This window comes from Triticum aestivum, chromosome 1A, assembly GCF_018294505.1.
Source record: "Triticum aestivum cultivar Chinese Spring chromosome 1A, IWGSC CS RefSeq v2.1, whole genome shotgun sequence".
Lineage (NCBI taxonomy): Eukaryota > Viridiplantae > Streptophyta > Magnoliopsida > Poales > Poaceae > Triticum > Triticum aestivum.
This window is the reverse complement of record NC_057794.1, coordinates 357,964,986-358,037,074: the sequence shown is the minus strand read 5'-3', so window position 1 is coordinate 358,037,074 and position 72,089 is coordinate 357,964,986. Positions and strand designations below refer to the sequence as shown.

At 45.7% G+C, this 72,089-nt stretch overlaps 3 protein-coding genes and 1 pseudogene across 3 annotated transcripts; 2 read left to right on the top strand and 2 right to left on the bottom strand.

Annotated features, from left to right (window-relative positions):
* Nucleotides 1-50,078: 50,078 nt before the first annotated feature.
* Nucleotides 50,079-52,655, top strand: LOC123050958 (uncharacterized). The gene is made up of 4 exons (XM_044473684.1): nt 50,079-50,328; nt 51,027-51,199; nt 51,296-51,574; nt 51,840-52,655. Exons 2-4 carry the CDS (start codon nt 51,050-51,052, stop codon nt 52,482-52,484), a joined length of 1,074 nt encoding a protein of 357 aa, XP_044329619.1. The 5' UTR covers nt 50,079-50,328; nt 51,027-51,049; the 3' UTR covers nt 52,485-52,655.
* A 94-nt stretch (nt 52,656-52,749) lies between these two features.
* LOC123050969 (ATP-dependent Clp protease proteolytic subunit 4, chloroplastic) lies at nt 52,750-55,710 on the bottom strand. The gene is made up of 2 exons (XM_044473695.1): nt 55,184-55,710; nt 52,750-53,485 (listed from the first exon to the last, which is right to left on the bottom strand). The coding sequence occupies exons 1-2, from the start codon at nt 55,588-55,590 to the stop codon at nt 53,002-53,004; spliced, it is 891 nt and encodes a 296-aa protein (XP_044329630.1). The 5' UTR covers nt 55,591-55,710; the 3' UTR covers nt 52,750-53,001.
* Nucleotides 55,711-55,875: 165 nt separating this feature from the next.
* On the bottom strand, nt 55,876-59,065 carry LOC123050977 (serine/threonine-protein phosphatase 6 regulatory ankyrin repeat subunit C). The gene is made up of 2 exons (XM_044473703.1): nt 58,774-59,065; nt 55,876-56,698 (listed from the first exon to the last, which is right to left on the bottom strand). The coding sequence occupies exons 1-2, from the start codon at nt 58,971-58,973 to the stop codon at nt 56,107-56,109; spliced, it is 792 nt and encodes a 263-aa protein (XP_044329638.1). The 5' UTR covers nt 58,974-59,065; the 3' UTR covers nt 55,876-56,106.
* A 1,909-nt stretch (nt 59,066-60,974) lies between these two features.
* LOC123050984 (SKP1-like protein 4) lies at nt 60,975-61,733 on the top strand (annotated as a pseudogene).
* Nucleotides 61,734-72,089: the final 10,356 nt, after the last annotated feature.

Sequence of the window (72,089 nt, the reverse complement as noted above, 5' to 3'; positions counted from 1 at the left end):
ACAAAGCTCAACTTGTCACAAAAGATTTTCGTCAAGTTCAAGGTGTTGACTATGATGATATTTTCTCACTCGTAGCGATGCTTAAGTCTGTCCGAATCATGTTAGCAATTGCCGCATTTTATGATTATGAAATCTGGCAAATGGATGTCAAAACTGCATTCCTTAATGGATGTCTTAAAGAAGAGTTGTATATGATGCAACCAGAAGGTTTTGTCGATCCTAAAGGTGCTAACAAAGTGTGCAAGCTCCAGCGATCCATTTATGGACTGGTGCAAGCATCTCGGAGTTGGAATATACGCTTTGATGAGGTGATCAAAGCATATGGTTTTATGCAGACTTTTGGAGAAGCCTGTATTTATAAGAAAGTGAGTGGGAGCTCTGTAGCATTTCTAATATTATATGTGGATGACATATTGTTGATTGGAAATGATATAGAATTTTTGGAGAGAATAAAGGATATTTGAATAATAATTTTTCAATGAAAAACCTCGTTGAAGCTGCTTACATATTGAGCATCAAGATCTATAGGGATAGATCGAGACGCTTAATATGAATTTCACAAAGCACATACCTTGATAAAGTTTTGAAGAAGTTCAAAATAGATCAGTCAAAGAAAGGGTTCTTGTTTGTGTTGCAAGGTGTGAGGTTGAGTAAGACTCAAAATAGAGAGAGAATGAAAGTCATTCCCTATGCCTCAGCCATAGGTACTATAAAATATGCCATGCCGTGTACCGGACCTATTATGTACCTTGCCATGAGTGTGGCAAGGGGGTACAATAGTGATCCAGGAGTAGATCACTAGACAGCGGTCAAAACTATCCTTAGTTACCTAAAGAGGACTAAGGAAATGTTTCTCGGTTATGGAGGTGATAAAGAGTTTGTCGTAAAGAGTTACGTCGATGCAAGCTTTGACACTGATCTAGATGACTCTAAGTCTCAATCTGGATACATATTAAAAGTGGGATCAATTAGCTAAAGTAGCTCCGTGCAGAGCATTGTAGACATAGAAATTTGCAAAATACATACGGATCTAAATGTGGCAAACCCGTTGACTAAACCTCTCTCACAAGCAAAACATGCTCACACCTTAGTACTCTTTGGGTGTTAATCACATGGCAATGTGAACTAGATTATTGACTCTAGTAAACCCTTTGGGTGTTGGTCACATGGCAATGTGAACTATTGGTGTTAAATCACATGGCGACGTGAACTAGATTATTGTCTCTAGTGCAAGTGGGAGACTAAAGGAAATATGCCCTAGCTAAAGGCAATAATAAACATGTTATTTTATATTTCCTTATATCATGATAAATGCTTATTATTCATGCTAGAATTGTATTAACCGGAAACTTGATACATGTGTGGATACATAGACAAAATACAGTGTCCCTAGTAAGCCTCTACTAGACTAGCTCATTTTCAATGATGGTTAAGTTTCCTAACCATAGACATGTGTTGTCATTTGATGAACGGGATCACATCATTAGGAGAATGATGTGATGGAAAAGACCCATCCATTAGCTTGGCATATTGATCGTTAAGTTTTATTGCTATTGCTTTCTTCATGACTTATACATATTCCTTTGACTATGATATTATGCAACTCCCGGATACTAGGAGAATACCTTGTATGCTATCAAACGTCACAACGTAACTGGGTGATTATAAAGATGCTCTATAGGTAGCTCCGAAGGTGTTTGTTGGGTTGGCATGGATCGAGATTAGGATTTATCACTCCGAGTACCGGAGAGGTATCTCTAGGCCCTCTCAGTAATGCACATTATGATAAGCCTTGCAAGCAATGTGACTAATGAGTTAGTTACGGGATGATGCATTACGGAACGAGTAAAGAGACTTGCCGGTAACGAGATTGAACTAGGTATGAAGATACTGATGATCGAATCTCGGGCAAGTAACATACCCATGACAAAGGGAATGACGTATGTTGTCATTACAGTTTGAACGATAAAGATCTTCATAGAATATGTAGGAACCAATATGAGCATCCAGGTTCCGCTATTGGTTATTGACCGGAGAGGTGTCTCGGTCATGTCTACATAGTTCTCGAATCCTTAGGGTCCGCACGCTTAACGATTGATGACGATTTGTATTATGAGTTATGCGTTTTGGTGACCAAAGATTGTTCGGAGTCCTAATACGTCTCCAACGTATCTATAATTTTTGATTACTCCATGCTATGTTATCTACTGTTTTGGGCAATATTGGGATTTATTATCCACTTTTATATTATTTTTGGGACTAACCTATTAACTGGAGGCCCAGCCCAGATTTGCTGTTTTTTTGCCTATTTCAGTGTTTCGAAGAAAAGGAATATCAAACAGAGTCGAAACGGAATGAAATCAACTGGAGAAGTTATTTTTGGAAGGAAAGCTACCGGATGGACTTGGACCCCACGTCAGGAGCCAAGGGAGGTGCTCACGAGGGTGGGGGCGCGCCCACCCCCCTAGGGCACGCCCCCTGCCTCGTGGGGCCCCCGAAGCTCCACCGACGTACTTCCTGCACCCATATATACCTACGTATCTTAAAACTTCCAGAACAGACAGTAGATCAGGAGTTCCGCCGCCAGAAGCCTCCGTAGCCACCGAAAACCAATCTAGACCCGTTCCGGCACCAAACCGGAGGGGGCAATCCCTTTCCGGTGGCCATCTTCATCATCCCGGTGCTCTCGATGACGAGGAGGGAGTACATCTCCCTCAGGGCTGAGGGTATGTACCAGTAGCTATGTGTTTGATCTCTCTCTCTCTCTCTCTCGTGTTCTTGAGGTGATACGATCTTGATGTATCGTGAGCTTTGCTATTATAGTTGGATCCTATGATGTTTCTCCCCCTTTACTCTCTTGTAATGGATTGAGTTTCCCCTTTGAAGTTATCTTATCGGATTGAGTCTTTAAAGATTTGAGAACACTTGATGTATGTCTTGCAGTGGATATCTGTGGTGACAATGGGATATCACGTGATTCACTTGATGTATGTTTTGGTGATCAACTTGCGGGTTACGCCCATGAACCTATGCATAGGGGTTGGCACACGTTTTCGTCGTGATTCTCTGGTAGAAACTTGGGGCCACTCTTTGAGGTTCTATGTGTTGGCTGAATAGATGAATCTGAGATTGTGTGATGCATATCATATAATCATACTCGTGGATACTTGAGGTGACATTGGAGTATCTAGGTGACATTAGGGTTTTGGTTGATTTGTGTCTTAAGGTGTTATTCTAGTACGAACTTTAGGGCTGTTTGTGACACCTATAGGAATAGCCCAACGGATTGATTGGAAAGAATAACTTTGAGGTGGTTTCGTACCCTACCATAATCTCTTCATTTGTTCTCCGCTATTAGTGACTTTGGAGTGACTCTTTGTTGCATGTTGAGGGATAGTTATGTGATCCAATTATGTTAGTATTGTTGAGGGAACTTGCGCTAGCGAAAGTATGAACCCTAGGCCTTGTTTCAACGCATTGCAATACTATTTACGCTCACTTTTATCACTTGCTACCTTGCTGTTTTTATAATTTCAGATTACAAATACCTTTATCTACTATCCATATACCACTTGTTTCACCATCTCTTCGCCGAACTAGTGCACCTATACAATTTACCGTTGTATTGGGTGTGTTGGGGACACAAGAGACTCTTTGTTATTCGGTTGCGGGGTTGCTTGAGAGAGACCATCTTCATCCTATGCCTCCTACGGATTGATAAACCTTAGGTCATCCACTTGAGGGAAATTTGCTATTGTCCTACAAACCTCTGCACTTGGAGGCCCAACAACGTCTACAAGAAGAAGGTTGTGTAGTAGACATCAAGATCTTTTCTGGCGTTGTTGCCGGGGAGGTTAGCGCTTGAAGGTATATATTTAGATCTTGCAATCGAGTCTTTTAGTTTCTTGTTTTATCACTAGTTTAGTTTATAACAGAAAACTATAAAAAATGGATTTGAGTTTGTCTCATACGCTTCACCTTTTTAATATCTTTTGTGAGTATGATGGAAAGGATAATTGTGCTCAAGTGCTAGAAGAAGAAATGTATAAAATGCTTGGCACTAAATATTTGAATGATGAGCATGATTGCAATGTTGTTAGTACGAATTCTTTGAATATCCATGATGCTAATGATATGCAAAGCCACAAGCTTGGGGAAGCTATGTTTGATGAAGATGATATTTTTTGTCCCCCAAGCTTTGATGAGCAAATTTACTATGATGAAAGCATGCCTCCTATCTATGATGATTATTGTGATGACATGTATGCTTTAAAGAATAATGATAACCATGAAACTTGTCATCTTGATCTTAATTTTCAATCACATGATAATTATTTTGTTGAGTTTGCTCCCACTACTATTAATGAGAAGAATTTTGCTTGTGTGGAGAGTAATAAAATTTCTATGCTTATAGATCATGAAAAGAATGCTTTAGGTGCTGGTTATATTGTTGAATTCATTCATGATGCTACTGAAAATTATTATGAGGGAGGAATATATACTTGTAGGAATTGCAATAATATCAATTTTCCCCTCGATGTGCTTAAAGTTTTGAAGTTATGCTTGTTTTGCCTTCCTATGCTAGTTGATTATTGTTCCCATAAGTTGTTTTCTCACAAGACCCATATGCATAGGAAGTGTATTAGACTTAAATGTGCTAGTCATATTCTTCATGATGCTCTCTTTATGTTTCAATTCTTATCCTTTATGTGAGCATCATTGAAATCATCATGCCTAGCTAGAGGCGTTAAACAATAGCGCTTGTTGGGAGGCAACCCAACTTTATTTTTGTTCCTTGCTTTTTGTTCCTGTTTAGTAATAAATAATTCATGTAGCCTCTGTTTAGATGTGGTTTTATGCTTTTAATTAGTGTTTGTGCCAAGTAGAACCTTTGGGAAGACTTGGGGAAAGTATTGTTGATCATGCTGTAAAAAACAGAAACTTTAGCGCTCACGAGAATTGTTGCCATTTTTATTTGGAGAGTTCTAGTTAGTTAATTCTTTTTGCAGATGATTTATACATAAATTCCTCAGGTCCAGCAATTTATTTGAGAATTTTATGAGTTCCAGAAGTATACGTTTGATCCAGATTACTACAGACTGTTCTGTTTTTGACAGATTCTGTTTTTCATGTGTTGTTTACTTATTTTGATGAATCTATGGCTAGTAAAATAGTTTATAAACTATATAGAAGTTGGAATACAGTAGGTTTAACACCAATATAAATAAATAATGAGTTCATTACAGTACCTTGAAGTGGTGATTTATTTTCTTATACTAACGGAGCTTACGAGTTTTCTGTTAAGTTTTGTGTTGTGAAGTTTCCAAGTTTTGGATAAGGATTCGATGGACTATGGAATAAGGAGTGGCAAGAGCCTAAGCTTCGGGATTCCCAAGGAACCCCAAGGTAATATTCAAGGATAGCCAAGAGCCTAAGCTTCGGCATCCCCTCTTTCGTCTTCGTTCATCGGTAACTTTACTTGGAGCTATATTTTTATTCACCACATGATATGTGTTTTGCTTGGAGCGTCAATTTATTTTGTTAGTATTTGCTTGATTTTATTTAGAACAATGTTTTGAATCTTTTATTTCAAAAAAAGTGGTATTGATAGCCTTTACTATGCCTATTTTACTAGTCCACATGTTGCTGTTTGAAAACAGAAAGTTTACCACTGTTGCAATAATTCCCTAGAAAAGTCAGAATGTGCTAAAATGTTGAAACCTTTTTCATATTAAGATCTGATAAATTTACTAAAGTGGGAATTTTCTTTTATAATTTTTGGAGCTAGGGAAGTATGGATGTTGCAGCATTCTTTACAGACTATCCTGTTTAGGCAGATTGCTGTTATGTTTGCATTGTTTGCATATGTTTGCTTCTTTAATGATTCTATTTGAGGATAGGACTATTAAATATGCAGAGGCATTTAGTATGCAATGTCGAATAATAATTTTAGTGATTTGCTACAGTAGAGTATGATAAGGCTTTTGCAATGGTTTATACTAACTTATCTCACGAGTCCTTGTTGAGTTTTGTGTGGATGAAGCTTTTGAGATTTAGGGAGACCGTGATATGAGAGGAATTAAGGAGACACAAAAGCTCAAGCTTGGGGATGCCCAAGGCATCCCAATATAATATTTCAAGAAGTCTCAAGCATCTAAGCTTGGGGATGCCCCGGTTGGCATCCCACCTTTCTTCTTCAACAACTATCGGTTAGTATCGGTTGATCCTAAGTTTTTGCTTCTTCACATGATGTTTGCTATTCTTAGATGCCATTTTATTTTGCATTGCTTGCTGTTTGAATAAAATACCAAGATCTGAAATTATTAAATGTTAGAGAGTCTTCACATAGTTGCATAATTATTCAACTACTCATTGATCTTCACTTATATCTTTCAGAGTAGTTTGTCGATGCTCTAGTGCTTCACTTATATCTTTTAGAGCATGGTGGTAGTTTTATTTTGAAGAAATAGATGAACACTCATGCTTCACTTAGATTATTTTGAGAGTCTTAAATAGCATGGTAATTTTCTTAAAATCCTAATATGCTAGGTATACAAGATTAGTGAAAACTTTCTTAAGAGTGTGTTGAATACTAAGAGAAGTTTGATGCTTGATGATTGTTTTGAGACATGGAGGTAATAACATCAAAGTCGTGCTAGTTGAGTAGTTGTGAAATTGAGAAATACTTGTGTTGAAGTTTGCAAGTCCCGTAGCATGCACATATGGTAAACGTTATGTAAGAAATCTGAAACATGAGGTGTTATTTGATTGTCTTCCTTATGAGTGGCAGTCGGGGACGAGCGATGGTCTTTTCCTACCAATCTATACCCCTAGGAGCATGCACGTAGTGCCGAGGTTTTTGATGACTTGTAGATTTTTGCAATAAGTATGTGAGTTCTTTATGAGTAATGTTGAGTCCATGGATTATACGCACTCTCACCCTTCCATCCTTGCTAGCCTCTTCGGTACCGTGCATTGCCCTTTCTCACATTGAGAGTTGGTGCAAACTTCGCCGGTGCATCCAAACCCCATGATATGATACACTCTTTCACACATAAACCTCCTTATATCTTCCTCAAAACAGCCACCATACCTACCTATTATGGCATTTCCATAGCCATTCCGAAATATATTGCCATGCAACTTTCCACCATTCCATTTATTATGACACGCATCATCATTGTCATATTGCTTTGCATGATCATGTAGTTGACATCGTATTTGTGGCAAAGCCACCGTCCATAATTTTTCATACATGTCACACTTGATTCATCGCAATCCCGGTACACCGCCAGAGGCATTCATATAGAGTCATCTTTGTTCTAGTATCGAGTTGTAATCATTGAGTTGTAAATAAATAGAAGTGTGATGATCATCATTTTCTAGAGCATTGTCCCAAGTGAGGAATAAAAAAAGAGAAAGGCCATAAAAAAAGAGAAAGGCCATAAAAAAGAAAAGAAAAGAAAAGGCCCAAAAAATGAGAGAAAAAGAGAGAAGGGACAATGTTACTATCCTTTTACCACACTTGTGCTTCAAAGTAGCACCATGATCTTCATAGTAGAGAGTCTCTCATGTTATCACTTTCATATACTAGTGGGAATTTTTCATTATAGAACTTGGCTTGTATATTCCAACAATGGGCCTCCTCAAGTGCCCTAGGCCTTCATGAGCAAGCAAGTTGGATGCACACCCACTAGTTTCTTTTGTTGAGCTTTCATACATTTATAGCTCTAATGCATCCGTTGCATGGCAATCCCTACTCCTTGCATTAATATCAATCGGTGGGCATCTCCATAGCCCATTGATTAGCCTCGTTAATGTGAGACTTTCTCCTTTTTTGTCTTCTCCACATAGCCCCCTCATTATTCTATTCCACCCATAGTGCTATATCCATGGCTCGTGCTCATGTATTGCGTGAAAGTTTATAGGTTTGAGATTACTAAAGTATGAAACAATTGCTTGGCTTGTCATCGGGGTTGTGCATGATGAGAGCATTCTTGTGTGACGAAAATGAAACATGACTAAACTATATGATTTTGTAGGGATGAACTTTCTTTGGCCATGTTATTTTGAGAAGACATAATTGCTTAGTTAGTATGCTTGAAGTATTATCATTTTTATGTCAATATGAACTTTTGTCTTGAATCTTTCGGATCTGAATATTCATACCACAATTAAGAATAATAACATTGAAATTATGCCAAGTAGCACTCCGCATCAAAAATTCTGTTTTTATCATTTACCTACTCGAGGACGAGCAGGAATTAAGCTTGGAGATGCTTGATATGTCTCCAACGTATCTATAATTTTTGATTACTCCATGTTATGTTATCTACTGTTTTGGGCAATATTGGGCTTTATTATCCACTTTTATATTATTTTTGGGACAAACCTATTAACCAGAGGCCCAGCCCAGATTTGCTGTTTTTTGCCTATTTCAGTGTTTCGAAGAAAAGGAATATCAAACGGAGTCGAAACGGAACGAAATCAACTGGAGAAGTTATTTTTGGAAGGAAAGCTACCGGATGGACTTGGACCCCACGTCAGGAACCAAGGGAGGTGCTCACGAGGGTGGGGGGCGCACCCACCCCCCTAGGGTGCGCCCCCTGCCTCGTGGGGCCCTGGAAGCTCCACCGACGTACTTCCTGCACCCATATATACCTACGTATCCTAAAACTTCCAGAACAGACAGTAGATCGGGAGTTCCGCTGCCAGAAGCCTCCGTAGCCACCGAAAACCAATCTAGACCCGTTCTGGCACCCTGCCGGAGGAGGCAATCCCTCTCCGGTGGCCATCTTCATCATCCCGGTGCTCTCCATGACGAGGAGGGAGTAGTTCTCCCTCGGGGCTGAGGGTATGTACCAGTAGCTATGTGTTTGATCTGTCTCTCTCTCTCTCTCTCTCGTGTTCTTGAGGTGATACGATCTTGATGTATCGCGAGCTTTGTTATTATAGTTGGATCCTATGATGTTTCTCCCCCTCTACTCTCTTGTAATGGATTGAGTTTCCCCTTTGATGTTATCTTATCGGATTGAGTCTTTAAAGATTTGAGAACACTTGACGCATGTCTTGCCGTGGATATCTGTGGTGACAATGGGATATCATGTGATTCACTTGATGTATGTTTTGGTGATCAACTTGCGGGTTCCGCCCATGAACCTATGCATAGGGGTTGGCACACGTTTTTGTCGTGATTCTCCGGTAGAAACTTTGGGGCACTCTTTGAGGTTCTATGTGTTGCTTGAATAGATGAATATGAGATTGTGTGATGCATATCGTATAATCATACCCGCGGATACTTGAGGTGACATTGGAGTATCTAGGTGACATTAGGGTTTTGGTTGATTTGTGTCTTAAGGTGTTATTCTAGTACGAACTCTAGGGATGTTTGTGACACCTATAGGAATAGCCCAACGGATTGATTGGAAAGAATAACTTTGAGGTGGTTTCATACCCTACCATAATCTCTTCATTTGTTCTCTGCTATTAGTGACTTTGGAGTGACTCTTTGTTGCATGTTGAGGGATAGTTATGTGATCCAATTATGTTAGTATTGTTGAGGGAACTTGCACTAGCGAAAGTATGAACCCTAGACCTTGTTTCAACGCATTGCAATACCATTTACGCTCACTTTTATCACTTGCTACCTTGCTGTTTTTATAATTTCAGATTACAAATACCTTTATCTACTATCCATATACCACTTGTTTCACCATCTCTTCGCCGAACTAGTGCACCTATACAATTTACCGTTGTATTGGGTGTGTTGGGGCCACAAGAGACTCTTTGTTATTTGGTTGCATGGTTGCTTGAGAGAAACCATCTTCATCCTACACCTCCTACGGATTGATAAACCTTAGGTCATCCACTTGAGGGAAATTTGCTACTGTCCTACAAACCTCTGCACTTGGAGGCCCAATACCGTCTACAAGAAGAAGATTGTGTAGTAGACATCAAGTCCCAGATGAGATCACGGACATGATGAAGAGTCTTGAAATGGTCGAGAGGTAAATATTGATATATTGTACGATAGTATTCAGACACTAGAAGTGTTTCGGAATGTATCGGGTATGTATCGGAGTACCGGGGGTTACCGGAACCCCCCGGGGGAAGATATGGGCCACATGGGCCATAGGAGGGAGGCAAGCCAGCCCACAAGGGTGGCGTGCCCCCCCCAAGGGAGGAGTCCAAATTAGAGTATGGGAGGGGGTGCGGCCCCCCTTTCCTTCTCCTTCTCCCTCTCCTTTCCCCTTTCCCCCTCCGATAAAAGGAAGGGTGCCGAATTGGACCAGGAGCCCAAGTGGGACCCCTCCCACTTGGGGCGCCCCTAGGCCAGCCTCCTCCCCTCTCCCTCCTTTATATACGGGGGAGGGGCGCCTCCAACACACAACAATTGTTCCTAGCCATGTGTGGCACCCCCTCCATCGTGTACTCCTCCGGTCATATTGGCGTAGTGCTTAGGCGAAGCCCTGCGCGGACCACTTCACCATTACCGTCACCACACCGTCGTGCTAACGAAACCCTCCCTCGACACTTTGCTAGATCAAGAGTTCGAGGGAAGTCATCGATCTAAACATGTGCAGAACTTGGAGGTGCCATACGTTCGGTACTTGATCGGTTGAATCGAGAAGACGTTCGACTACATCAACCGCGTTAAACTAATGCTTCCGCTTTCGGTCTACGAGGGTATGTGGACACACTCTCCCCCTCTCGTTGCTATGCATCTCCTAGATAGATCTTGCATGATCGTAGGAATTTTTTTGAAATTGCATGCTACATTCCCCAACACGTTCCCCTCTTGGCCCATAAGGCCCATATCTTTTGCCGGGGGTGCCCGGAACCCCTTCTGGTGACCCGGTAAGCACCCGGTACCCCCCGAAACACTTCCGGTGTCCGAATACCATTGTCATATATATCAATATTTAACTCTCGACCATTTCAAGACTCCTCGTCATGTCCGCGATCTCATCCGGGACTCCGAGCAACATTCAGTCACCAAATCACACAACTCATGTAATACTATATCATGATCGAACGTTAAGCACGCGGACCCTACGGGTTCGAGAACTATGTATACATGACCGAGACACCTCTCTGGTCAATAACCAATAGCGGAACCTGGATGCCCATATTGGCTCTACGAAGATCTTTATCGGTCGAACCGTCATGACAACATACATAATTCCCTTTGTCCATCAGTATGTTACTTGCCCGAGATTCGATCGTTGGTATCTTCATACCTAGTTCAATCTCATTACCAGCAAGTCTCTTTACTCGTTCCGTAATACATCACCTCGTGACTAACTCCTTAGTCGTTTGCTTGCAAGATTATGATGTGTATTACCGAGAGGGCCTAGAGATACCTCTTCGATACTCGGAGTGACAAATCCTAATCTCGATCTATGCCAACTCAACAAACACCTTCGGAGATACCTGTAGAGCATCTTTATAATCACCCAGTTACATTGTGACATTTGATAGCACACAAGGCAGTCCTTCGGAGATACCTTAACCATCTTTGATCAACGAGCTAGTCTAGTCGAGGCTTACTAGGGACACGGTATTTGTTTATGTATTCACACATGTATTTAAGTTTCCGATAAATACAATTATAGGATGAATAATAAACCTTTATCATGAATAAAGAAATATAAGATAACAACTTTATTATTTCCTTCAGTGACCCACTTGCACTAGAGTCAATAATCTAGTTCACATCGTCATGTGATTATCACCAATAGTTCACATCGCCATGTGATTAACACCCATAGTTCACATCGCCATGTGACCAACAACCAAAGGGTTTACTAGAGTCAATAATCTAGTTCACATCGCCATGTGATTAACAACCAAAGATTACTAAGGTGTGATCATGTTTTGCTTGTGAGAGAGGTTTAATCAAACGGGTCTGCCATATTCAGATCCGTATGTATTTTGCAAATTTCTATGTCTATAATGCTCTGCATAGAGCTACTCGAGGTAATTGCTCCCTGATACGTCTCCAACGTATCTATAATTTTTTATTGTTCCATGCTATATTATATCCTGTTTTGGACATTATTGGGCTTTATTATACACTTTTATATTATTTTTGGGACTAACCTATTAACCGGAGGCCCAGCCCAGAATTGCTGTTTTTTTTGCCTATTTTAGGGTTTCACAGAAAAAGAATATCAAACGGAGTCCAAACGGAAAGAAACCTTCGGGAACGTGATTTTCGGAACGAACATGATCCAGAGGACTTGGACCCTACATCAAGCAATCAACCAGGAAGGCACGAGGTAGGGGCGCACCTACCCCCCAGGCGCGCCCTCCATCCTCGTGGGGCCAATGTTGCTCCACCGACGTACTCCTTCCTCCTATATATACCTACGTACCCCCAAACTACCAGATACGGAGCCAAAACCCTAATTCCACCGCCGTAACTTTCTGTATCCACGAGATCCCATCTTGGGGCCTTTTCCGGAGATCCGCCGGAGGGGGTATCGATCACGGAGGGCTTCTACATCAACACCATAGCCTCTCCGATGAAGTGTGAGTAGTTTACTTCAGACCTACGGGTCCATAGTTATTAGCTAGATGGCTTCTTCTCTCTTTTTGGATCTCAATACAAAGTTCCCCCCTCTCTTGTGGAGATCTATTCGATGTAATCTTCTTTTGTAGTGTGTTTGTTGAGACCGATGAATTGTGGGTTTATGATCAAGTTTATCTATGAACAATATTTGAATCTTCTCTGAATTATTTTATGTATGATTGTTATCTTTGCAAGTCTCTTTGAATTATCAGTTTGGTTTGGCCTACTAGATTTATCTTTCTTGCAATGGGAGAAGTGCTTGGCTTTGGGTTCAATCTTGCGGTGTCCTTTCCTAGTGACAGTAGGGGCAGCAAGGCACGTATGTATTGTTGCCATTGAGGATAACAAGATGGGGTTTATATCCTATTGCATGAGTTTATCCCTCTACATCATGTCATCTTGCTTAAAGCGTTACTTTGTTCTCTTGAACTTAATACTCTAGATGCATGTTGGATAGCGAACGATGTGTGGAGTAATAGTAGTAGATGCAGGCAGGAGTCGGTCTACTTGTCTCGGACGTGATGCCTATATACATGATCATACCTAGATATTCTCATAACTATGCTCAATTCTGTCAATTGCTCAACAGTAATTTGTTCACCCACCATAATACTTATGCTCTCGAGAGAAGCCTCTAGTGAAACATATGGCCCCCGGGTCTATTTTTCATCATATTAATCTTCCAATACTTAGTTATTTCCTTTGACATTTATTTTACTTGCATCTTTATTTCTCTTTATCATAAAGATACCAAAAATATTATCTTATCATATCTATCAGATCTCACTCTCGTAGGTGACCGTGAAGGGATTGACAACCCCTTTATCGCGTTGGTTGCGAGGAGTTTATTTGTTTGTGTAGGTGCGAGGGACTCCTGCGTAGCATCCTACTGGATTGATACCTTGGTTCTCAAAAACTGAGGGAAATACTTACGCTGCTCTACTGCATCACCCTTTCCTCTCCAAGGGAAAACCAACACAGTGCTCAAGAGGTAGCAAGAAGGATTTCTGGTGCCGTTGCCGGGGAGTCTACGCAAAAGTCAACATACCAAGTACCCATCACAAACCCTTATCTCCCGCATTGCATTATTTGCCATTTGCCTCTCGTTTTCCTCTGCCCCACTTCACCCTTGCCGTTTTATTCGCCCTCTCTCTCTCTCTCTCTCTCTCTCTCTCCATCCTCCCTCTCTTTCTCTATTCGCCTCTTTTTTCCCGTTTCTTGCTTGCTTATGTGTTGGATTGCTTGCTTGTCACGATGGCTCAAGATAATACCAAATTGTGCGACTTTACCAATACCAACAACAATGATTTTATTAGCACTCCGATTGCTCCACTTATCGATGCTGAATCTTGTGAAATTAATGCTGCTTTGCTGAATCTTGTCATGAAAGATCCATTTTCCGACCTTCCTAGTGAAGATGCCGCTACCCATCTAAACAACTTCGTCGATTTGTGTGATATGCAAAAGAAGAAAGATGTGGACAATGATATTGTTAAATTGAAGCTATTTCCTTTTTCGCTTAGAGATCGTGCTAAAGCTTGGTTTCCGTCTTTGCCTAAAAATAGTATTGATTCGTGGAATAAGTGCAAAGATGTTTTTATCTCTAAGTATTTTCCTCCCACTAAGATCATCTCTCTTAGAAACGATATTATGAATTTTAAGCAAATTGATCATGAACATGTTGCACAAGCTTGGGAGAGGATAAAATTAATGATACGTAATTGCCCTACACATGGTTTGAATTTGTGGATGATTATACAAAAATTTTATGCCGTATTGAATTTTGCTTCTAGAAATCTTTTAGATTCGGCTGCGGGAGGCACTTTTATGGAAGTCACTTTAGGAGAATCTATTAAACTCCTAGATAATATTATGGTTAATTATTCTCAATGTCACACTGAAAGATCTACTAATAAGAAAGTGCATGTGATAGAAGAAATTAATGTTTTGAGTGGTAAGATGTATAAACTTATGAAATTATTTGCTAATAAAAGTGTTTCTTCTGATCCTAATGATATGGCTTTGTCTACTTTTATTTATAATAATAATGAATCTTTGGATGTGAATTTTGTTTGTAGGAATAATTTTGGTAACAACGCATATAGAGGAAACTTTAATCCTACGTCGTATACTAGTAATTCCTCTAATAATTATGGTAATTCCTACAACAATTCTTATGGAAATTTTAATAAGATACCCTCTGGTTTTGAATCTAATATTAAAGAATTTATTACCTCGCAAAAGAATTTCAATGCTTTGATTGAAGAAAAATTGCTTAAGATTGATGAGTTGGCTAGGAATGTTGATAGAATTTCTCTTGATGTTGATTCTTTGAAACTTAGATCTATTCCTCCTAATCAAGATATCAATGAGTCTCTCAAAGCCATGAGAATTTTCATTGATGAGTGCAAAGAAAGAACCGCTAGGATGCGTGCTAAGAAAGATTGCTTGATAAAAGCATGTTCTTCTAGTTTCCATGATAATAAAGATGAAGATCTAAAAGTTATTGATGTGTCCCCTATTAAATCTTTGTTTTGTAATATGAATCTTGATAATGATGGGACTGAATATGATCCACCTTAACCTAGAATGCGTTCCTAAAATTCGGAGTCTTTAGATCTTGATGCTAAAATTGTTAAAAGTGGGATTGAAGAAGTCCAAACTTTAAATATTAATGAACCCACTATTTTGGATTTCAAGGAATTTAATTATTATAATTGCTCTTTGATAGATTGTATTTCCTTGTTGCAATCCGTGCTAAATTCTCATCATGCTTATAGTCAAAATAAAGCCTTTACCAAACATATCGTTGATGCTTTGATGCAATCTTATGAAGAAAAACTTGAGTTGGAAGTTTCTATCCCTAGAAAACTTTATGATGAGTGGGAACCTACTATTAAAATTAAGATTAAAGATCATGAATTCTATGCTTTGTGTGATTTGGGTGCTAGTGTTTCCACGATTCCAAAGACTGTGTGATTTGCTAGGTTTCCGTGATTTTAAAGATTGCTCCTTAAACTTGCACCTTGCGGATTCCACTATTAAGAAACCTATGGGAAGAATTAATGATGTTCTTATTTTTGCAAATAGGAATTATGTTCCCGTGGATTTTATTGTTCTTGACATAGATTGCAATCCTTCGTGTCCTATTATTCTTGGTAGACCTTTCCTTAGAACGATTGGTGCAATTATTGATATGAAGGCAGGGAATATTAGATTCCAATTTCCGTTAAGGGAAGGCATGGAACACTTCCCTAGAAATAAAATTAAATTATCTTATGAATCTATTATAAGAGCCACTTATGGACTGCCTTCCAAAGATGGCAATACCTAGATCTATCTTTGCTTTTATGCCTAGCTAGGGGCGTTAGACGATAGCGCTTGTTGGGAGGCAATCCAATTTTATATTTATTCCTTGATTTTTTCTCCTGTTTAGTAATAAATAATTTATATATCCTCCGTTTTTGTTGTGTTTTTTGTGTTTAATTAGTGTTTGTGCCAAGTAGAACCGTTGGGAAGACTTGGGGAAAGTCTTTTTAATGTTGCTGTAAAAAACAGAAACTTTAGCGCTCACGAGAACTGCTGCCACTTTTATTTGGAAAGTTCTATTTAGTTAATTATTTTTGAAGATGATTAATAGATAAATTCCTCACGTCCAGAAATTTAATTTAGAATTTTTTGGGTTCCAGATCTTGTGTTAGCTCCATATTACTACAGACTGTTCTGTTTTTGACAGATTATGTTTTCCGTGTGTTGTTTGCTTATTTTGATGAATCTATGGCTAGTAAAATAGTTTATAAACCATAGAGAAGTTGAAATACATTAGGTTTAACACCAATATAAATAAATAATGAGTTAATTACAGTACCTTGAAGTGGTGTTTTGTGTTGTGAAGTTTTCAAGTTTTGGGTAAAGATTTGATGGATTATGGAACAAGGAGTGGCAAGATCCTAAGATTGGGGATTCCCATGGCACCCCCAAGATAATCTAAGGACACCTAAAAGCCAAAGCTTGGGGATGCCCCGGAAGGCATCCCCTCTTTCGTCTACTTCTATCGGTAACTTTACTTGGAGCTATATTTTTATTTACCACATGATATGTGTTTTGCTTGGAGCGTCTTGTATTAATCATCCTTGCTTCACACACCTTTTTGAGAGAGACACTCATGATTCTGAAGTTGTTAGAATACTCTATGTGCTTCACTTATATCTTTTGAGTTATATAGTTTTTGCTCTAGTGCTTCACTTATATCTTTTAGAGAACGTTGGTGGATTTGTTTTATAGAAACCATTGTCCTCTCATGCTTCACTTAGATTATTTTGAGAGTCCTACAAAACAGCATGGTAATTTGCTTTAATTATGTTAGGCATTCAAGATTAATAATAAAATTTTCTTATGAGTGTGTTGAATACTATGAGAAGTTTGATACTTGATAATTGTTTTGAGATATGGAGATTGTGATATTAGAGTCATGCTAGTTGAGTAGTTGTGAATTTGAGAAATACTTGTGTTGATGTTTGTGATTCCCATAGCATGCACGTATGGTGAACCGTTATGTTAAGAAGTCGGAGCATGATGTATTTATTGATTGTCCTCCTTATGAGTGGCGGTCGGGGATGAGCGATGGTCTTTTCCTACCAATCTATCCCCCTAGGAGCATGCACGTAGTACTTTGCTTCGATAACTAATAGATTTTTGCAATAAGTATGTGAGTTCTTTATGACTAATGTTGAGTCCATGGATTATACGCACTCTCACTCTTCCACCATTGCTAGCCTCTCTAATCCCGCGCACCTTTCGCCGGTATCATACACCCACCATATACCTTCCTCAAAACAGCCACTGTCGGATTTCGGGTTCCGGCAGACCCTTGAGGTTCGAACGCTGGGGTGCGCGCGGAGATCTCTCCCCTACCGATCTATGTCCAATCTCCTCGCGTGATCTAAGCTGGAAACATCGAACAACACAAGGGACACGAGGTTTATACTGGTTCGGGCCACCGTTGTGGTGTAATACCCTACTCCAGTGTGTGGTGTGGTGGATTGCCTCAGGGGCTGATGATGAATAGTACAAGGGAAGAACAGCCTCACGAGAGGTGTTCTTGAGCTGGTGCGATGAACTGCTTGGGTGAGTTCAATCGCCGATCTCTCTCTCTCTCTCTCTCTCTCTCTCTCTCTGCTAGGGCTCTATCAGATCTCTAGATGTCTAGGTGTGTCGATCTCTCTATCTCTATGTCTTGATGTCTCTCCCCCTTTTTCCCCTTTTCCTCTCTGTGGTGTCTAGCTCTATTTATAGAGGCCCTGGGCCTCTCCCCAAATAATGAGTGGGAAGGGCGCCAACAATTGGCCACTTTGAAGGGGAACATCTAGTACAAGTTATCCTGACCAAAGGTGGTCTTCGGCTGCCAAAAGCACTGGTGATGACGCCGTCTTGGGCTCCACGGTGACCTCCGTCCTGCCGCTCTGCTGGTCTTGGTCTCGTTGCACCGGAATGGCAACCTTTGCCCGATGCCTTGGCCTGTGCTTGCCCCCTTTGCACCAAAGGGGAAACAAGGACACTGCGCAGGCCGGCGCCCGCCTGGCACCCGCCCGGTCTCGATCGTCATGGCTTGCATCACGGGCGCCTCACGAGGTACCCTCTGCCTTAATCTCTCCGCCTCCTTGCAAGCCTACCCGATGTGGCTGCCTCTGAGGAAGCTTCCTGTCGTCCGCCCCGCGAGGCTAGGCCCCTCGCGAGGGTCTTGAGCTTGAGCTGATGAAGATGGGCCACGCTGGGGCCCCACTTGAGCCATGCCGCAGGCCGCAGGCAGGCAAGTCTGGGGACCCCCGTTCCCAGAACGCCGACAGTAGCCCCCGGGCCCAAGGCGCGCGCGGGCTTGGCCTAGCAGGGAAGCGAAGAGGCAAGCGCGAAGCGCCGCGGGCCCCAATAGCCTGCAGCCTTGGGCGCCGCGTGGCGATTGATTGGACGTGGGCGTCTGCACTTCCCCATGATGCCTCGGCGACCGCACGACTTGACAAGTCCTGCTGCTCCTTTCCTTCTTCTTCCTTGTTCTTGCTTCTCCTTACGCCAATGGCACGAATCCGCCGTTTCTCTGCAGAAGAGAAGGGAAAGGCCCCACGAGAGGGTCCTGACCCACTTCCGCCGAAGAAACGGCTGGTCCTCTGCCACCGAGATGATGGCGCTCAGCAGGAGGCACCGAGGCCTTGGTACGAGCGGCCGCCGCCTGGGTATCTGCTACCCTTGTACGCCCACGTCGTGGGTCCTGGGGGAGAAGGCGTCGAGCGACATCGACGGTGCCGCCGTCGGTGCTGGCGAGTCACGGTGGAGTGTATCGTTCCTCCTGGAGTCCACACCGAGTGCTCCTCTCGCGAGCTCGTGCTCCACGCCGCCATGCCACCGAGCTCTTGGATTCGCCTTCCTCCCTCCTTCGCCTTCGAGATGCCGCCGAGCGGGGCTCTGGAGCTCTGGCTGCAGCACGCTGACTGCAGTACCCTTGCGACCAGAGCGGAGGTTGCGGTCCTCGCTCCGGGCAAGGTCTTCATGACCCGGGGCTGGGGCGAAATCGCCCGGGTCTGCCGGACGGTAGGTGCCCTCGTAATTCATCTTGAATATGATGGCGCCTCCCTGATGTTCTTCAAGGTCTTCGATGCTGAAGGACGCTGGCTGGAGTGCTGCCCCAGGGAGAGCGGTAGGGGCAACGAACCGGCGAGGACCTGGCCCGCCCATCGGCCCTCCAGCAGCTCCTCAGGCAGCAGCGGAGGAGCTAGGGAATCCAGCGGCTCCCCTGAGCTCCTCACGACTCCGGAGACGAGCGACGACAGCTACGAGCCCCCGAGCTCGCGCCGTGCTCGGAGCGGGGCAGCTGCGTCCAGCCGCCGACACCACTGATGTGGATGGGGTTGGCGCCGACGTTGGGCAGCCCACTGTTGATGATGGCGTCCCTTGCGGAGGTGCGTGCGATTAGCGTTCCTTAGGTTTAGTACTTTTGTTCCCTGCGAGGAATCGAAGCAACACCCCGTGGGGGCATGTAAGGCGTCTGCCATGTCTTTTGTGAAGATTATATCCTTAATATGAATCAATGCGAGGTGCTTGTCCTGTCTCGGCTCGGCTCCCCCTTTCTATCCTCACGAGGACTTGGCGCTCTATGCTGACAGGTCCCAGTCCCCAGGCAGGCTTCAGCCGTTGCTGGTATGCCAGGTCGCGATGCCGTGGTCAAGGCCAGGAGGTGAGCGGCCCGAGGTCCGGTAAGAGCCCCCGAGTCGCGATGCTCGGGAGGTCCCCTTTAGTGTTCAAGCAGCCCTCGCTGGGCGAGAAAGGAAGGCAACGTCGCCGTGACAGAGCCGCACTGGGCGAGGGTTAGGCGCTGTGTTGGTCCAACTCTTGTAAGGGCGTGACTTATCTCTTGAGTTTGGTGTAGTTCCTTGATGGAGCGCCCGGCCCGAGTGGTGGCAGCTGAGGCGCTGCTGGGTTAGGTCCTCACGAGCTTCTTCCCACTCCCCCGCACTTTCCTTAATGCTCTACGTCCTCAGGTCCCGGTCCTCGAGTGAGCCCAGCCGCCGCTGGTATGACAGGTCACGATGCCGTAGGTCAAGGCCAGGGGTGAGGGCCGGAGAGCCAGTAGGAGCCCATGAGTCGCGATGCTCAGGTGCCCCCCTTTTAACGTGCAAGCGGTCCGTGCCGGAGAGAGGGAGATACAGCTCGCGACGTCCCCAGCGTTGCTCCTAGAGTAGGTCCTGCACACCAATCATGAAGAGAAACAAGACATGTCGTTACGGTTGCCAGCCAACCTTTGGTCGCTCCGGGGAAGTGATTGGGGCACTGAGGGCCTGGTGAGGTGGCGCCTTGCGGGGTTGCCGCGGCTAGAGCTCGACCACTCAGGTTTATCAGCGTTGCAGGGACGGACCCGTGCGCAAATGTCGTGCCAGAGCGAGCGGCTCCATAGGTAGGCATCAATCGAGCAGGCGATTAGGTCGGGTATGTTAAGCACACAGGAGGAAATTCATTTAAATAGACACGAGAAAAGCAAACGCTGCTAGGCCAGGCCCGAGTAGCCCGGGGATGATGCAGCCCGAGGGGCGCCCCCAACAAGGTAAGTAAAGAGCGTAAGCAAAATGGATACATGCCGCAGGGACGGACCCATGCGACCTAGGAATGATGCGGCCCTGTGGGCGCTCCCAGCTAAAAACGGAACTTAGAAAGATGTCACCTGGTGCTGTTGAAGACGGACTGATGTTGAAGGAGCGGGTGATGCGCGATGAAGACGTCGATCCTCACGAGCCCCCAGGCCCAGGAGCCTCGGGAGGCTCCGGGGGACAGGTGGGTTTTTGAGGGCCATCTCTGTTGGGGAACGTTGCAGAAAATTAAAATTTTTCCTATGGTTTCACCAAGATCCATCTATGAGTTCATCTAAGCAACGAGTCTAGGGAGAGAGTTTGCATCTACATACCACTTGTAGATCGCGTGCGGAAGCTTGCAAGGTGATGATGTAGTCGTACTCGACGTGATCCAAATCACCGATGACCAGCGCCGAACGGACGGCACCTCCGCGTTCAACACACGTACGGGACGGGAGACGTCTCCTCCTTCTTGATCCAGCAAGGGGAAGGAGAGGTTGATGAAGATCCAGCAGCACGACGGCGTGGTGGTGGATGCAGGGCGTCACAGCAACAGGGCTTCGCCGAGACTACGAGGGAGAGACGTAACGGGGGGGAGGAGGAGGCGCCAGGGGCTGGTGTATGAAGTCCCTCCTCTCCCCCACTATATATAGGGGTGCCAAGGGGGGGCGCTGGCCCTAGTAGATGAGATCTACTGGGGGGGCGGCGGCCTAGGGGAGGTTTCCCTCCCCCCCAAGGCACCTAGGGGTGCCTTCCACCACTAGGACTCCTCCTAGGGGGAAACCCTAGGCGCATGGGCCTATAGGGGCTGGTGCCCTTGGCCCATGATGGCCAAGGCGCAACCCCTACAACCCATGTGGCCCCCCGGGACAGGTGGCCCCACCCGGTGGACCCCCGGGACCCTTCCGGTGGTCCCGGTACAATACCGATAACCCCGAAACTTGTCCCGATGCCCGAAATAGCACTTCCTATATATAATTCTTTACCTCCGGACCATTCCGGAACTCCTCGTGACGTCCGGGATCTCATCCGGGACTCCGAAGAACATTCGGATTTCTGCATATACATATCTCCATAACCCTAGCGTCACCGAACCTTAAGTGTGTAGACCCTACGGGTTCGGGAGACAAGCAGACATGACCGAGACGCTCTCAGTCAATAACCATCAGCGGGATCTGGATACCCATGATGGCTCCCACATGCTCCTCGATGTTGTCATCGGATGAACCACGATGTCGAGGATTCGATCAAACCCTATATGCAATTCCCTTTGTCAATCGGTACGTTACTTGCCCGAGACTCGATCGTCGGTATCCCAATACCTTGTTCAGTCTCGTTACCGGCAAGTCACTTTACTCGTACCGTAATGCATGATCCCGTGTCCAACACCTTGGTCACATTGAGCTCAATATGATGATGCATTACCGAGTGGGCCCAGAGATACCTCTCCGTCATACGGAGTGACAAATCCCAGTCTCGATCCGTGTCAACCCAACAGCTACTTTCGGAGATACCTGTAATGCACCTTTATAGTCACCCAGTTATGTTGTGACGTTTGATACACCCAAGGCACTCTTACGGTATCCGGGAGTTACACGATCTCATGGTCGAAGGAAGAGATACTTGACACTTGCAAAGCTCTAGCAAAACGAACTACACGATCTTTTATGCTATGCTTAGGATTGGGTCTTGTCCATCACATCATTCTCCTAATGATGTGATCCCGTTATCAACGACATCCAATGTCCATAGTCAGGAAACCATGACTATCTGTTGATCACAACGAGCTGGTCAACTAGAGGCTTACCAGGGACATAGTGTGGTCTAAGTATTCACACGTGTATTACGATTTCCGGATAATACAGTTATAGCATGAATAAAAGACAATTATCATGAACAATGAAATATAATAATACTTTTATTATTGACTCTAGGGCATATTTCCAACAGTCTCCCACTTGCACTAGAGTCACCAATCTAGTTACATTGTGATGAATCGAACACCCATAGAGTTCTGGTGTTGATCATGTTTTGCACGCGAGAGAGGTTTAGTCAGCGGATCTGCGACATTCAGATCCGTGTGCACTTTGCAAATCTCTATGTCTCCATCTTGAACATTTTCACGGATGGAGTTGAAACGACGCTTGATGTGCCTGGTCTTCTTGTGAAACCTGGGCTCCTTTGCGAGGGCAATAGCTCCAGTGTTGTCACAGAAGAGTTTGATCGGCCTCGACGCATTGGGTATGACTCCTAGGTCGGTGATGAACTCCTTCACCCAAATCGCTTCATGTGCTGCCTCCGAGGCTGCCATGTACTCCGCTTCACACGTAGATCCCACCACGACGCTCTGCTTGCAGCTGCACCAGCTTACTGCTCCACCATTCAACATATACACGTATCCGGTTCGTGACTTAGAGTCATCCAGATCTGAGTCGAAGCTAGCGTCGACGTAACCCTTTACGACGAGCTCTTCGTCTCCTCCATAAACGAGAAACATGTCCTTTGTCCTTTTCAGGTACTTTAGGATATTCTTGACCGCTGTCCAGTGTTCCTTGCCGGGATTACTTTGGTATCTTGCTACCAAACTTACGGCAAGGTTTACATCGGGTCTGGTACACAACATGGCATACATAATAGATCCTATGGCTGAAGCATAGGGGATGACACTCATCTCTTCTTTATCTTTTGCCGTGGTCGGTGACTGAGCTGAGCTCAGTCTCATACCTTGTAACATAGGCAAGAACCCCTTCTTGGACTGATCCATTCTGAATCTCTTCAAAATCTTATCAAGGTATGTGCTTTGTGAAAGACCTATGAGGCGTCTCGATCTATCTCTATAGATCTTGATGCCTAATATATAAGCAGCTTCTCCAAGGTCCTTCATTGAAAAACACTTATTCAAGTAGGCCTTAATGCTGTCCAGAAATTCTGTATTATTTCCCATCAGGAGTATGTCATCTACATATAATATGAGAAATGCTACAGAGCTCCCACTCACTTTCTTGTAAACGCAGGCTTCTCCATAAGTCTGCATAAACCCAAACGCTTTGATCATCTCATCAAAGCGAATGTTCCAACTCCGAGATGCTTGCACCAGTCCATAAATGGATCGCTGGAGCTTGCATACTTTGTTAGCGTTCTAAGGATCGACAAAACCTTCCGGCTGCATCATATACAGTTCTTCCTTAAGATGCCCGTTAAGGAATGCTGTTTTGACGTCCATCTGCCATATCTCATAATCATAGTATGCGGCAATTGCTAACATGATTCGGACGGACTTTAGCTTCGCTACGGGAGAGAATGTCTCGTCGTAGTCAATCCCTTGAACCTGTCGATAACCCTTAGCGACAAGTCGAGCTTTATAGATGGTAACATTACCATCCGCGTCCGTCTTCTTCTTAAAGATCCATTTGTTTTCTATCGCTCGCCGATCATCGGGCAAGTCTGTCAAAGTCCATACTTTGTTTTCATACATGGATTCTATCTCGGATTTCATGGCTTCAAGCCATTTGTTGGAATCCGGGCCCGCCATTACTTCTTCATAGTTCGAAGGTTCATTGTTGTCTAACAACATGATTTCCAGGACAGGGTTGCCGTACCACTCTGGTGCGGAACGTGTCCTTGTGGACCTACGAAGTTCAGCAGTAACTTGATCCGAAGTACCTTGATCATGGTTTTCCTCTTCAGTTGGTGTGGGCATCACAGGAACGGTTTCTTGTGCTGCGTCACTATCCCGCTCAAGAGGTAGTACTTCATCGAGTTCTACTTTCCTCCCACTCACTTCTTTCGAGAGAAACTCTTTTTCCAGAAAGCATCCGTTCTTGGCAACAAAGATCTTGCCTTCGGATCTTAAGTAGAAGGTATACCCTACAGTTTCCTTAGGGTATCCTATGAATACGCATTTTTCCGACTTGTGTTCGAGCTTTTCAGGTTGAAGTTTCTTGACATAAGCTTCGCATCCCCAAACTTTTAGAAACGACAGCTTAGGTTTCTTTCCAAACCATAATTCATACGGTGTCGTCTCAACGGATTTAGACGGTGCCCTATTTAAAGTGAATGTAGTTGTCTCTAGAGCGTATCCCCAAAATGATAGCGGTAAATCGGTAAGAGACATCATAGACCGCACCATATCCAATAGAGTGCGATTACGACGTTCGGACACACCGTTTCACTGAGGTGTTCCAGGCGGCGTGAGCTGTGAAACGATTCCACATTTCTTTAAGTGTGTACCAAATTCGTGACTTAAGTATTCTCCTCCACGATCTGATCGTAAGAATTTTATCTTTCGGTCACGTTGATTCTCCACCTCATTCTGAAATTCCTTGAACTTTTCAAAGGTCTCAGACTTGTGTTTCATTAAGTAGACATACCCATATCTACTCAAGTCATCTGTGAGAGTGAGAACATAACGATATCCTCCGCGAGCCTCAACGCTCATTGGACCGCACACATCGGTATGTATGATTTCCAACAAGTTGGTTGCTCGCTCCATTGTTCCGGAGAACGGAGTCTTGGTCATTTTGCCCAAGAGGCATGGTTCGCACGTGTCAAACGATTCATAATCAAGAGACTCTAAAATTCCATCGGCATGGAGCTTCTTCATGCGCTTGACACCAATGTGACCAAGGCGGCAGTGCCACAAGTATGTGGGACTATCGTTATCAACTTTAAATCTTTTGGCATCTACACTATGAACATGTGTATTATTACGCTCGAGATTCATTAAGAATAAACCATTGACCATCGGAGCATGACCATAAAACATATCTCTCATATAAATCGAACAACCATTATTCTCAGACTTAAATGAGTAGCCATCTCGTATTAAACGAGATCCTGATACAATGTTCATGCTCAAACTTGGCACTAAATAACAATTATTAAGGTTCAAAACTAATCCCGTAGGTAAATGTAGAGGCAGCGTGCCGACGGCGATCACATCGACTCTGGAACCATTCCCGACGCGCATCGTCACCTCGTCCTTTGCCAGTCTCCGTTTATTCCGCAGCTCCTGCTGTGAGTTACAAATATGAGCAACGGCACCGGTATCAAATACCCAGGAGTTACTACGATTACTGGTAAGGTACACATCAATCACATGTATATCAAATATACCTTTGGTGTTGCCGGCCTTCTTATCCGCTAAGTATTTGGGGCAGTTCCGCTTCCAGTGACCCTTCCCCTTGCAATAAAAGCACTCAGTCTCAGGCTTGGGTCCATTCTTTGACTTCTTCCCGGTAACTGGCTTACCAGGCGCGGCAACATCTTTGCCGTCCTTCTTGAAGTTCTTCTTACCTTTGCCCTTCTTGAACTTAGTGGTCTTATTGACCATCAACACTTGATGTTCTTTCTTGATTTCAGCCTCTGCTGACTTCAGCATCGAGAACACTTCAGGAATGGTCTTTTCCATTCCCTGCATGTTGTAGTTCATCACAAAGCTCTTGTAGCTTGGTGGGAGCGACTGGAGGATTCTGTCAATGACCGCCTCATCTGGGAGGTTAATGTTTAGCTGGGTCATACGGTTGTGCAACCCAGACATCTTCAGGATGTGCTCACTGACAGAACTGTTTTCCTCCATCTTACAACTGTAGAACTTGTCGGAGACATCATATCTCTCGACCCGGGCATGAGCTTGGAAAACTAGTTTCAGCTCTTCGAACATCTCATATGCTCCGTGATGCTCAAAACGCTTTTGGAGCCCCGGTTCTAAGCTGTAAAGCATGCCGCACTGAACGAGGGAGTAATCATCAGCGCGAGACTGCCAAGCATTCATAATGTCTTGGTTCTCTGGGACGGGAGCGTCACCTAGCGGTCCTTCTAGGACATATTGTTTCCTGGCAGCTATGAGGATGATCCTCAGGTTCCGGACCCAGTCCGTATAGTTGCTGCCATCATCTTTCAGCTTGGTTTTCTCTAGGAACGCGTTGAAGTTCATGTTGACATTAGCATTGGCCATTGATCTACAAGACATATTTGCAAAGGTTTAAGACTAAGTTCATGATAATAAAGTTCTAATCAAATTATGAACTCCCACTTAGATTAGACATCCCTTTAGTCATCTAAGTGTTACACGATCCGAGTCGACTAGCCCGTGTCCGATCATCACGTGAGACGGACTAGTCATCGTCGGTGAACATTTTCATGTTGATCGTATCTTCCATACGACTCGTGTTCGACCTTTCGGTCTCCGTGTTCCGAGGCCATGTCTGCACATGCTAGGCTCGTCAAGTTAACCCTAAGTGTTTTCGCTGTGTAAAACTGTCTTACACCCGTTGTATGTGAACGTAAGAATCCATCACACCCGATCATCACGTGGTGCTTAGAAACGACGAACTGTAGCAACGGTGCACAGTTAGGGGGGAACACTTCTTGAAATTTTTATAAGGGATCATCTTATTTACTACCGTCGTCCTAAGTAAACAAGATGCATAATACATAATAAACATCACATGCAATTATATAGTTGTGACATGATATGGCCAATATCATATAGCTCCATTGATCTTCATCTTCGGGGCTCCATGATCATCTTGTCACCGGCTTGACACCATGATCTCCATCATCATGATCTCCATCATCGTGTCTTCATGAAGTTGTCACGCCAACGACTACTTCTACTTCTATGACTAATGTTTAGCAATAAAGTAAAGTAGTTTACATGACGTTATTCAATGACACGCAGGTCATACAAAAAATAATGACAACTCCTATGGCTCCTGCCGGTTGTCATACTCATCGACATGCAAGTCGTGAATCCTATTACAAAGAACATGATCTCATACATCACAATTCATCATTCATCACAACTTCTGACCATATCACATCACATGATCAATCGCTGCAAAAACAAGTTAGACGTCCTCTAATTGTTGTTGCATCTTTTACGTGGCTGCAATTGGGTTCTAGCAAGAACGTTTTCTTACCTACGAATCACCACAACGTGATTTTGTCAACTTCTATTTACCCTTCATAAGGGCCCTGTTCATCGATTCCGCTCCAACTAAGGTGGGAGAGACAGACACCCGCCAGCCACCTTATGCAACTTGTGCATGTCAGTCGGTGGAACCGGTCTCACGTAAGTGTACGTGTAAGGTTGGTCCGGGCCGCTTCATCCCACAATACCGTTGAGCAAGAAAAGACTAGTAGAGGCAAGTAAGATGACAAAATCCACGCCCACAACAAAGTTGTGTTCTACTCGTGCAAAGAGAACTACGCATAGACCTAGCTCATGATGCCACTGTTGGGGAACGTTGCAGAAAATTAAAATTTTTCCTACGGTTTCACCAAGATCCATCTATGAGTTCATATAAGCAACGAGTCTAGGGAGAGAGTTTGCATCTACATACCACTTGTAGATCGCGTGCGGAAGCTTGCAAGGTGATGATGTAGTCGTACTCGACGTGATCCAAATCACCGATGACCAGCGCCGAACGGACGGCACCTCCGCGTTCAACACACGTACGGGACGGGAGACGTCTCCTCCTTCTTGATCCAGCAAGGGGAAGGAGAGGTTGATGAAGATCCAGCAGCACGACGGCGTGGTGGTGGATGCAGGGCGTCACAGCAGCAGGGCTTCGCCGAGACTACGAGGGAGAGACGTAACGGGGGGGAGGAGGAGGCGCCAGGGGCTGGTGTATGAAGTCCCTCCTCTCCCCCACTATATATAGGGGTGCCAAGGGGGGGCGCCGGCCCTAGTAGATGAGATCTACTAGGGGGGGCGGCGGCCTAGGGGAGGTTTCCCTCCCCCCCAAGGCACCTAGGGGTGCCTTCCACCACTAGGACTCCTCCTAGGGGGAAACCCTAGGTGCATGGGCCTATAGGGGCTGGTGGCCTTGGCCCATGATGGCCAAGGCGCAACCCCTACAGCCCATGTGGCCCCCCGGGACAGGTGGCCCCACCCGGTGGACCCCCGGGACCCTTCCGGTGGTCCCGGTACAATACCGATAACCCCGAAACTTGTCCCGATGCCCGAAATAGCACTTCCTATATATAATTCTTTACCTCCGGACCATTCCGGAACTCCTCGTGACGTCCGGGATCTCATCCGGGACTCCGAACAACATTCGGATTTCTGCATATACATATCTTCATAACCCTAGCGTCACCGAACCTTAAGTGTGTAGACCCTACGGGTTCGGGAGACAAGCAGACATGACCGAGACGCTCTCAGTCAATAACCATCAGCGGGATCTGGATACCCATGATGGCTCCCACATGCTCCTCGATGTTGTCATCGGATGAACCACGATGTCGAGGATTCGATCAAACCCTATATGCAATTCCCTTTGTCAATCGGTACGTTACTTGCCCGAGACTCGATCGTCGGTATCCCAATACCTTGTTCAGTCTCGTTACTGGCAAGTCACTTTACTCGTACCGTAATGCATGATCCCGTGTCCAACACCTTGGTCACATTGAGCTCAATATGATGATGCATTACCGAGTGGGCCCAGAGATACCTCTCCATCATACGGAGTGACAAATCCCAGTCTCGATCCGTGTCAACCCAACAGCTACTTTCGGAGATACCTGTAATGCACCTTTATAGTCACCCAGTTACGTTGTGACGTTTGATACACCCAAGGCACTCTTACGGTATCCGGGAGTTACACGATCTCATGGTCGAAGGAAGAGATACTTGACACTTGCAAAGCTCTAGCAAAACGAACTACACGATCTTTTATGCTATGCTTAGGATTGGGTCTTGTCCATCACATCATTCTCCTAATGATGTGATCCCCTTATCAACGACATCCAATGTCCATAGTCAGGAAACCATGACTATCTGTTGATCACAACGAGCTGGTCAACTAGAGGCTTACCAGGGACATAGTGTGGTCTAAGTATTCACACGTGTATTACGATTTCCGGATAATACAGTTATAGCATGAATAAAAGACAATTATCATGAACAATGAAATATAATAATACTTTTATTATTGCCTCTAGGGCATATTTCCAACAATCTCCATCTCCGCTAGGACCGCACAATGCCTGACCTCCTGGGCCTCCAGAATGCTCCTCAGCAGACGCTGATGAGCGGCGACCGCGTTCGGCTGGCCGAAAGGCATGCGAACGTAGTTGTGAGGTGGACCCTCACAACGCCCCACGCGCAAAGGCCAGAGGCGCTCCTGAGACGCGGCTCGGTTGAGCCCTGGCACGTCGATGCAGACGCACGGCCCACCATCCTCGCCAAGATGTGGGGCCATGGTGGGCAAGCGGCGGCTGCCGCACATGACTCTCGACTCTTGTAGCTCCTGGGTGTTTCTTGCGATGAACTCCTGAGGGTTTGGTCTTCCTTGCCTTGTACCTTCCTGAGGGAAACGTGCCTGGAAGCACCCCTCCAAGTGGTGCCCGAGCGCCTCCCTCGCGACCTTGGCAAAGTCGGTGGCTCTCCAAGAAAGAGACCCCGAGCCCTGCCTGAGGAGGGCGCGGGGCGCACCTTCCTATGCGAGAGAGGGTGGCGCTCCCTGATTGGGCGTAGATCCTGACGCAACACCTCCGGAGGCGCCTGCCTCCTTATGGCTTGGGCCAGGCGAAACCTTCTTCTTCTTAAGGGTCGCCTCGGGGAGTCTTCCGTTCCTGTGGTCTGGGTCTTCGATTGCCGCGGCTTGGAACGCGCGCTCAAGTGAACACACTGCGTCCCTTTCTTCACAGGGTACGGTGATGACTCCACCGCTTCCTGGCATTTTGAGGACATTATATCCATGGTGAGTCACTGCCATGAACTTGGCCAGGGTTGGGTACCCGAGGATGGCATTGTATGGCAGACGGATGTGGGCGACGTGAAGTCGATGAGCTCGGTGCGGTAGTTGTTGCGCTGCCCGAAGGTGACTGGAAGGCGAACCTGCCCTATTGGAATAGTGGAACCATCAGTGACTCCTGAGAAGGGCTTGGTCGGCTGAAGCTGATCGTACGACACTTGGAGATTGTCGAACGTCTCGACGGACAGGATGTTGAGTCCTGCTCCGCCGTCAATGAGGGTCCTGGTGACCTGCACGTTGCTGATGACTGGGGAGCAAAGCATCGGGAGGACTCCGGCCATTACCGCACACTTGAGCTGATCTGCTGAGCTGAACGTGATAGCGCACATAGACCACCTGAGAGGGCGCGTGGCCTCAAGCTTGGGAAGGACTGCATTCACCTCATGAGCAAACTGCTTGAAGATGTGTTGTGAGGCTGGGGCCTGCGCTCCACCCAAGATGCAAGTGATTGCGCGCGGCTCCTGGAAGCCCCCAGCTCCCTCGTCTTGATGTTGGTCTTTGTTCCTCCTTGGCAGTGGCGGCAGAGGGGGAAGGCCTGCGTTGCCGTGCGGGCGATCCTCATGAGGCTGATCTCTCCAGCCTCCCTCGCAAGGCTGGTCCTATCAGCGATCCTCGCGAGGTCGGTCACGCCACCCTTGGCGAGGGCCACGGTCTTCCCATCATCCGCCACCTCTTCCTCCTCCTCGGCAATAGCCCATGTCGTTACGCTTGGGGCGTCGGCCGACACGTCCATCTCTCACGGCCCTGAGCTCTTGACATTCGTTGGTGTTGTGGGTGTGGAGGTTGTGGTACACGTAGTACCGGCTGCCCTTGGATGACTCAGGCTGATCCCCGCCTTGCTTGGTGTCCGGTTCCGCTGCAAGCACGTCAGCCCCCCTGCGCTTCACGTCCTTGGCCTTGGGCTTCTTCTCTTCTGGGTCAGCGGCTGGGAGTTCGAGGAGGGAAAGGTGCCCTTCCTCAGCCCTGGCGCACTTGGTTGCCAAGTTGAACAGCTCCAGGGATGTGCACAGGTCTTCATGGATTGCTAGCTCCTCCTTCATCTTGATGTCGCGTACGCCATCGGAGAAGGCCGAGATGATGGCTTCTTCAGTCACCTTGGGGATCTTGAGGCGAGCGTTGTTGAAGCACTGGATGTATTTCTACAGGGTTTCCCCTTGCTGCTGCTTGATGCGGCGCAGATCGCTCACGACCGGGGGCCGGTCGCGAGTGCCCTGGAAGTTGGCGATGAAGCGAGTACGCATCTCGTCCCAGGAGGAGATTGTGCCAGGAGCCAGGTTCAGGAGCCAGGTGCGGGCCCCGTCCTTGAGCTCCATGGGAAACCAGTTCGCCATGACCCTTTCGTCTCCGTTGGCGGCTTCGATGCATAGCTCGTAGAGCTGTAGGAACTCCGCGGGGTCCGCCGTGCCATCGTAGCGAGGGGGCAGGTCAGGCTTGAACTTGCCTGGCCATGTGACACCATGTAGCTCGGGGGTGAGGGCGCGGCAGCCTGCTGTGGCCACCGGTGCCTTTTGCTGGTGCTGGGCTTGTTCCTGGGGATTACCGCGCGCCGCCGCTTGGAGCAGCGTGGGGTCTTGGCGTGGAGGTGCAGGGACGCGATCTTGGCGTGCCGGTGCTGGGAGCGCGCGAGAACCTTCTTGGGGGCGAGGGATCTCTTGGCAGCTCCTCTCTTGCTGCGCAGGCGCCGGACGCGGAGGGTCTCGCCCTGGGGCTGCGCGCCTTGGAGCCAGGGCGCCTTCTTGGGGAGAAGGTGGCGGAGGCACCTCCTGATCCTCGCCTCCTGCGCGGAATGGAGGGCGAAGCAGCGAGAGGGACGGCAAGGGGAGCCCCCTGCGGCGCTGACGAGCTCGGTGATGCGGGCGAGCCAGTCCTCGTAGAGGTTGTCGACGAGGCGGTAGTGCAGGAGATCTCTTGCCAGGAGCAGCGCGGCGTGCGCGTCCGTGGGGGCGCGACGGGCGTGGGACGACGAAGCGGCTGAGTTAGCGACGGTGTGGCGGTGCGGCCCTCCCACCGTACCAAAGGATGCTTGGACAAGGCATGCTGCTCGTTCAACGCTGGGCTGGTGGCGGCGTTGGCGGCAGGCGACGGGGAACGATGAGGACGTCCGCCGACGGGCGCCGTCTGGGCGACGCGGGTGGCGAGAGCAGCCCGGCGCTCGGCGCGAGCCCGACGAGCGTCAGCCATGGACACGACGGAAGATCACACGCGGACAGTGGAAGAAAGATTTCGGCGCACCCCTACCCGGCGCGCCAAATGTCGGATTTCGGGTTCCGGCAGACCCTTGAGGTTCGAACACTGGGGTGCGCGCGAAGATCTCTCCCCTACCAATCTACGTCCAATCTCCTCGCGTGATCTAAGCTGGAAACATCGAACAACACAAGGGACACGAGGTTTATACTGGTTCGGGCCACCGTTGTGGTGTAATACCATACTCCAGTGCGTGCTGTGGTGGATTGCCTCAGGGGCTGATGATGAATAGTACAAGGGAAGAACAGCCTCGCGAGAGGTGTTCTTGAGTTGGTGCGATGAACTGCTTGGGTGAGTTCAGTCGCCGCTCTCTCTCTTTGCTAGGGCTCTATCAGATCTCTAGATGTCTAGGTGTGTCGATCTCTCTATCTCTATGTCTCGATGTCTCTCCCCCTTTTTCCCCTTTTCCTCTTTGTGGTGGCTAGCTCTATTTATAGAGGCCCTGGGCCTCTCCCCAAATAATGAGCGGGAAGGGCGCCAACAATTGGCCAGTTTGAAGGGGAACATCTAGTACAAGTTATCCTGACCAAAGGTGGTCTTCGGCTGCCAAAAGCACTGGTGATGACGCCGTCTTGGGCTCCACGGTGACCTCTGTCCTGCCGCTCTGCTGGTCTTGGTCTCGTTCCAACGGAATGGCAACCTTTGCCCGATGCCTTGGCCTCTGCTTGCCCCCTTTGCACCAAAGGGGAAACAAGGACACTGCGCAGGCTGGCGCTCGCCTGGCGCCCGCCCGGTCTCGATCGTCATGGCTTGCGTCACGGGCGCCTCGCGAGGTACCCTCTGCCTTGATCTCTCTGCCTCCTCGCAAGCCTGCCCGATGTGGCTGCCTCTGAGGAAGCTTCCCGTCGTCCGCCCCATGAGGCTTGGCCCCTCGCGAGGGTCTTGAGCTTGAGCTGATGAAGATGGGCCGCGCTGGGCCCCCACTTGAGCCACGCCGTAGGCCGCAGGCAGGCAAGTCTGGGGACCCCCGTTCCCAGAACGCCGACAACCACAATACCTACCTATCATGGCATTTCCATAGCCATCCCAACATAAATCGCCATGCAACTTACCACCGTTCCGTTTATTATGACACGCTCCATCATTGTCATATTGCTTCGCATGATCATGTAGTTGACATTGTATTTGTGGCAAAGCCACCGTTCATAATTCTTTCATACATGTCACTCTTTATTCATTGCATATCCCGGTACACCGCCGGAGGCATTCACATATAGTCATATTTTGTTCTAAGTATTGAGTTGTAATTGTTGAGTTGTAAGTAAATAAAAAAGTGTGATGATCATCATTTTTAGAGCATTGTCCCAAGTGAGGAAAGGATGATGGAGACTATGATTCCCCCACAAGTCGGGATGAGACTCTGGACTAAATAAAAAATAAAAAATAAAGAGGCCATAAAAAAGAAAGAGAAAAGGCCCAAATAAAAAAATGAGAGAAAAAGAGAGAAGGGACAATGCTACTATCCTTTTACCACACTTGTGCTTCAAAGTAGCACCATGATCTTCATGATAGAGAGTCTCCTATGCTATCACTTTCATATACTAGTGGGAATTTTTCATTATAGAACTTGGCTTGTATATTCCAATGATGGGCTTCCTCAAAATGCCCTAAGTCTTCGTGAGCAAGCAAGTTGGATGCACACCCACTTAGTTTCTTTCTGTTGAGCTTTCATATACTTACAGCTCTAGTGCACCCGTTGCATGGCAATCCCTACTCACTCACATTGATATCTATTAATGGGCATCTCCATTGCCCGTTGATACGCCTAGTTGATGTGAGACTATCTTCTCCCTTTTTGTCTTCTCCACAACCACCATTCTATTCCACCTATAGTGCTATGTCCATGGCTCACGCTCATGCATTGCGTGAAGATTGAAAAAGTTTGAGAACACCAAAAGTATGAAACAATTGCTTGGCTTGTCATCGGGGTTGTGCATGATTTGAATATTTTGTGTGGTGAAGATGGAGCATAGACAGACTATATGATTTTGTAGGGATAACTTTCTTTGGCCATGTTATTTTGAAGAGACATAATTGCTTAGTTAGTATGCTCGAAGTATTATTATTTCTATGTCAATATTGAACTTTTGTCTTGAATCTTTCGGATCTGAATATTCATACCACAATTAAGAGGAATTACATTGAAATTATGCCAAGAATCATTCCACATCAAAAATTTCGTTTTTATCATTTACCTACTCGAGGATGAGCAGGAATTAAGCTTGGGGATGCTTGATATGTCTCCAACGTATCTATAATTTTTTATTGTTCCATGCTATATTATATCCTGTTTTGGACATTATTGGGCTTTATTATACACTTTTATATTATTTTTGGGACTAACCTATTAACCGGAGGCCTAGCCCAAAATTGTTGTTTTTTTGCCTATTTTAGGGTTTAGCAGAAAAAGAATATCAAACGGAGTCCAAATGGAATGAAACCTTCGCGAACGTGATTTTCGGAACGAACATGATCCAGAGGACTTGGACCCTACGTCAAGCAATCAACCAGGAAGGCACGAGGTAGGGGGCACGCCACCCCCCCCCCCCCAGGCGCGCCCTCCACCCTCGTGGGGCCCACGTTGCTCCACCGACGTACTCCTTCCTCCTATATATACCTACGTACCCCCAAACTACCAGATACGGAGCCAAAACCCTAATTCCATCGCCGTAACTTTCTGTATCCACGAGATCCCATCTTGGGGCCTTTTCCGGAGCTCCGCTGGAGGGGGAATCAATCACGGAGGGCTTCTACATCAACACCATAGCCTCTCCGATGAAGTGTGAGTAGTTTACTTCAAACGTACGGGTCCATAGTTATTAGCTAGATGGCTTCTTCTCTCTTTTTGGATCTCAATACAAAGTTCTCCCCCTCTCTTGTGGAGATCTATTCGGTGTAATCTTCTTTTGCGGTGTGTTTGTTGAGACCGATGAATTGTGGGTTTATGATCAAGTTTATCTATGAACAATATTTTGAATCTTCTCTGAATTCTTTTATGTATGATTGGTTATGTTTGCAAGTCTCTTCGAATTATCAGTTTGGTTTGGCCTACTAGATTGATCTTTCTTGCAATGGGAGAAGTGCTTGGCTTTGGGTTCAATATTGCGGTGCCCTTTCCCAGTGACAGTAGTGGCAGCAAGGCACGTATTGTATTGTTGCCATCGAGGATAACAATATGGGTTTATATCATATTGCATGAGTTTATCCCTCTACATCATGTCGTCTTGCTTAAAGCGTTACTCTGTTCTCTTGAACTTAATACTCTAGATGCATGTTGGATAGCGGTCGATGTGTGGAGTAATAGTAGTAGATGCAAGCAGGAGTCGGTCTAATTGTCTCGGACGTGATGCCTATATACATGATCATACCTAGATATTCTCATAACTATGCTCAATTCTGTCAATTGCTCAACAGTAATTTGTTCACCCACCGTAATACTTATGCTCTCGAGAGAAGCCTCTAGTGAAACCTATGGCCCCCGGGTCTATTTTCCTCATATTAATCTTCCTATACCTAGTTATTTCCTTTGCCATTTATTTTACCATCTTTATTTCTCTTTATCATAAAAATACCAAAAATATTATCTCATCATATCTATCAGATCTCACTCTCGTAGGTGACCATGAAGGGATTGACAACCCCTTTATCGCGTTGGTTGCGAGGAGTTTATTTGTTTGTGTAGGTGCGAGGGACTCATGCGTGGCCTCCTACTGGATTGATACCTTGGTTCTCAAAAACTGAGGGAAATACTTACGCTGCTCTATTGCATCACCATTTCCTCTTCAAGGGAAAACCAACGCAGTGCTCAAGAGGTAGCACTTCCACTTTCAATATGTATCCAGATTGAGACTCAAAGTCATCCGAATCGGTGTCCAAGCTTCCATCGACGTAACCCTTTACGACAGACTCTTTATCACCTCCATAACCGAGAAACATTTCCTTATTCCTCTAAGGATAATATTGACCGCTATCCAGTGATTCACTCCTGGATCACTCTTGTACCTCCTTGCCAAACCCATGGCAAGGCACACAATAGGTCTGGTACACAACATGGCATACTTTATAGAACCTATGACTGAGGCATAGGGAATGACTTTCATTCTCTCTATATATTCTGTTGTGGTCGGGTTTTGAGTCTAACTCAACTTCGCACCTTGTTACAAAGGCAAGAACCCTTTCTTTGACTGGTCCATTTTGAACTTCTTCAAAATTGTCAAGGTATGTGCTTTATGAAAGTCCTATTAAGCGTCTTGATCTATCTCTATAGATCTTGATGCCCAATATATAAGCAGCTTCACAGAGGTATTTCATTGAATTTTTTATTCAAGTATCCTTTTATGCTATCCAAAAATTATATATCATTTCCAATCAACAATATGTCATCTACATATAATATTAAAAATGCTACAGAGCGCCCACTCACTTTCTTGTAAATACAGGATTCACCAAAAGTCTGTATAAAACCATATGCTTTGATCACCTCATCAAAGCATATATTCCAACTCCAAGATGCTTGCACCAGTCCATAGATGGATCGTTGGAGCTTGCACACTTTGTTAGCACCTTTAGGATCGACAAAACCTTCTGGTTGCATCATATACAACTCTTCTTTAAGAAATCCATTAAGGAATGTAGTTTTGACATCCATTTGCTAGATTTCATATCATAAAATGAGGCAATTGCTAACATGATTCAGACGGACTAAAGCATCACTACTAGTGAGAAAGTATCATCGTAGTCAACCCCTTGAACTTTTTGAAAACCTTTTGCGACAAGTCGAGATTTGTAGACAGTAACATTACCATCAGCATCAGTCTTCTTCTTGAAGATCCATTTATTCTCTATGGCTTACCGATCATCGTGCAAGTCCACCAAAGTCCACAGTTTGTTCTCATACATGGATCCTATCTCAGATTTCATGGCCTCAAGCCATCTGTCAGAATCTAGGCTCGTCATTGCTTCTTCATAGTTCATAGGTTTGTCATGGTCTAGTAAGATGACTTCCAGGACAGGATTACTTTACCACTCTGGTGCGGAACATGCTCTGTTCAACCTACAAGGCCCGGTAGTAACTTGATCCGAAGTTTCATGACCATCATCATTAGCTTCCTCTCTAGTTGGTGTAGGCATCATGGGAACGGATTTATCTGATGTGCTACTTTCCAAATTTAGAGAAGGTAAAATTACATCATCAAGTTCTACTTTCCTCCCACTCACTTCTTTCGAGAGAAACTCCTTCTCTAGAAATGTTCCATTCTTAGCAAAAAGATTTTTCCTTCGAATCTGTGGTAGAAGATGTACCCAATTGTTTTATTGGGGTATCCTATGAAGATGCACTTCTCTGATTTTGGTTCGAGCTTATTAGGCTGAAGCCTTTTGACATAAGTGTCTCAACCCCAAACTTTAACAAACAACATCTTAAGTTTCTTGCCAAACCATAGTTTATATGGTGTCGTCTCAATGGATTTAGATGGTGCCTTATTTAATGTGAATGCAGCTGTCTCTAATGCATAACCCCAAAAAGATAGTTGTAAATCGGTGAGAGGCATCATATATAGCACCATATCTAATAAAGTACGATTACGACGTTCGGACACACCATTACGCTGTGGTGTTCCAGGTGGCATGAGTTGTGAAACTATTCCATATTATTTTAGATGAAGGTCAAACTCGTAACTCAAATATTCGCCTCCATGATCAGATCGTAGAAACTTTATTTTCTTATTACGATGATTCTCCACTTCACTTTGAAATTATTTGAACTTTTCAAATGTTTCAGACTTGTGTTTCATTAAGTAGATATACCCATACCTACTCAAATCATCTGTGAAGGTCAGAAAATAACGATACCCGCCGCGTGCTTCAACACTCATCGAACTGCATACATCGGTATGTATTATTTCCAATAAGTCATCAGTTCGCTACATTGTTCCGGAGAATAGAGTTTTAGTCATCTTGCCCATGAGGCATGGTTCGCAAGTATCAAATGATTCATAATCAAGTGATTCCAAAAGTCCATCTACATGGAGTTTCTTCATGCGCTTTACACCAATATCACCTAAACGGCAGAGGCACAAATATGTTGCACTATCATTACCAACTTTGCATCATTTGGCATCAATATTATGAATATGTGTATCACTACGATCGAGATTCAATAAACCATTCACATTGGGTGTATGACCATAGAAGGTTTTATTCATGTAAACAGAACAACAATTATTCTCTGACTTAAATGAATAAATGTATTACAATAAACATGATCTAATCATATTCATGCTCAACGCAAACACCAAATAACATTTTTTTAGGTTCAACACTAATTCCGAAGGTAGAGGGAGTGTGCGATGGTGATCATATCAACCTTGGAATCATTTCCAACACACATCACCTGTAACGCCCCGGACACACCCGCCGGTGGTTGTTACTCCTGGCGGGATGTAGACTGGCCCCACAGATCAATACTAGTCTTTTCTGCGCACTTTGTCCTCACTCGTGCGCACCCAGGAGCAACTTCCCGGTCGGTCACCCATCCTGACACTACTCCAAGTTGAGCACGCTTAACTTTGTAATTCTGTCCCAATGGGCTCCCGGAAAAGAAGGAATTCCTTATTGATATGAGTAGTCTATCATCCCTAATAAGCCAGGCCATCACATACACCCCCACTCAGAGGAACCGACGTCCTCGTCGGGCCACATGAACGTTCCCTCTTGGCACATACGTCTGTGCATCTAGTCTGGTACATGTACCATGTCGTGTGCCACGACGGGTCACAAACGTCATGAACAACATGACCGCGCACCTGTCCGCAAACATCCGTGTAACCGCGAGAACCTGGCTCTGATACCAACTTGTAACACCCCGGACACACCCGCCGGTGGTCGTTACTCCTGGCGGGATGTAGACTGGCCCCACAGATCAATACTAGTTTTTTCTACGCACTTTGTCCTCACTCGTGCGCACCCGGGAGCAACTTCCCGGTTGGTCACCCATCCTGACACTACTCCAAGCTGAGCACGCTTAACTTTGGAGTTCTATCCGAATGGCCTCCCGGAAAAGAAGGAATTCCTTATTGATATGAGTAGTCTATCATCCCTAATAAGCCAGGCCATCACATCACCACCTCGCTTTTAACTAGTCTGTGCAACTCCTATTTCAAGTTACTAATCTTAGCAACTAAACTGGTATCAAATACCCAGTGGTTACTTCGAACACTAGTAAAATACACATCAATAACATGTATATCAAATATACCTTTGTTCACTTTGCCATCCTTCTTATCCGCCAAGTATTTGGGGCAGTTCCACTTACAGTGACCATTTCCTTTGCAGTATAAGCACTCAGTTTCAGGCTTGGGTCTAGCTTTGGGCTTCTTCCCAGGAGTGGCAACTTGCTTGCCATTCTTCTTGAAGTTCCTTTTCTTTCCCTTGCCCTTTTTCTTGAAACCAGTGGTCTTGTTTAACCATCAACACTTGGTGCTCTTATTTGATTTCTACCTTCGCCGATTTCAGCATCGCGAAGAGCTTGGGAATCATTTTTTGTCATCCCTTGCATATTATAGTCCATCACGAAGTTCTAGTAGCTTGGTGATAGTGATTAGAGAACTTTGTCAATCACTATATTATCTGGAAGATTAACTCCCACTTGATTCAAGCGATTGTAGTACCCATACATTCTGAGTACATGCTCACTGGCTGAGTTGTTCTCCTCCATCTTGTAGGCAAAGTACTTATCAAAGGTATCATACCTCTTGACACGGGCATGAATCTGAAATACCAATTTTCAGCTCTTGGAACATCTCATATGCTCTGTGGCATTCAAAATGTTTTTGAAGTCCTGGTTCTTTGCCGTAAAGCATGGCGCACCAAACTATCAAGTAGTCATCATATCGAGCTTGCCAAATGTTCATAATGTCTGCATCTGCTCCTACAATAGGTCTGTCACCTAGCGGTGCATCAAGGACATAATTATTCTGTGCAGCAACGAGGATAATCCTCAGATCATAGACCCAGTCCACATCATTGATACTATCATCTTTCAACTTAGTTTTCTCTAGGAACATATCAAAATATATAGGAGCTATATCGCGAGCTATTGATCTACAACATAGATATGCAAAACTATCAAGACTAAGTTCATGATAAATTTAAGTTCAATTAATCAAATTACTAATGAACTCCCACTTAAATTAACATCCCTCAAGTCATCTAAGTGATATGTGATCCAAACCAACTAACCCATGTCCGATCATCACGTGAGATGGGGTAGTCATCAATGGTGAACATCTCTATGTTGATCATATCAACTATATGATTCATGTTTGACCTTTCAATCTCCAGTGTTCAGATGCCATGTCTGTACATGCTAGGCTCGTCAAGTTTAACCCAAGTATTCCACATGTGCAAAACTGTCTTGCACCCGTTGTATGTGAATGTAGAGTCTATCACACCCGATCATCACGTGCTGTCTCAACACGACAAACTGTAGCAACGGTGCGTACTCAGGGAGAACACTTTTACCTTGAAATTTTATGAAGGGATCATCTTATAATGCTACCACCGTACTAAGCAAAATAAGGTGCCTAAAAGATAAACATCACATGCAATCAAAATATGTGACATGATATGGCCATCATCATCTTGTTCTTTTGATCTCCATCTCCAAAGCATCGTCATGATCTCCATCGTCACCGGCTTGACACCTTGATCTCCATCGTTGTGTCGTGGTCATCTCGCCAACTATTGCTTCTACAACTATTGTAACGCATAGTGATAAAGTAAAGCAATTACATGACGTTTGCATTTCATACAATAAAGACACAACCATAAGGCTCCTGTTGGTTGCCGATAACTTTACAAAACATGATCATCTCATACAAAAATGTATATCACATCATGTATTTACCATATCACAGCACAACATGCCCTGCAAAAACAAGTTAGACGTCCTCTACTTTGTTGTTGCAAGTTTTACGTGGCTGCTACGGGCTTCTAGCAAGAACCGTTCTTACCTACGGCAAAAACCACAATGGTGTTTCATCAAGTTTGTTGTTTTAACCTTCTTCAAGGACTGACCATAGTCAAATTCGATTCAACTAAAGTAGGAGAAACAGACACCCGCTAGCCACCTATATGCAAAACTAGTTGCATGTCTGTCGGTGGAACCGGTCTCATGTGCATGGACATGTAAGGTTGGTCCGGGTCGCTTCATCTCACAATACCGCCGAATCAAAATAAGATGTTGGTGGTAAGCAGTATGACTATCACCACCCACAACTCTTTGTGTTCTACTCGTGCATATCATCTATGCATAGACTTGGCTCATGATGCCACCGTCGGGAATCGTTGCATGGAAAACAAAAAAAAATCTATGCACACGCAATGATCTATCCATGGAGATGCATAGCAATGAGGGGAGAGTGTTTCTACGTACCCTTGTAGACCGTAAGCGGAAGCGTTTCTCAACGCGGTTGATGTAGTCGAACTTCTTCACGCTTCAACCGATCAAGTACCGAACGCACGACACCTCCGCGTTCTGCACATGTTTGGCTCGGTGACATCCCTCGCCTTCTTGATCCAGCAAGATGTCGAGGTAGTAGATGAGTTCCGTCAGCACGACGGCGTGGTGACGGTGATGGTGAAGTGATCCTCGCAGGGCTTCATCTAAGCACTACGAAGATATGACTGTGGGTGTAAACAATGGAGGGTGGTGCCGCACACGGCTAAACAATTGTCTGGGTGTGTGCTAGGTGCCCCCCCCCACATATATATAGGTGGGAGGGGGAAGGGAGAGGCCAGGAGGTGCCCCAAGTAGGATCGAATCCTACTTGGGCTCCTCCCAAGCCGCGCGACCCCCTGCCATATTTGTCGAAGGGGGAAGGAAAGAGGGGGGAGAGAGAAGGAAGGGGGAATCCTATTCCACTCTTTCCTTTCCCTTACCCTCTTTCCTTATCCTCTCAGGCCGGCCCATATGGGGAGACTCCTCGTCATGTCCGTGATCTCATCTGGGACTCCGAACAACATTCGGTCACCAAATCACATAACTCATATAATACTATATCGTCATCGAACATTAAGCGTGCGGACCCTACGGGTTCCAGAACTATGTAGACATGACCGAGACACCTCTCCGGTCAGTAACCAATAGCGAAACCTGGATGTCCATATTGGCTCCTACATATTCTACGAAGATCTTTATCAGTCGAACCGTTATGACAACATACATAATTCCCTTTGTCCATCGGTATGTTACTTGTCCGAGATTCGATCGTTGGTATCTTCATACCTAGTTCAATCTCGTTACTGTCAAGTCTCTTTACTCGTTCCCTAATACATCACCTCGTGACTAACTCCTTAGTTATTTGCTTGCAAGCTTATGATGTGTATTACCGAGAGGGCCCAGAGATACCTCTCCGATACTCGGAGTGACAAATCCTAATCTTGATCTATGCCAACTCAACAAACACCTTCGGAGATACCTGTAGAGCATCTTTATAATCACCCAGTTCCGTTATGACATTGGATAGGACAAAAGGCATTCCTCCGGTATCCGGGAGTTGCATAATCTCATAGTCGAAGGAATATGTATTTGTCATGAAGAAAACAATAGCAATAAAACTGAACGATCATTATGCTAAGCTAACGGATGGTTCTTGTCCATCACATCATTCTCCTAAAGATGTGATCCCGTTATCAAATGACAACACATGTCTATGGTTAGGAAACCTTAACCATCTTTGATCAACGAGCTAGTCTAGTAGAGGCTTACTAGGGACATAGTATTTGTTCATGTATTCACACATGTATTTAAGTTTCCGATCAATACAATTCTAGCATGAATAGTAAACATTTATCATGAATAAAGAAATATAAAATAACAACTTTATTATTGCCTCTAGGGCATATTTCCTTCATGCTTCCCCATGTCACCTCAGCAACCGCCCCAACTCAACAACTGCATGGCGAATGCTGCAAGGCCACCATTACTCGGAACTTGGAGGGGCGTTGGTTGGCCTTCCTCCGCCTATAAAAGGGGCAAGCGAAATGGAGTTCCCAATCCATCTTCATCTTCACGCTAGCTCCCCCTTCTTCCTCTTCGTCGAGTTGCCACCTTGCCGAAGCGACCATGGCGCCAACGAGGAGGTTCTCGGCTGAAGAGAAAGGCAACACCCCGAAGGTGGGGTCAGAGCTGCTCTCGCAGAAGAAGAGATGCGGCCGCCCGCGCAAGGCCACCGCGGAGCCCTCAGCTGTCCAAACCTGGTGCGAGCGCGTTCCATTGGGTTTCCCGTCGGCACAAATTTTCACGCACAGGGCCCCGCCCACGGGAGCCGCGGAGGACGAAGCCGTGAAGGATAACAAGCGATGGCCGCACGACCACCTTGCCTGCAGGCCCATGCCGACGGCATGGCCCGCGAGTTCGTGGTGTGGGCGGCGATGCCGCCGCGCACATGGATTCGGCTCCCGCAGTCCTTTGTGGGGGAGATACCGTCGAGGGGGCCCGCCGAGCTATGGCTACACAACGGCTACTGCGGCCAAGCTTCGCAGGTGGAGGTTGAGGCCACCTACTCAAGCGATGTCTTCATGACCCGAGGATGGGGGGCAATCGCCCGTGCTTGCAACTCGAAGGGGAGGCATGCGCTCCACTTCAAGTATGACGGGGCGTCGACGCTCTTCTTGAAGTTCTTCGAAGAGGACGACGAGCACCTAGAATGTTGTCCTGGGGGCGGCAACCACGACGGTGACCTTCCTGCCGGCCGGCGACGTGGCGAGGCCCCTGGCGATGAACCTTCCCTTGGCCTTGTCCACGACACCTCCAGTAGCGGTGGTACCTCCCCTGGGGAGAGCTCAAGCGACGATGACTACACCGAGCCGTCACGCCTGGGCCTAGGAAGAAGACGCGACGCCAGGGTCTACACCTCCTGAGCAGTGGTCCTCACGGGTCTTTTCTTTTGCTTTGTTTCCTGTATCAAAATCATGAAGGGCCACGAGAGGGCATGTAAGAACCATGGCGCTTGCGCCTTTATTTTAATGCTTCCAGCTTATGCTCTTGTCCGTGCTCACGTTTCCCAATTGGGCATTGGTCCCCTTTTTTATCTCGTGATAGTGTGTGCTACCTCTTGAGCTTGCATTGGTTTTTCCCTTGAAGAGGAAAGGGTGATGCAGCAAAGTAGGGTAAGTATTTCCCAGTTTTGAGAACCAAGGTATCAATCCAGTAGGAGACAACGTAGAAGCCACCGAATACCTACACAAACAAACACCAACTTGCACCCAACGCGATAAAGGGGTTGTCAATCCCTTCATGGTTATTTGCAAAGTGAGATCTGATATAAATGGATAAACCATAAAGTAATATTTTTGGTATTTTTGGTTTATGGAACGGAAAGTAAAAGATTGCAAATAAAGTAAATAGGAAACTAAAATTGTAGATCAAAAACTTATATGATGGAAAGTAGAAGATTATATGATGGAAAATAGACCCGGGGGGCATAGGTTTCACTAGAGGCTTCTCTCAATATAGAAAATTTTACGGTGGGTGAACAAATTACTGCCGAGCAATTGATAGAAAAGCGCAAAGTTATGACGATCTCTAAGGCAATGATCATGAATATAGGCATCACGTCCGTGTCCAGTAGACCAAAACGATTCTGCATCTACTACTATTACTCCACACGTCGACCGACTCCTGCCTGCATCTAGAGTATTAAGTTCATAAGAACAGAGTAACACATTAAGTAAGATGACATGATGTAGCGGGATAAACTCAAGCAATATGATGAAAACCCCATCTTGTTATCCCCGATGGCAACAATACAATACGTGTCGGTTCCCCTTTTGTCACTAGGATCGAGCACCGCAAGATTGAACCCAAAGCTAAGTACTTCTCCCAATGCAAGAAAAACCAATCTAGTTGGCCAAACCAAATTGATAGTTCGAAGGGACTTGCAAAGATATCAAATCATGCATAAAAGAATCCAGAGACGATTCAAATAATATTCATAGATAAGCTGATCATAAATCCACAATTCATCGGATCTCGGCAAACACACCGCAAAAAAGTATTACATCGAATATATCTCCAAGAACATCAAGGAGAACTTTGTATTGAGAATCAAAGAGAGAAGAAGAAGCCATCTAGCTACTAGCTATGGACCCGTAGGTCTGTGGTAAACTACTCACGCTTCATCGGAGAGGCAATGGTGTTGATGTAGAAGCCCTCCGTGATTGAATCCCCCTTCGGCAGAACGCCGGAAAAGGCCCCTGGATGGGATCTCACGGGTACAGAAAGTTGCGGCGGTGGAAAAGTGGTTTCATGGCTCCCATGGAAGGTTTCAGGATATTTGAGAATATATAGGTGGAAGAAATAGGTCGTGGAGTCACGAGGGACCCACAAGGGTGGGGCGCACCCTACACCCTAGGCGCGCCTCCCGACCTTGTGGCCGCCTCATGGATTTCCTGACGTGCACTCCAAGCCCTTTGGATGTCTTCTGGTCCAAGAAAAATCATCGCGAAAGTTTCATTCCGTTTGGACTCCATTTGGTATTCCTTTTCTGTGAAACTCTAAACAAGGGGGAAAACAAGAACTCGCATTGGGCTCTAGGTTAATAGGCTAGTCCCAAAAATCATATAAAATACCATATTAATGCATATAAAACATCCAAAACAGATAATATAATAGCATGGAACAATCAAAAATTATAGATACGTTGGAGACGTATCAGTGTGTTGCTCTACGTCGACAGGACCCAGTGGGCTTCAGCCGTCGCTGGTATGCCAGGTCGCGATGCCGTGTGCAAGGCCAGGAGGTGAGCGACCCGAGGTCCGATAAGAGCCCCTGAAGCGCAATGCTCAGGAGGTCCCCCTTGGCGCTCAAGCGACTATTGGAAGATTAAAGGGGGGGGGGATCCCTTGCTCGAGCGAGGTCGTGAAAGGATGAAACGTTAGCGGCAAAATTTATGCTGGTGTGCGCATGATAACTTAGCTTGGCGGGGTTGCGTTTCGTGGTGATTCCTTCACCACGCAGGCGAGCCTTCCTGGGGCTCCCGACCTTGTGCATGTCCTTGGGTCTACAACAAATTAGAATAAGCCCCCGCTAGGGGAGTGTGAGGAGACTGATGCCTGTCATATTCCAGAAAGCGGTCGAGCAAACGTTAGCACCAGCGGGTCAGGCTCTTTTCCCTGTGTTCCCCTGCGAGCCTGGCGATTCCTCTCCCTTTGCTCATCATAATGCTCTACGTCCTCAGGGCCCAGCCCTGGAGCGGAGCTCAGCCGCCGCTGGTATGCCAGGTCGCGATGCCATGGTCAAGGCCAGGGGTGAGAGCTCGAGAGCTAGTAGGAGCTCCTGAGTCGCGATGCTCAGGGCCCCTTTTAACATGAAAGCGATTTGCACAAAAGAGGAACAGCTCGCCTCGCGGCGGTGCTCGGTAACCATACTCGTCGCCACATGGGATTTAGGGCAACTTTCACTTAGCCTTTGTAGAACATTGGAGCTGACGTGTCGTGGTTGTGAGGCCTTGTCTCCTGAAGCCCCTGCGGGTTAGCTAGTCATTAAACATAAGGGGCGACGCGCGCTTGCTGATCCGCTCAAGGTTGTCCCGTTGGAAGACTTAGGCACCAAGGACCTGGTGAGGTGGCGTGCACGGGGCCGGCCCATGAGCCAGAGCTCAATCTCTTAGATTTATCAGTCCTGCAGGGACAGACCCGAGCACAGGCACCATGTCAGTAGCCCTCCCCCCTGCATGGGACGTTTGAGAGGAGAGCTGCCAATGCGGGAGGCCCATAGGGGCGACTCCAGAGGTAATGTACGACCAGTCACAAGGTCAAAATCCAGAATAGCTCGCGAAACATAACCAATCCAGGGTACATGAACTGAAGTAACATAATTGGGGGAAGCGGTCCCTGACAGCTTGAGGATAACCCAGCCCGAGGGGTGCCCTGAACTGAACAAACCAAAAGGTCACCTGGCACCAGTGTTGAAGAAGCGTCGAGGTAGCTGAAGATGCGTGCCGCAGAGATCGCTCCTCATGAGCTTGACAGCTCCAGAGGCCTGGGAAGCTCGCGAGGCCCAGGGAGCTCACGAGGATCCAATGCATCCTAAGACATGACCGCCATTCGCCTAGCCTCGCGATGCACCACGGCACGCTGCGCGAGGCGCTGGTACGCGGCGCCCATGTTCAGCAGGCCGAAAGGCATGCAGACATAATTTCAGGGGTAGCCCCTACTTCGGCCTACACAGGACGGCCAGAAGAGGTCCTGCGACGCGGCCCCGTTGAGGCCCAGGATGTTAAGGCAGACGCGCAGCTCGCCACCCACGTCGGGGGCGGGGCGACGCTCGCCACGCATGGCTCACGCCTCCTGAAACTCTCCGATCGCCTTGGTGATGAACTCTCCCGCGCCTGGCGCCTTGCTCACGGAGGCACACATAGAGCTTGGATAGCGGTTGTTATGCAGTATGACATGCCTAAATTTCCTTGCAGATACCTCAGCCTGTAGCTTGTGGATTGTGGTCAGGAGCTTGACAAGGGCCGAGTGGCAGCCCATGCTTGAACAGGTATGATGATTTGTTCCGGCATGGCAATGGGTCTTATTCAAAGGGTGAGATGCTTTGTTTTGGTGCAATCCGTCGTTGTGGCGAGACCGGTTCACCACCTCATGATCTCAGACATGACAGAGTGGGTTTTCGAGGATATCAACAAGTGGATGAGGTCGTTCTTTTGGGCAGGGAAAGACAAGATCAACGGCGGGCAATGCCTAGTGGTGTGGGATACTATATGCAGGCCCAAGCATTTTGGCAGATTGGCGTTAAGAATTTGAAAGTGCAAGCGCTCGCACTCTGAGTCAGATGGGAGTGGCTGAAAAGGATGGACCCGCAGCGACCTTGGCAAGGATTACCTATGATGGAGGATACATATGCATGGGAAGTTTTTGACACACTAGTAAACATCAAGGTGGGGAAGGGTCAGAGGGTTTTGTTCTAGAGAGATAAGTGGATCCATGGATTCTGGGCGACAGGCATTGCACCTTTGCTGATTGCAACGGTGCAAACTAGAACCATTAACAGCCGCACAGGACGACATGCGCTTGAGGATGGTAGGTGGATGGAGGACTTTGAGGCTAGCTACTCCTTCACCGTTCAAATTCAATGCATACACTTATGCTAGGCGATCGGCACAGTGGAGAGAGATTCGGCACAACCGGATAGGTTTGCATGGCTGGCCTTGGTGATCGGCGTGTACACGGCCAAGTAGGCCTACAATAGCCTGTGTTCGAACCTTCAGAGATCGCTCATGGTGGCCTGCACTTGGAGAAGCTGGGCACCGCTAAAGTGCAAGTTAGGCTATGGACCTCGGATCACGGGCAAGGCATGGATTGCAGGATCAGCCATCGGCTTGCTTTCACGTGTTTGCAAGCGGAAGACAATATTGAGCAATGAGTATATTCTTTCCAGGTGCACCTACGTCCAGGAGGTGTGGCATAGGGTGTTCGATCCACTTAGACTCAACGTAAACGAGTCAAATATTACAAACACGTTCTCCGACTGGTGGCTGAGGGAGAGAAGGAGCTTCAAGGGCGCTGACAGAACGGGGTTCGACACTTTAGTCACCGCGGTGGCCTGGGCTATTTGGAAGCAAAGGAATGCGAGGGTGTTCAACAGAGTTGACCAGCAGAAATCGTCACATACTATCTCCACTGTGGTGTTGGATGAGATTGTCGTGTGGCGGCTTGCAGGAGTCGGTGCTGGTGGATTACAATATTTTGTGAGAGATTAGTCTATATTACCTGTTAGGTTTTGGTGCAAGGAGTTTGTACCCCGCCGCCAAATGTTCGCATCCGGGACAAGATTTTTAGAATTATCTTTCTATCTTTTATAAAAATATGAAATGTCGTTGGTGTACTCCTAGAAAAAAAATCAAGACTTACCGTCAGAAACCGTATTATGTGGCACAAAGTTGTTATTTTTGAAACAAATACTAACTTTGTGAGTACCGTTTTCTCTTATACTCCCTCCTTTGTAAATTCGATCTAATAAGATTTTATATTATGAGACAGAGGGAGTATATGTGTGTTACATTCGTATCATCTTTTACGACGTCGCGTCCCATTTAAAAGGAACGATACGTCACACACACACAAATTGTTGGGTGCGCCATTTTTAAGTATTTTATTTTGATTTTGATGTGGGGACGCAAGCTAGATTCTCACTCGAAGAAGAGGGGACGCAGGAAGGCTGCTGGTACCACTACCGCTTGGCAGGGTCAACACGGACGGCGAGAGGGGGTGGAACACGACGCAAGGAAGAAGAACCAGTGGGGCGGCTGCAACGCAGACGCAGTCAGTGCGAGCGCCGCGTGCGTGAATTGCAATTCGCTGTCGGTTGGCCGAGTCACAACACAGGGTCAAACCTTCCGAACCCACCCCCGTTTCCCTGTCTACGCATCTGCTGATGGGTGCCAACCACCGCACCCAACAACTACCCAACCAATCCCTCCCTCTCGGAGTCGCCTCCTACCCCCTCCCCCTCCTCGTCTCTCCTCATCTCACCTGTGCTCTCCACACGACCACACCAAAAATCCAGAGCCGCCCGCCCGCCTCGCCTCCTCGTCTGCCTCCTCCTCTCCTGCGCTTCAGTTTCCAGGTTACTCTCTCTCCTCTCTCCCGCCTCCTCTACCACTAGCTGCGTCGAATTCGATTTAGGGCGGGCGGACGGATTGGTTGATTGGTTGCTCTGCATGATTAGCACCCCCCTCGTCGAATTCGATTTGGGAGGATGGGTGGCCGGGCCGGTCGATTCGTTGATTGCCCTGCGAGATTAAACATCTCACAGCGAGTGGGATCGAATTGCGATTCCGAGCAAATCTACCGTGATCCTTGCCCCTATCATTTCCCCTGATTCGGTGCCCGGCTTCCAGCCGGCAATCATGGAATGAAATTAATTTTGCATCATTTCGTTTTTTTTTTTCATTCCAACCAAGAAGATGAAAGAGCCGATACTGATTAGTAACAGGGGTGGTTGCGGGTTGGTTGGCGGGTCTCTGTGTAGTGCGTGTTTTATTAGGTGATTAGTTCGATGACTCAATCACCATGGATTAACAAATTGTTTATGACTACTGTCAACCAATCCGACCATATGCACCCAGGGATGAAATTTAATCAGACTGTATTGAGTTAATCTGTCTATCCACAGCCTATCAATTCTGTCGGTGCTAAAGAAGATACTTTTATTGATTTCATAAGTTCTGATCATGGCGCTCCCACCATAGGGTGACTGGCAGCTGCATCTCTTGCAGTTCTGGCATATACCATCTCTTGACTCATATTACTCTCACCTCACAGGCTAGGTTGCTGCTGTTGTTCACATGGATTCCTTTTTCCAAAGAGCTTTCGGCGACCCAATGTGCTCGGAAGACAGTAATGTTGTCCAACAAGGAATTGATAAATGCCCATTCCTGAGGAACATCAACGAGCCTACAAGTTTTTCCTTGACATCCATTAATTTCCCCACTCCGGTATGTCCTTACCATCCACCCCTCTTTATCTGAATATATAAGTGTATGTATGTTATTTATTTGCTTGCTAAACTTTATCATTTTCTGCTCGTGAAGGCAACCGGAGCAAAGGGTCCAATTTTTGAAGACGGGCCCAACTTTGACACGGCATTTCGAGTTTTCCACGGCAGAGACGGGGTTGTTCCACTTTCAGAAGGAGCGTTTGCACATATTGAGAAGCCTCTGCCAAAGCCCGCTCCAGAATTTAACCCCTTGGCAGCCAAAGCAGCTACCATCAGTCTCTCAGGATTCGGAGGCTTTTTCAGCTTCGGTGATTTCTCAAACAAGCGCAATAAGCAGAACTCCAACAAGAAGAATCCCAACAACCTCCCCCAGGTAATTATGGTTCCTCTTTTCCTCGTGCATTTGTTCTATCCTTCAAATTATCATCCTTGTGTTAGAAAGTTTCATTACCAGCCTTTAGACGAGACCAGTTTTTTAGTACCAAAAGAAAGCAAATCTATCTTTGATGCAAGCTTCACATGATATTTTTGAACTACCAGACATGGAGCTTATTAAAACGAGCAACGAATATAAGGTTATTCCTTAGAATTGGAGCATGCCATTCATTTACCTGATTTTGCTTTCCTTGTCATTTCAGAATAAAGGCCAGTCTAATAACAATCATGAAGCGATGAGCAATGACTGGCTGGAAAATGGTCAATGCCCTCTTGCAAAGTCATATAGAGCAATTGGTGGAGTCGTGCCTCTTGTCGCAAAGCTGCTGGCGCCCCCAGCTGGTATGAAACTGACGTGCCCTCCTGCAATTGTTGCTGCCCGTGCAGCAATATCCCGCACGGCGTTTGCAAAGGGGCTTCGCCCTCAGCCCCTACCGACAAAAGTAGTGGTGATCGCACTGCTCGGTATGGCAGCCAATGTTCCTCTTGGCATCTGGAGGGAGCACACCACGAAGTTTTCAGTGCAATGGTTTGCGGCGGTCCATGCTGCAGTGCCTTTCATAGGGATGCTGAGGAAGTCCATCCTGATGCCGAAGAGTGCCATGGCCCTTACCATAGCTGCCTCAATATTGGGTCAGACAATTGGTTCAAGAGCTGAACGTATCAGATTGAAGAGGGCAAAATTAGCAGCAGAGGGCCATGGCCATGAACATGCTACCCGGATTGAAGCTCCGGTGAGCCTGAAAACTGGGAGCTCAGGTGCTGTCCAGCTCTGGGACCCGCTCGGCCTTAGGGTCAAAGGCGGCGTGTCTCCAACCCTGGTTCCGACTGTTGGTGCCATGTATTGATGAGATGATCATGCTTCGTTGCGGCGGCTGTGATAATTGTATCAAGAGTTTCAGAAATTGTTTCTTGTACTCATTGTTATTGTGTCTTGTAAAGGATTACTGGCTACATTGGATTCTTCTCCCCACATGAGTTTGGGTGCAATCAATAAATTTCACCGTGTCCTTTGGTTTCTTCTTTGCAGCAAGGTTGGCTGATTAGACTATTTCTATGTTCCATATGCTTTCATTTGCTTGGTCAAAAGCCAGAACACAACAGCTCCCAACATACCAAATGCAACAGCCAATTAGTAGTAAAACAAGTGTTACAAACTTTTGACAAAAGCTCCAGCAGTTGCTTGCTGTGCAGAATACATTCGACGAGGCTAGCTGGTTAGACCAGTTTTAAGTTCCATGTGCTTTCATTTGCTTGGTCAAATGCCAAAACACAACAGCTACACCATCACACCAAATGCAACGGCAGATAAAGTCTACTGCTAAGGATTACATCATCTTTGTTTGACGAAAGCTCAAGCTAGCTTTAGTATATCTCATCGTCTGGGACATGCGGCGTAAGGAACTTCTGAGGGTCCTTGTACATTTCCTCGTAGTTGTACTTAGGCTTCACCCTCTCCGGAACCGGCTCAAGTGGCATGATGCTGTCTTCGTCGATCACGCTGTCGATGATCCCATAATCGACAGCCTCAAGAGGACCCATGTATCGGTCCCTATCGATGTCTTTCTCTACCTGCTCCAGTGTGCGCCCCGTGAAGCCTGAAATCAGCCGGATGACATTCCTCTTGCTAGCCAGAATTTCCTTGGCTTGGACCTCTACATCCAAGGCCTGGCCACTCGCGCCTCCCACGGGCTGATGCATCATAATCCTGGTGTTGGGCATGGCGAATCGTTTGCCCTTTGCGCCACCACCAAGGATTATAGAAGCTGTGGATCCAGCTATGCCCATTCCAATAGTGGATACATCTGCCCTCACCAGCTGCATTACATCAAAGATAGCCATTGTCGCACTGAAATGTAAAACAAAAAAAGTCAAGTCACAAAATGCAACTAGTCTGTATCAACAGATATGCAAAGGCCACTATTGCACGCACTTCACCGTAATGGCAAGGCTAGCCTAAAACTCCTCTCGTTCTCCAATAGTGTTGTTTTAGACCTCAAATATTCCAAATAAATCTACACATAATATTTCAAATACCCATTCTACTAGTAGTCAAAGTTTGACTTTGCTTATGTCCAAAACTTGTTCTGGTTCCATGAACTAGTCCTTTGGACAGGACTATTCTTTTCCCACCACTCATACCAAACTAGAAGAGGGCACTCCAAGTCAACTAACAATAGGGTCTTCCAAGTCAATAACAGGGCATTCAAAGCCAACTAATAGTCAACTAGTCAAATGTGATACCTTGAAAGAGAGATGAATGTTACGCACATATAAACAAGAAAAACATCATTCATAAGGTGCAACATATATCATTACAAACTCCAGGCATCAAGCAGAATATTTTATTTTCACAGAAACGAGGGGTCTGTACAAAATGCAAATATATAGAAGAACTGTAATCATATGCCCATATTGGCGTAGTACTAAAGAGTTTCATCTAGCTAATCTTATAACAAGCCAAAAGAAACGAGCTAGTGATAGAAGTTTACATACTGTTTGATCATCACAGAGAACAAGGTGTTCAATGCAGGTATTACCAAAAAGTTACATTCAGCTGATCTCATAACAAGCCAATAAGTTGCAAGCTAATGATACAAGCTTAAATATTGTTTGATCATCACAGACAACAAGGTGCTCGATGTTGATATTGCTAAGAGTTTAATTCGGCTGATATAGCAAGCCAATAAGCAGCGACCTACTGACACAAACTTACATACTGTTTGATCATCATAGAGAACAAGTTGCCCGATGCGGATTTGAGTTAGTCACTCCATTCAATTCTAGATTTTAGTTATGGCCTAGATTTCAGTGGTTAACTTAGGTGTTACCATAGGTAGGTTACACTAGGATTTTTTTGTCAACCTTTTTTCCGTTTCAGCAATTACGAGTATAGAAACGACCCACTGGATTAGACAATAATACAATCAAACTGGAATTATTTTAGGGATAACAAAAGCCTAGTTTAATGAAGTAACAACGAAGATAATATTTGCAATCTAGAATTGTTGACGCGGTGAAGAATAAGATTTCCGCCCCTGCTCGGACCAGAAGATTGTAAAACAAAATTGAATGAATAATAACCTTCTGCGGGGATGGCAAATTATTAAAATACATAAAAGGTCTAGCAAGAGGGTGACTCGAGGATAGTCAGTAAAGTATCATTCGGAGATTAGTGCAGATTTTAGCAAATGGGTTTATAGGTGGTATTACAGTCTGAAGGTGTGTCAGTGTCACATTGATCATGGCCAGCAAACTCTTATCCAGCAAGATATTGTCTGATAAAAAGATGGTCTACTACTGTGAATCGACTTGATGAGTCTACTAGAATGCAGGTCATGATTTTGATTAGTGCAGCCTATATCAAATCAAACAGCCGGGAGTGAATACTATCACGAATCGAATTAGTATATCTGGACAAAGTAATTTGCCCACAAGATGACCACGTGGAATAATGTAAGACCACAAAAGGCATCCCTTGTTGAGATGGTAAGTAAATTCAACCCTACACAAACCGAGGGAAGGGAGTGATGCATTGGGAGGCGACCTGAGTGATCCACCGGGGGAGTTGACGAAGAGCCGGATGTCAGACTCGGAGTCCATGGCGTCGAGGAGGAGGAGCTGGCTGACGACGGCGTCGGCGAGGAAGTCCTCGATCTCGTTGCCGAGGAAGATGATGCGCTCCCGGAGAAGAAGGCCCATGACGTCACCGCTGGCAACTCCTCCCGGCGCATCCAACTCCGCCCGGATGCCTTGGCCTTCCCACAGGGACAGAGGAGACATGGCCGCCGCCGACGACGCCGCGACCGCGTAGCTGCGGCGGTTCAGCTTGAGGAGGGGATGCGGTCGCGTCGCGGGCCCACGTGCGCAAGCGCATAGCTGCCGGTGCCTGAGGCGGTGAGCGGCAGCCGTGACGGAGAGGGAGGCACCGGCACTCGCGCTGGTGGCCGCCATGCTTATCTATCTAGCTTCGTGGGTTACGGAGCAGCCGGCGGCGGCGGAGTGCTCCTTGTCTCCTCCCTCTGAGTGTGAGAGAGTAGATGGAAGGAGTGGATAACTCACCAGGACTACTGCCTTCTTCCCGTTTGGGCCTATTCCTTCGTCAATGGGTTGGGCCGTTGTCTTTCTTTTCTTCCCTCTTGTTTGAAATTACAACAAGCTCAAAAGAGGAATTGAGATTGCAACACAGACAGCAGATAATATTCCATGAAAATTAAGAAACACAGCACTTAAGCGTACTCACAGTAGTAAAATCATCTTGGTTTAAGGGAATCAGTAGTAAATCATCATCATAAGCTACTTGATCAAAACATAGTACTGCTGGTCAACAACTATGATACGGATAACATGCCCATGGACAGCTAAAACTCTTACACTTCTTTGCCAGCATTCCAAAATTGCCAAAAGAACAATGGATAACACAGCATACAAGTTGACACCATCAGATGACATTATCGAGGCTATTCGATTCTAGTCGTCTGCTTCATCCTCTTCTTCCATGTCGTTTTCAAGATGCGAAAGTGAAACTTTGGCCTTCTTCACCTCCGGCGGCCTCGTCCCAGCACCAATCTCCTCACTCTTCCTCTTCTCGCCCTGCTCGGCATCAACACCATCTTTTCTAGCTTCACCTGAGACCTTGCCATCATCAGCCTTCTCAGCTACAGAATCATCCTTCTTCTCAGATGGTAGCTCCACTCCCTTCTTCAGTGACTGCTCACACTCTTTCAGGAAAGCACGAACGTCATCATTCTCTGCAACATGTAGAGCCGTTTGCCCTGCATTTGTCTTTGTTGTGATGCCCACGCCCCTCCTCACTAAATACTTCACAAGATCCAGGTGGGAGTTCTGAGCAGCAAAGTGCAACGCCGTGAAGCCTTTCCTGTTCTTTGCTTTCACAGAGGCCCCCGACGCCAGCAGCTCACGCACCACTTCCAAATGACCTTTCTGGGAAGCAAAATGGATCGCGGCGGTGTCATCCATTGCTGCAGCCCCGACATCCGCTTTGTGCTTGCAAAGGCATTTCACAACATCAACATGCCCAGCCCATGCCGCCAGATGGAGTCTACATGAACAAAACAAACTATGTCAAGGAGATAAAATGAACAGAGAAAAATGATAGGACATAAAACAAGTTTATCACATCACATAATCTGGTACTACGACTACTGATGCAGAAACCATATTGTGTAGCAATGTTTGATAGAGGGAAACAAATCTATCAATATCAACACAAATGAAACACTATACACAGCTCAGATAAAAAAAATGAAACACTCAGTTTGAGAAGCTGGAAGCAGTGGCGGAGACAAGGGGGGGGGGGGGGGGGGTGGGGGGGGGGGGGGGGGCGAGCAGGAGCCTCCCCCACCCCCTAACGATCGACTATGCATTCACGACCTACCAGGAAATTAGCGATAACAAGGCTGACTTGGCCCCCCCTGACTCAGGTAAACTTTGAAGAAAAGGAAAAGGGCCCATGAGAAAGCCCACTAATGGCCGGATGGCGTCCTCTCCGTTCGTAGTTTGCTAGGTTGTAGGCCGGCCCCAGCGCTCTTCCGTGATTAGCATGTGCGTGGGATTAGCCCTTGCGCCGCCGCCGTCGCCCTCCCTGCTCGGTGCTACAGTATGATCAACAGCGACGCAGGTGCTTCACTCCTCGATTCTTCAAGCTTCAGCTAACGATCTACTGAACTAGCCATGGACCATGGTAAACACACTACCCTGTCTATTAATCTTTCTCAGTTCTCTTTCTGTTCGTGTCAGACTTATACGTCAGGTTTAATTACTTAATACTTTGGTTTTGTGATCTATGATGCTGTGAAGATTTTTGTTATCTTGCACGTCGTGCTGTAAATTTTCGCCGTGCTACAAGTTATCATCTACTAGTTCATATCTATGTACAAAGATTCATATTACGAATTTATACAACGTATCTAATTTGGAGAATTCAGTTCTGACTAATGAAGAGAAATGTGCCGCCACACACCATTCAAATTTATTCATTTTTAAAGCATGTCGATGCGACTAGTTATAATTCTCTCGGTCTCAATGGCCTACGTAAAGCGAATTTATTCGACTATTAAAATCGTCAAGACAGCTTGCTTCATCTTTGCATAATAAGCTACATTCACAGATAATTATAAGCTAAGGTACCAATTAATGATTTTACTGGCAACTATAGAGACAAATTTAAACAAATTCAAATGTACTGATGCTTTTATAGACCAAAGCAAAACCTTTATAATACTAGATGGTTATTTTTTTTCGCACTTGATATTTTTTTACCAACTTGGCTTGGCCCCCCCCTATGTCCAAATCCTGGCTCCGCCCCTGGCTGGAAGCATCCATATACGAGGAATAGATAACTCTTGGGGCTTGTCCGCTTGTGTGATATTACCGCCGTGCCAAAACGTCATATATTTTGGCATGGAGGTAGTAGCATTCAAACAGTTGTCTTCAAAATTACCAACAAGGACAATAGATGGAACATAATGGTTTGTCCCAAAGATACAAAATTAGCAGGGTAAGTGAGACCACAGCTAGCAGTTCAAAGCTGCTATCCTATCAAATGAAAAAGGCCCAGAGGTAGCAGCACATCTGAAAATTAAAACAAGCTTGAAACATATACCTAACTAGAGGAACAGAGGATGGAGAGAAGTGCCACCGTGTTGCAGACTAATTTGAAAAGGCAGCAGCTATGGCAAAGGCACTATAATGCGTCACTTAGGGATATAACATCACAATAAACACTGCATCAGTGCATGGGCCAATAGCTAAAAAAATTAGGGGCACTTGGTATTAACTTGCAGCACATAATCAGTCAGCCAGCATACACAAGTAATCATATAATGAAGTAAATAAGTAAGCACTTAATCATGTGACATCACTATATCAGAATTACACAGTATGGTGGAGCTATCAATCAGAGAAGGAGCTATAGCAGAATTACAGCATTAATAAAGACAGGTAGTGGATAGTACTCTAGGACTGCTCGCGAAAGGAGCAATGCAATACAGTATTTTTCTTTCGAAAACGAGGTTAAAGTTAAACCTGCCCGGGCTAATAAAGACAGATAGTGGATAGTACTATCTAGGACTAGGAGGAAGAAGAGGGGAAGAGGAAGGGAAAGGATATTGTTACGGGGTGCGGGAGAGGCGGTCTCTGGAGTTGAGGGCGAGAGGGTTGGACTCGCAAAGCGACTCCGCCGCCGCCGCATCACCCGACCTCGCGGCCTTGTGCAGCTGCAGATCCTCCTCCTCTCCTCCACCACGACCTTCTCCTCCTCGGCCTCGACCTCTGCCTCCTCCGCGCCCCCCGCCGCCGGCTCGGCGTCTCCCCATCTCTCTCACGCGGGCTCGCGGCAGCGGGTGGGGGGGGGGGGGGGGTGGAGGAGAAGGAAGGACCAAGGTGGGGAAATCGTCGGGCGGAGGACGAACTCAAGCAGCCCTCCTGCTGCGCTAAGTTTCGTAATGGGCCGGGCCGGGTCGGAGCTTTTATTTTAGAGTAAAATTCCCTCCATATTTTTTTAGATTATTCCCTCCACGGGACATCCTCGTGTGAATTTCCCTTAAAAAAAAGGACATCCTCACGCGAATGGGTTTCAGCCGTCAGATTGTCACACGGATCGATATCCACCGTTTGTTTTAGACTAGCGGTTGAAAGTTTTGTTCATATGCTTCACACGTCTGGCCAACAATAGCCCTCCTTCGCGTAGGACCCGCGATTCAGAGACGTACCTGGTCTTCATGGGGTGGGAACATAATGCTCTTCTCTCTTACCGAAATCTCTTCTCTTCTCGAGCGATTTCATGTCGTCGACATCACCGTCGCCACTCCACTGATGCGGCAAGAGCAGCTCGATGTTCCCAATCACCACCTCGCCTCTTGCCATCCCTTGCCTCTGCCTACTCCTCCTTTGCCACTGCCATCAGTCACCGAAGCACATTGACCGCACCTTTGTGCTCCTTTCGACCTCAAACGACGGATCTTCGCTACCGCATTGTCTTCTCGCCATCTCTCTCGGAGTTGCAATTAATCCTAGCCTTTGCAGTTCGGATCTATGGCGCGAGGATTACTATATGGTGGTGTTGGCGCTCGTGTTAGTGGCAATACCGCTCAGCCGGGACAACCTTGCACGTGTGCTCGGTGATGCCTGAGGGTTTGCGCTTTGGCGACATCGACCCATCTGTGGTATGTAGGAGGCGATGATTAGTTCATCATTTGATAATCCTCTTCCCATGCCCCTCTTTTCTCCAGTCTCTTTGTTTCTTATTTCCTCAATTTAAGTCATTCATGTTTACTTTGTGCGGACTAATAAGGCTGCATTCATGGGATTAGAAGATGATTCTTTGGTTTGGCCTGCAATTTTGGGTTTTCCATCTCTCTTTCTCGAATCTACAGGGGTCTATAGAATAATTAGTCCCTAGTCCATTGATCCGGTCATCTATACAATGTTGCAATCAATATGTTGGTAGCTTGTTAAGAAAAGTAAAAAAAAAGGACCTTTGCAATCATGATTAGATTGAACCACCATTCTAGATGAATGTAAGCAAGGTGTCTTGTGGGTCTACTCCGTAGATTTATTTTGGTCCTTTGTCTTTGTAAGATTTGCAATTTGCCAAAGAAAATGCAGTTTGCAAATGATTATGTTCATATTGCGTTTCTATTTGCCTTGACAACAATCATCGCCCATAGTTTTCTTTGTCGATTTGTTTTTAATGACATAAGATCCTACTCATGAAGGATTTTTCCCCATCCATTTGCAATTGCGCAAAGAACAACTACAGCCAAAATGGCTGGGGCTACCACGTAACGCACGTGTGCATCGCCTTGTACGTTGTTCCGCCTGTGTGCCGGTTTGTGCGTGGCTAGCCTGCCCGGACGTGTAGGGGCTTCGACTGGTCGGGCTTTAGCTTGTCGGGAAGCTCTTTCATTGTCTAACGATTTACTTATCCAGAGATTGCGTGAGTGTTGAGGCAAGGAGAGGAGGAAGACAATGAAGCTATTATTGGAGAGACCAATTTCGAGAGATCATCTTATACCTTTTGTAAGAAAAATTATGAATTTAGAAGTTCAAACTATGAAGTTCACAACTTATCTAGGCATGCTTTATGTTTGGATCAGGGCCGCCATATCTGACTGGGTCAAACCCATAATCATATTTGTATCCCCATGTTGATTGATCAATAAAATCTACTAGCAGATTGTTCCAGAAAAGAAAAATGTCATGTGTCTTGTTAAAAAAATGCCATGTGTCAATACAAATTTCGGATTGATAAAGAATTTGTGTTCTCCCCGCAACCCCCCACCCCCAAAAAAAAGCCGCCGCCGACTCATCTATATATTCGGAGCGTCGCGTCTCCCTTTTTACTCCCACCCATCGATGATCGATCGATCGATCGACTGAAACACCGAGTTCAGCAGGAGCGATCTCGATCCCGATCGGCACACGCATAGGAGATCGATGGCGATTAGCAGCCGCAACACGGTCACCCTCCGCAGCTCCGACGGCGAGGAGTTCGTTGTCCAAGCGGACACGATCGCGGCGGCGTCGGCGCTGATCAAGCAACTGCGCCGCCAGCGTGATCCCGCTACCCCAGGTGACCGGCCGCATCCTCGCCCGCGTCGTCGACTACTGCAATCGCCATTACGCCGACGCCGACGCGGCCGCGTACGCGTACGCCAGTCCCTTCCCGTTGGTCGACCCCGACCTGGAGCGCTTCGACACCGACTTCGTCAGCGGCATCGACCAGGACACGCTCTTCATGCTCCTCCTCGCCGCCAAAGACCTCGACGTAGAGGGGCTCCTGAACCTGGCGTGCAAGACGGTGGCCGACCAGATGAGGGGCTAGACGGTCGAGGGCATGCGCGCACACTTCGGCATCGTCAATGACTGACACCCCGGAGGAGGAGGCTGAGCTCCGCAGGGAACTTTCATGGGCGTTGTAGTAAACACACAAATCACTACCCAATCACGTTCTTCTTTTTTTACTTTTGGCGATTTGTTGCTGCCATGGACTAGCAACGTTCCTCGGTGCTCGACTTCATGATATTAGTTTCTTATACACATTTAATGGGATATGTCAGGACCTATTTTCTTTACCCTTGGCATTTGCGTCGTTATAGTGATTTTTATACTCTGCATGTTGTTGCGGGAGTAGTTTGAGACATATTTTAATGTGATTCATGGTATGAAATATGAATATTTGAAATAATAATAATAATAATATAAAAAGCTAAAATTGAAAATACATATAATTTATTATGTCTGATTACTATATAGTTGTAAAATGTTTATTAAATCATAATAGAATGAAACTTCTCATGTGTGTTTGCATGATGCTATGAGTTTTTTTCATGCATGTTTCATGATGAAATGGTATGCTTGCATGTTGAGAGAAATATGACAATGGGGGTGAGTCTTTTCTCATGCATGTTGTGCGATGATGTGACATGTTTGCATGTTAAGAGAAATATTAGTGGGGGCATATATATAAATAATATTATTTAGTAGAGTATATAATAAAGCCAACCACGATCGGAACATTACAATAAGTGAAATAAATAACTACGACCAAGTCTATTTCTTGTACAACCGTTCACCAAGTTGTCTCTTGCCTCCTCACGGATTCATCAGATAGGAAATCTTCAGATCTATGCTTATACTTAACAAGGATATTCATCCTTGTTGCAAGACTAGCCAATGAGGATCATCATAACAACAAGTAGACAACATATTACAACAAGATAGCGAGCAAGTCTGTCGTTACTAAACCTGACCAATAAATGTCATGCCAAGAGTTTCATCCAGATACACGCCTTCGCCAACACTCAATGCCATGACCAGAAGGTATTGCTAGTAGATTGGCTATCATAGATTTTTTTCTGGTAAGTCGGTTTTTTGCCTTGCCCGAGTTACCTCCTCCCACAAACTCAGGTACACAATTTCTATGGAGGGTAGGCCTCTCTCTAAAGAGTCTCCATCTCTTTGTCGCCAATGACACCCTCTCATCTTGTATCTTCACCGATAACCCTCTTACTCGCCTTTGTCTGCTTACGACGTCCCCATCTCTATTTCATCATTTCATTTGTAGCAGAAAATACATAAAACTCATATACGTATTAATACACTCTCTTTACATAAAGATTTCACAATTCGCTATGCAAGAACCGTTGACCAATTGTAAGGTAGTGCAACTTTTAAGTGATGTTTATCTCTAGGTGATATTTTGTAAAGTGCTCGTAGAACATGCCACATATCTAGGAATTTGAAGCTCCGGTGTAGAATGCAAAATGAGACATAAAAATCAAAGGAAGTAGACAAAAAAAATGTCGAGCATAGGCATCACATGTAATTTGATAATAAAATACAGACCCTTAGTCCGAGGGGGGGGGGGCTACTAGATGAGATCGTCTCAAAAAACAAAGTGGCGGCGACGAGAGATTGCGGTACATTCAAGAAGGGGGCCTGGTAGGGCCCCCACAGAGCTTGGACACTGGGGTTGTGAGCCCCACCTGGCCCATGGCTCTTGACTCTGGTTCTTTTATGATATAGAAACTCCTGTTGTATTTTTCTGAATTTTTTCCCGTGAGCAAAAACCACCTGTTTACCCTAAAACCTAAAACACTAGAAAACATGAAATGCCACTTCACACTTTATTAATGTATTAGTCTAAATAAATCATAAGAACATGCATATTCATTGATATTAAAGTATGAAAATTATAAAAAGTATGTATAAGTGTAGCGCGTACCAAAGGCCCAACAACTACACCCTAACCTCTGGTCTAGGGATGTCTAACATGCCTATGGCCCGTGGGCTGCGATGAAGTGCTAACAACTACAATCTAGCCTCTGGTCCAGGGGCGGCTAACATGCCTATGGCTAGTGGGTTGCGATGAAGTCTTAGGACATCTAGGGTTGTTCCATCGCATGGGCCACGCGCCCATAGCCCGAGCCTTACCTTAAACCCATAGATCAAAGCTTGCATCCACTACCCCTCCACCTACCACCTCAAGGATAAACTTTTGGAGCTCTAGTTCTCCTCCCTAGATTTATCTAGTGAGAGTGGAGGGAGTACATGCCCATATGGGTGGGGGGCTTATAAGGGATGTGTCTCTTAGAATTAAGTTGATGGTATCCTAAATTAACGTGGACCATCTATACATTTGGGGTATAACAGCTAGTTTCAGTTTATACGCAAACAAGACTGTCACAGAGTACCATTATTACAAAGGGAGTACCCTAATATTGAGGGTAAAATTATAATAAGGGTAGCTAATGTGTTTAATATTTTCTCACACCTATAATTCATCATTAATCCTAATATCAAATTACAAGAGGTGTGCCTCGACCATGCAATGAAGATGTGGTGATAGAATGGTCACTACAGTGGGAACTATCGCCTGGAAGGTGATGCCTTGGAAGTTGTGGATAGCTAGATTGATTAGAGAGGCAACAATGGCGGCCGTTGTGTGAGTAGCAGCTCTGAAGAGACTAACACAAAGTAACAGACAATCTCCATGAACACTTGGGACTGACCATCTATTGATGATGTTTTCTCATTTGCATGGCATTCCATGGATTCTTTTCGATAAAAGATGAATTTTATTGACTCAAAATGAAACATCAAATGGATACAAACACAAGAAACACACCATCATCAAATGGCTCACTACCATACCAAAGATTATGCGCTGAAGTTAGCAGGAATCTAAGAAAAGTTACCATGCATGATGGGAAATAGTGTGAGATGAAAGAGACACTATTTGGCAAATAAACAGCAGGAAAATATACATAGATAGTAGCACCGGCAGCTCAACTCCCCCGACCCTCCTCGCCCCCCCCCCCCCGCGGCTCACTCCCGCGAGCGATGGGAGGGAGCCCTAGCCGCCCCACCTCGCGACCCCAACTCCCTCCCCTGCCGCCGCCGACAGGTGTTGACGGGAAAAGCCCAGTCGGCATGGCCGAGGCGGGGCGTCTTCATCTCCTCTGCTCGTGGGGCTCCAGCGCGGGATGACGCACTCGGGTGGCGGCGCTGGGCTGCGACAGGGCCCAGCGGCACGACGACGGCGGTGCAGGGTGGCGGCGTGATGGCGGTTGCTACCTCTTGAGCACTTGCGTTGCTTTTCCCTTGAAGAGGAAAGGGTGATGTAGCAAAGTAGCGTAAGTATTTTCCTTAGTTTTTGAGAACCAAGGTATCAATCCAGTAGAAGGCCATGCACGAGTCCCTCGCACCTACACAAACAAATAAATCCTCGCAACCAACGCGATAAGGGGTTGTCTATCCCTACACGGTCACCTACGAGAGTGAGATCTGATAGATATGATAAGATAATATTTTTGGTATTTTTATGATAAAGATAAATAAAAGATGCAAAGTAAAATAAATGGAAAAAGAAATAACTAAGTGTTGGAAGGTTAATATGATGGAAGATAGACCCGGGGGCCATAGGTTTCACTAGTGGCTTCTCTCAAGAGCATACGTATTCACGGTGGGTAAACAAATTACTGTTGAGCAATTGACAGAATTGAGCATAGTTATGAGAATATCTAGGTATGATCATGTATATAGGCATCACGTCCGAGACAAGTAGACCGACTCCTGCCTGCATCTACTACTATTACTCCACACATCGACCGCCATCCATCATGCATCTAGAGTATTAAGTTCATAAGAACAGAGTAACGCTTTAAGCAAGATGACATGATGTAGAGGGATAAACTCATGCAATATGATATAAACCCCATCTTGTTATCCTCGATGGCAACAATACAATACGTGCCTTGCTGCCCCTACTGTCACTGGGAAAGGACACCGCAAGATTGAACCCAAAGCTAAGCACTTCTCCCATTGCAAGAAAAATCAATCTAGTAGGCCAAACCAAACTGATAATTCGAAGAGACTTGCAAAGATAACCAATCATACATAAAAGAATTCAGAGAAGATTCAAATATTGTTCATAGCTAAACTTGATCATAAACCCACAATTCATCGATCTCAACAAACACACCGCAAAAGAAGATTACATCGAATAGATCTCCACAAGAGAGAGGGAGAACTTTGTATTGAGATCCAAAAAGAGAGAAGAATCCATCTAGCTAATAATTATGGACCCGAAGGTCTGAGGTAAACTACTCACACTTCATCGGAGAGGCTATGGTGTTGATGTAGAAGCCCTCCATGATCGATGCCCCCTCCGACGGAGCTCCGGAAAAGGCCCCAAGATGGGATCTTGTGGATACAGAAAGTTACGGCGGTGGAATTAGGGTTTTGGCTCCGTATCTGGTAGTTTGGGGGTACGTAGGTATATATAGGAGGAAGGAGTACGTCAGTGGAGCAACAGGGGGCCCACGAGGGTGGAGGGCGTGCCCAAGGGGGTAGGCGCGCCCCCTACCTCGCGGCCTCCTAGTTGATGTCTTGACGTAGGGTCCAAGTCCTCTGGATCATGTTCGTTCCGAAAATCACGTTCCCGAAGGTTTCATTCCGTTTGGACTCCGTTTGATATTCTTTTTCTGTGAAACCCTAAAATAGGCAAAAAAACAGCAATTCTAGGATGGGCCTCCGGTTAACAGGTTAGTCCCAAAAATAATATAAAAGTGTATGATAAAGCCCAATAATGTTCAAAACAGAATATAATATAGTATGGAACAATAAAAAATTATAGATACATTGAAGACGTATCAAGCATCCCCAAGCTTAATTCCTGCTCGTCCTCGAGTAGGTAAATGATAAAAACAGAATTTTTGATGTGGAATGCTACTTGGCATAATTTCAATGTAATTCTTCTTAATTGTGGTATGAATATTCAGATCCGAAATATTCAAGACAAAAGTTCAATATTGACATAGAAATAATAATACTTCAAGCACACTAACTAAGCAATTATGTCTCTTCAAAATAACATGGCCAAAGAAAGTTATCCCTGCAAAATCATATAGTCTGGCTATGCTCTATCTTCACCACACAAAGTATTTAAATCATGCACAACCCCGATGACAAGCCAAGCAATTGTTTCATACTTTTGGTGTTCTCAAACTTTTTCAATCTTCACGCAATACATGAGCGTGAGCCATGGACATAGCACTTTAGGTGGAATAGAATGATGGTTGTGGAGGAGACAAAAAAAGGAAGATAGTCTCACATCAACTAGGCATATCAAAGGGCTATGGAGATGCCCATCAATAGATATCAATGTGAGTGAGTAGGGATTGCCATGCAACGGATGCACTAGAGCTATAAGTATATGAAAAGCTCAACAAAAGGAACTAAGTGGGTGTGCATCCAACTCGCTTGCTCACGAAGACCTGGGGCATTTTGAGGAAGCCCATCATTGGAATATACAAGCCAAGTTCTATAATGAAAAATTCCCACTATTATATGAAAGTGATAACATAAGAGACTCTCTATTATGAAGATCATGGTGCTACTTTGAAGCACAAGTGTGGTAAAAAGGTAGTAGCATTGTCCCTTCTCTCTTTTTCTCTCATATTTTTTTATTTGGGCCTTTTCTCTTTTTTATGGCCTTTTTTTATTTTATTTTTCACCCGAAGTCTCATCCCGACTTGTGGGGAAATCATAGTCTCCATCATCCTTTCCTCACTTGGGACAATGCTCTAAAAATGATGATCATCACACTTTTATTTACTTACAACTCAACAATTACAACTCGATACTTAGAACAAAATATGACTCTATGTGAATGCCTCCGGCGGTGTACCGGGATATGCAATGAATCAAGAGTGACATGTATGAAAAAATTATGAACGGTGGCTTTGCCACAAATACAATGTCAACTACATGATCATGCAAAGCAATATGACAATGATGGAGCGTGTCATAGTAAATGGAACGGTGGAAAGTTGCATGGCAATATATCTCGGAATGGCTATGGAAATGCCATGATAGGTAGGTATGTTGGCTGTTTTGAGGAAGGTATATGGTGGGTGTATGATACCGGCGAAAGGTGCGCGGTATTAGAGAGGCTAGCAATGGTGGAAGGAAGAAAAGTGCATATGATCCATGGACTCAACCTTAGTCATAAAGAACTCATATACTTATTGAAAAAATCTACAAGTTATCAAAGCAAAGTATTACACGCATGCTCCTAGGGGGATAGATTGGTAGGAAAAGACCATCGCTCGTCCCCGACCGCCACTCATAAGGAAGACAATCAATAAATAAATCATGCTCCGACTTCATCACATAACGGTTCACCATACGTGCATGCTACAGGAATCACAAACTTTAACACAAGTATTTCTTAACTTCACAACTACTTGACTAGCATGACTCTAATATTACCATCTCCATATCTCAAAACAATTATCAAGTATGAAACTTCTCATAGTATTTAACACACTCATAAGAATTTTTTTATTAATCTTGAATGCCTAACATAATTAAAACAAATTACCATGCTGTTTTGTAGGACTCTCAAAATAATCTAAGTGAAGCATGAGAGAACAATAGTTTCTATAAAACAAATCCACCGACGTGCTCTAAAAGATATAAGTGAAGTACTAGAGCAAAAACTATATGACTCAAAAGATATAAGTGAAGCACATAGAGTATTCTAACAATTTCCGAATCATGTGTGTCTCTCTTAAAAGGTGTGTACAGCAAGGGTGATTGTGGAAAACTAAAAAGCAAAGACTCAAATCATACAAGACGCTCCAAGCAAAACACATATCATGTGGTGAATAAAAATATAGCTTCATGTAAAGTTACCGATGGAAGTAGACGAAAGAGGGGATGCCTTCCGGGGCATCCCCAAGCTTTGGCTTTTAGGTGTCCTTAGATTATCTTGGGGTGCCATTGGCATCCCCAAGCTTAGGCTCTTTCCACTCCTTGTTCCATAATCCATCAAATCTTTCACCAAAAACTTGAAAACATTACAACATGAAACTTAAAGTAGAAAATCTCGTGAGCTCCGTTAGCGAAAGAAAACAAAACACCACTTCAAGGTACTGTAATGTAACACCCACGATGCGGCTATATCTCCCACGTGTCGAAGCACGACTTAGAGGCATAACCGCATTGTAGGCATGTCGCAAGAGGGTAACCTTTACACATCCCATGTACTGAATAAGCAAGAGATAAAGAGTTGGCTTACAATCGCCACTTCACACAAAAAATAAATATAGCATTACATCATCCAGAATACAATCAAGGTCCGACTATGGAACCAAAATAAAGACAACCCCAAATGCATAGGTCCCCGATCGCCCCAACTGGGCTCCACTACTGATCGTCTGGAAAGGAAACATAGTAACGTCCTGAATCCTCGTCGAACTCCCACTTGAGTTCGGTCGCTTCCCCTGCACTGGCATCGTCGGCACCTACATCTGGTTTTGGAAGTAATCTCTGAGTCACGGGGACTCAGCAATCTCACACCCTCGCGATCAAGACTATTTAAGCTTATGGGTAGGAAAAGTAATGAGGTGGAGCTGCAGCAAGCACTAGCATATATGTGGCTAACTTACGCATATGAGAGCGAGAAGAGAAGCAAGGCACGGTCGTGAAACTATAATGATCAAGAAGTGATCCTGAAACTACTTATGTTCAAACATAACACGAGACCGTGTTCTCTTCCCGGACTGCGCTGAAAAGAGACCATCACGGCTACACACGCTGTTGATTCATTTTAATTAAGTTAAGTGTCAAGTTTTCTACAACCGGATATTAACAAATTCCCATCTGCCCATAACTGCGGGCACGGCTTTTGAAAGTTCAAATCCCTGCAGGGGTGTCCCAACATAGCCCATCACAAGCTCTTACGGTCAACGAAGGATATTCCTTCTCCCAGGACGACCCGATCAAACTCAGAATCCCGGTTACAAGACATTTCGACAATGGTAAAATAAGACCAGCAAAGCCACCCGGATGTGCCAACAAATCCCGATAGGAGATGCACATATCTCGTTCTCAGGGCACACCGGATTGTCCAAACTTCCGGTAGGCCAACCCAGAGTTGCCCCTGGTGGCCACCGGTGGCTGACAGGTTGGACCAACACTCAGAGGAGCACTGGCCCGGGGGTTTAAAATAAAGATGACCCTTGAGTCCGCGGAACCCAAGGGAAAAAGGCTTAGGTGGCAAATGGTAAAACCAAGGTTGGGCCTTGCTGGAGGAGTTTTATTCAAGGCGAACTGTCAAGGAGTTCCCATTATAACCCAACCGCGTAAGGAACGCAAAATCAAGGAACATAACACTGGTATGACGGAAACTAGGGCGACAAGAGTGGAACAAAACACCAGGCATAAGGCCGAGCCTTCCACCCTTTACCAAGTATATAGGTGTATTAAAGCAAACAATATATAATAATGATATCCCAACAATAATCATGTTCCAATCAAGGAACAAACTCCATCTTCGCCTGCAACTAGCAACACTATAAGAGGGGCTGAGCAAAGCGGTAACATAGCCAAACAACGGTTTGCTAGGACAAGGTGGGTTAGAGGCTTGACATGGAAATTGTGGAGGCATGATAAAGCATGTGGTAGGTATCGTGGCATAGCAATAGAGCGAGCAACTAGCAAGCAAAGATAGAAGTGATTTTGAGGGTATGGTCATCTTGCCTACAAAGTTCTCCGAGTTGACGTAAGCTTGATCCTCGTAAGCGAACTCAACGGGTTCCTCGATCACGTACTCGTCTCCCGGCTCTACCCAAAGCAAGAACACAAGCAAAGGAAACAACAATCAACCACGGTGCAATGCGCAAGCAACATGATGCAAAACATGGCATAATATGCGGGATGTGATATGCAATGCATATGCGAGCTCCGGAAGGAAAAGATTGATCAAGGCATCAACTTGGAAAAACAAGTGTGCCGCTGGAAAGATGAGTTGATTTCGGTCGAAATCGATATAAAGATCACCGGATTCGGATGCACGGTTTGCAAATGGCAAGCAAAACAATAATGGCACAATTCCGCGTTTAACAGCACGATGCCATCGAGAATGCAACAAGAAACTAAGCTACTGCACTCCAACATAGCAACAAAGAACATGGCAGTGATTTACTCAATATGCTTGACAAAAGATGAACACTGAGGTACGGCTAAATCACATAATAGCAGGTTCAAACAAGCATGGCAAAAGTGCAAAAGATATCAGCTTCACAGACTTAGTGAAATACTAACATGTCAGGAATTAACATCAGGAAGCAATGTTTAAAGCAAGATAACGACATGCTACACGATCAGAACATAGCAATACAAGGCACGACATGAATCTACTCAAAGCATATAACAAAAGTCCCTTACTGGCCATAAGCCAAAAGGGATCAGAAGATATGATGGCACCCATGTAAACATAGCAAGTTTCGTTAACAGATTCAGACTTAGCAAAAAACTGGACATGGCAAAACAGAGTTATGAAGGCATGTTTGCGAGCTCGATGCACTCAACACAAGGCATTTCATGACAAAATAAGCATACTACCAGCAAGAATACATGATCAAGAAGCTAACCATGGCAAGAACAATCTCACAGCATGCATGGATCAACTACAACAACCTTGGCAAAAATTGATTAACATGTAAACAATCTGCCAGAAACATTGTATAGCAAAAGTAGAGCAAGATTGAGTCATTATAGGATACTCCATAAATTCAAACATGAACATGGATGGATAGAGCATAACCATATGTCAAAATCATCCTTACTGAACATACTCAAAATAGGCCTGGATCTCACTGTAGCAACATGAACACATGGCAATAAAATAACAGCAGGGAAATGACTTAGTGAAATTCTAAGTCTCTAAAATCAGCAACATCACGAGAGCTACTTTGCATGCTTGTGCTAGTCACCACATTGATCACAAAAATACATGGCATACACCCATGTAAAGATGGCATGGCATAGCCCAAAACACATGTGGAACTCATGACCATATGCAGCACACAATAATCATGGCAAAAATGACAAATGCTCAAGATCTGCTAAGAATCAGGAACTAACATTTTATAGCACTCTTGCATCAACAATTTGGGCATCAAGATGGACTCAAACAAGCATGGTGCAATGTAACAAAATGAAGAGGACATCCAGATGAACATTTTGATATATCATGTGTAAGAAACGGAGCTACGATGACAGAGTTATGGCATGGTGAACATAGCTTCAGAATGTTAGGGACTTAGGGAAAAATCACCTCTGAAATCCCAGATCTAGGGTTTCGGGCGCGTGGATCGATGTTCGTCGGAGTTGCCTGGATCTCACCGGAGTTCGGGAAGGAGAGGGCCGGGGGCGGCTCGCCGGAGATGGGGACCTCGTCCTCGGGCGGCGCGGTGAGGAGAGCTGGGCAGCGGGGCCGCGGTGGAGTCGGCGGCGTTGGCGGCGGGGACGGCGCGCCGGCGAGCGCCGCGGTGGTCCGGTGAGGCAGGGGCGGCGGTGGAGGCCGGCGACAGCACGGGCAGGCGCGAGCCGGGCGGAGGAAGGGCGGCGGGGCGCGC

What these genes read in the sequence shown, in the direction of transcription:
- LOC123050958 (XM_044473684.1), top strand. Translation starts at nt 51,050, where the DNA reads ATGGATTCCTTTTTCCAAAGAGCTTTCGGCGACCCAATGTGCTCGGAA. An exon ending in CCATTAATTTCCCCACTCCG is followed by an intron (nt 51,200 to 51,295) that starts GTATGTCCTTAC and finishes CTGCTCGTGAAG; the next exon opens with GCAACCGGAGCAAAGGGTCC. An exon ending in ATCCCAACAACCTCCCCCAG is followed by an intron (nt 51,575 to 51,839) that starts GTAATTATGGTT and finishes TTGTCATTTCAG; the next exon opens with AATAAAGGCCAGTCTAATAA.
- LOC123050969 (XM_044473695.1), bottom strand. Translation starts at nt 55,590, where the DNA reads ATGGCGGCCACCAGCGCGAGTGCCGGTGCCTCCCTCTCCGTCACGGCT. An exon ending in TCCCCCGGTGGATCACTCAG is followed by an intron (nt 53,486 to 55,183) that starts GTCGCCTCCCAA and finishes TTTACATTTCAG; the next exon opens with TGCGACAATGGCTATCTTTG.
- LOC123050977 (XM_044473703.1), bottom strand. Translation starts at nt 58,973, where the DNA reads ATGGGGAGACGCCGAGCCGGCGGCGGGGGGCGCGGAGGAGGCAGAGGT. An exon ending in GACCGCCTCTCCCGCACCCC is followed by an intron (nt 56,699 to 58,773) that starts GTAACAATATCC and finishes TTGTTCATGTAG; the next exon opens with ACTCCATCTGGCGGCATGGG.